The sequence below is a fragment of the Gorilla gorilla genome, chromosome Y (genome assembly GCF_029281585.2).
Source record: "Gorilla gorilla gorilla isolate KB3781 chromosome Y, NHGRI_mGorGor1-v2.1_pri, whole genome shotgun sequence".
In the NCBI taxonomy this organism is placed as follows: Eukaryota; Metazoa; Chordata; class Mammalia; order Primates; family Hominidae; genus Gorilla; species Gorilla gorilla.
Window position 1 is genome coordinate 31,839,695 of NC_073248.2, and position 72,089 is coordinate 31,911,783.

Consider the following 72,089-nt stretch of genomic DNA (forward strand, 5'->3'; position numbering starts at 1 on the left):
GAAGGACTACACTGCAATCTACTGCAATTGAATCCACTTCTTTCTGGATGCTCTAGGGGAGGCTCCTTCCTGCCTCTCCCAGTTACCAGGGGCTCCAGGCATCCCTGGGCTTGTGGCTGCATCACTCCAGTCTCTGCCTCTGTCTCCACGTGACCTTCTTCTCTGTGTTCGTGTCTCCTCTTCTATCTCTTAGAAGGACATCTGTCATTGAATTTAGGGCTACCCTAATCCAGGATTGTCTCAAAGTCCTTAACTTGATTACATCTGCAAACCCCCTATTTCCAAATAAAGTCTCATTTATAGGCTCTGGGAGATATGACATGAACATGTTTTGGGGTCACCATTCAATACATTGCAGTTGTATCCACTTTATTCTTGAGCCTCTAGGGGAGGATCCTTCCTGCCGCGCCCAGCGCATGGGGGTTCCAGACTTTCCCAGGCTCGTGGCCACATCACTCCAGTCTCTGCTTCTGTCTCCACGTGGCCTTCTCCTCTGTGTCTGTGTCTCTTCTTCTGTCTCTTAGAAGGACATCTGTCATTGCGTTTAGGGCCACCCTAATCCAGGATTATCTCAAGGTCCTTAACTTGATTACATCTGCAAAAAACGCTATTTCCAAATAAAGTCTCATTTATAGGCTCTGGGAGACATGACATGAACATGTTTTGGGGTCACCATTCAATACATTGCAGTTGTATCCACTTTCTTCTTGAGGCTCTAGGGGAGGATCCTTCCTGCCACTCCCAGTGCCTGGGGGTTCCAGACATCCCTGCGCTTGTGGCCACATCATTCCTGTCTCTGACTCCATCTCCACATGGCCTTCTCCTCTATGGAATGAGGACTCTTATAAGGACAAGAGCCATTTGCAGTGAAGGACCCAACTTAATCCAATGCACACTAACCAACAACAAGGTTAATAAAAAATATAAAATCAAACCTCTAAAGGGGAACTACATGAGATTGAATGTTTTAATGTCACTAAAACAGAGAGACAGAGAGAGAGGGGGAAAGAGAGAGAGAGAAATTGAGATACTTGGAGGGAGAGAAACTTAAAACAAGTGAAACAAGCAGAAAGGTTAAATCACCCAAGCTGAGCATTTATTTCTGGTTTTTAACCACTTTCTTTTGTTTCTGTTCAAACACAGGTGGGAAGGGCATGGGAGGATGGGAAGGTGAGATCTGCATGCCTGGGATCTTCTGCTGGCCCGGGGTGCTCCCGGCCGGCCGAGTGATTGGCGAGCCCACGAGTCTGATGGACGTGTTCCCCACCATGGTCCAGCTGGTGGGGGGCAAGGTGCCCCAGGACAGGTACAGAACAACCCAGAGAAACAATTCAGCTTTGCACAGACACAGCAACACTTATGGCAAATGAAAATGTCACTTTGGCTTTGCAGTAAGGCGTCCCTGAAATTGTTCCCGGACCAAACCAAGGGTCGGGCTGCTTATTCTCATGGCCCAATAACGAGATGCAAATGATAGAGGAAAGAAAGGAGTTTTATTTCTGTAACCAGATACGGGGAGAAGGGCTGGAAATGATCACTAGACCAACTCCAAATTACAAAGTTTTCCAGAGCTTCTATATCTTCTAAGCTGTATGTCCACATGTAAGTGTGTTTTCATGTAAATACATACGTAATTCAATTTCCTTTCATCTAGAACTAAGGTCTGAGTCCTGAGGACCTTACTCTGGAGCCTCAGTAAATTGACTTAATCTAAATGGGTCCGGGTGCTGGGGTGATTACCCTTATCTTGTCTTCTGCTAAAGCATGGAGGTTTGGGGAGTTCCTTTAGACCCCCAATAAAACTTCATTGTGGAGGCCTGGGGAGTTTCTTCAGACCCCCAGTAAAATGTGTTTAATCCTAAATGGGTCCAGTTAAGAATTCCTTCCTTGTCTTGTCATGCTTCAAGGCCTAGGAGAGCACTGGGCCAAACTCTTGGTGGGCTTTTGTTAGATTCCAGCCTTTGTATAAGGGCCTGGGTCTTTCAGCTTTTTTTTTCTTTTTCTTTTTTTTTATTGAGACTGAGTCTTACTCTGTCACCCAGGATGGAGTGCAGTGGTGCAATCTAGGCTCACTGCAACCCTCCTGGGTTCAGCCCTCCTGGGTTCAAGGGATCCTCCTGCTTCAGCCTCCCTAGTAGCTGGGATTACAACCATGTGCCACCACAACTGGCTAATTTTTGTATTTTTAGTTGAGATGGGGTTTCACCATGTTGGCCAGGGTGGTCTCAAACTCCTGACCTCTGGTGATCCACCCACCTTGAACTCCAGAAGTGCTGGGATTACAGGTGTGAGCCACCGTACCCGGCCAATTAATTACTTTTAACCAAACAGGTGATGTTTGGTGATGACTAACGTGGGTAGCTGCTGCATGCTTCTTCTAAGCGTGCTAACGCACACACATGCCTTCCATCCATCCACGTTCACACCCAGACTTTCCCTCCACTGATACAATATAAGGAGAGTGCAGCACCTGGGGCTGGGACTGATGGATGCTGGAGGGACAAATGTCCAAAGTCCCTGTTCCAACCCTGAGCCATGCCATGTTCCTTCCTGTGTTGTGATTGACAGCCAGGACCTTCTGCCCTTGCTTCTGGTGACAGCCCAGCATTCAGACCATGATTCCTAATGCATTACTGTGAGAAGTTTCTGCACTCAGCCAGGCAGCATCAATGGGACAGTGAGTAGGGGAGCCCCTTCCTAACATTCTTTGGGAAAGACTCCCTCTAGGCAGGAAAGCACCATGCCCTAGAACAGGCTGGGAATGGAGCTGCATTCCAGATTCCATCTCCATGTCTCCACACTTCTGTTTTTTTCCAGGAGCTTTTAAAATTTAGTTTTTGTCAGTATGTATCCTTCTCATTCCAGTGACATGCCTTCTGAGATCACCTGTCAATCGTCTTAAAACAATGGGAAGGGGGTTGTTACCTATAGTTTAAGCACCTTGTATGTCTGTATTTCATTCTTTTTTCCCTGCACTATATGAAGTGCAACTTTTATCATCACACACATGTATGTGCATGCATACACATGCACACACACGTGCTTGCACACACATGTGTTCAAGACTTTTCTAATCCTCTTTTTTTCTTATTTTTTGTAATAATTTTTTGACACTAGTCTTTCTTTGTCTCTCAGGCTGGAGTGCGGTGGCGTGATCTTGGCTCACTGCACCTGCAGTCTCCTGGGTTCAAGCGATTCTCCTGATGCAGTCTCCTGGGTTCAAGCGATTCTCCTGACTCAGCCTCCTGTGTAGCTGAGATTATAGGTGCCCACTACCACACCTGGCTAACTTCTTGTATTTTTAGTAAAGAGAGGGTTTCACCATGTTGGGCAGGCTGGTCTCGAACTCCTGGCCTCAAGTGATCCACCTGCTTTTGGCCTCCCAAAGAGTTGGGATTACAGGCCTGAGCCACCATGCATGGCCTCCAGTTTTTCTTATTAAACTGAAACAAGGTCTCAGTATGCTGCCCAGGCTGGTCTCAAACTCCTGGGCTCAAGCGATCCACCCATCTTGACCTCCCAAAAAGCTGAAATTATAGGTATGAGCCACTATGCCCAGCCTTTTGTAGTCCATTTTATGCATCTAGATGTGCTTCCAAATGTTTTACCCACCTGACCTTAACACAATTTCATCTTCTTTGTAAACAATTATAACTTTGTAATATAAACAAACACATGCTTACTGAATACTTTTTGCTTCCCTAAATTTTCTTGGTCTTTTGACTCCAATGTCCTCTCAAAAGAGCTATGAAATCATCTACAAGTTTAAAAAAGAAAAAAAAATGCCACAGAAGTATTAATCATCTCTGCATTTGATGGTTCATTACCTTTAAAACACTAGGTCTGTCCACACTGAAATATGCTACATTTCTCTATTTAGTTAATTCTTCATATTTAAAACAGTATTCGTTTCATTAAGAACTTGTCCTCTTGTTAAGTAATTGCATTTTTTTTGTTTGTTTTTGTTCTTTCTTTTTTTTTGAGACAGTATTTTTCTGTCCCCCAGACTGGAATGCAGTGTTTCCATCTTGGCTCACTGCAACCTCTGCCTTCCAGGCTCAAGCAATCCTCCCACCTCAGCCTCCCAAGTAGCTGGGACTGCAGGTGCATGCCACCGTGCCCAGCTAACTTTTTACTTTTCATAGAGATGGGGGTCTCCCTACATTGCCTAGGCTGGCATCGAACTCCTGAGCTCCTGCAATCCTCTTGTCTCAGCCTCCCAAAGTGCTGGAACTACAGGCATGAGCCACTGCACCTGGACTTCATTGTGTTTTATGTATTTATTTTTGAGTTTTTGAGACAGTCTCACTCTGTCACCCAGGCTATAGTGCAGTGGCTGGTCTCGAACTCCTGACGAGGTGAAGTGATCCTCCCGCCCACCTTGGCCTCCCAAAGTGCTGGGATTACAGGCTTGAGACACCATTCGTGGCCTTCATTGTCTTTTAATTGCTTGTATATGTATTGCTATGTTTACCAGAGCTTTATAGGATCTTTCTGTCATTCTCTGTCATTTTAAAAAAATCCAGCTCTTGGATTTACTTAACAATTGTATTCTTTAATTTTATAAATGATTGATTTCCACTTCTATCTTTGTGTTCAGACAAGAGAGTTCTACCTGTTTGACTTTATCAACTTCTCTTTTTTTCCTTTATACTTCCCTTTCTGTAGCTTTGTCTTGTCTTGATGTTTTTCATCTTTTCTGGACTTGCTTGACAGACGTGGTTTTCTTTGGTCTTTTTCTAAGATTTGATAAGATCTGTATCCTCTTACGATTCAGTTGGCTAAAGATTTCTCAAAAGAATCGTCTAGATATCTCCAGGTGTTTGAATCAACAGTGAATTTTTTTTTTTTTTTTTTGAGACAGAGTCTTGCTCCGTCACCCAGGCTAGAGTGCAGTAGCATGATCTCAGCTCATTGCAACCTCCGCCTCCCAGGTTCAAGCAATTCTTCTGCCTCAGCCACCCAAGTAGCTGGGATTATAGGCACCTGCCACCACAGCAAGCAAATTTTTTTTTTTAAGATGGCTTCTCACTCTGTCATCCAGGCTGGAGTGCAGTGGTATGATCTCGGCTCCCTGCAACCTCTGTCTCCCAGGTTCAAGTTATTGTCCTGCCTCAGCCTCCTGAGAAGCTGGGATTACAGGCCCCTGCCACTGTGCCTGGCTACTTTTTGTAGTTTTAGTAGAGACAGGGTTTCACCATCTTGGCCAGGTGGGTCTCAAACTCCTGATCTCAGGTGACCCGCCTGCCTTGGCCTCCCAAAGTGCTGGGATTGCAGACATGAGCCACCATGCCCGGCCAAAAAAATATCATTTACAGTCTCTTTTATTTGATGGCATTACAATAGATTTTTTTTTCTTAGTCTCTCTTCCTTTTCTTTCTTTTTTTTTTAATTTTGAGACAGAGTCTCATTCTGTTGCCCAGGCTGGAGTGCAGCAGCTCAATCTTGGCTCACTGCAACCTCTGCCTCCCCTGTTCAAGAGATTCTCCTGCCTCAGCCTCCTAAGTAACTAGGATTACAGGCATGCATCCCCTCGCCAGGCTAATTTTGTATAGTTTTTATAATAAGTTGAACTTGAACCACTTGAATGCCCTGAACCTACTTTTTCCTTCTATTTTTTTTATTTTTTTTTCATTTTTCTAGAGGTGGTATCTCACTATGTTGCATAGGTTGGTCTCAAACTCCTGGGATCAATCAATCCTCCTCCCTCAGCCTCCCAAAGTGCTGGGATTATATGCATAAGCCACCCCACCCAACCTTCTTTCAATTAATAGCCTAATCTGGAATTGTTTTATTGCTACATTTTTGGTTTTTTATTTACTTTTATGTTTATTTTAATTTTTTAAATTTTTATTATTTATTGAGATGACATCTCACTGTGTCATCTAGGCTGGAGTCCAGTAGCATGATCTCAGCTCACTGCAGCCTCTGCCTCCTGGGCTCAAGTGATCCACCTGCTGCGGCCTCCCAAAGTATTGGGATTACAGGCATGAACCACCACATCTGGCCCATTTTTTGTTATTTATGTATTTATTTACTTATTTAATCTTGAAATGGAGTTTCCCTCTGTCACCCAGGCTGGAGTGCAGTGGTATGATCTTCACTCACTTCAATCTTTGCCTCCCAGGTTCAAATGATTCTCATGCCTCAGCCTCACTAGTAGCTGGGATTATAGGTGTGTCTGGCTAATTTTTATATTTTTAGTAAAGACAGGGTTTCATCATGTCAGCTAGGCTGGTCTCAAACTCCTGACCTCAGGTGATCTGCCTGCCTTGGCCTCCACTATTTTTCATTTTTTAAATTACATATTATAGATGTTGCCTTTTAAGTTTTTAAAAACCTTTTCATCAATAGCATAGCCTGACCTACCATTGTTTCTGCTCAACAGCTCAGATAACTGGGTTCCTTGACACCATGACTGTGCATTACTCACCTGTCTCCTCTTGGTCATTGGATAATTTTTTTTTTTTTTGGAGGTCGCTAGATGGAGAGTGCCTTTCTACTGCCTGTGTGTCCTCAATACTGCTCTGACTGGCCTTCTCCAGTCCACTGCTCATCCCATGGCTATTGTGCCTGCTGAGTGCATCCTCAAAATGATCCACTGCATGAAGTTCATGGCAAGTCCAAATTCCTGTGGGGAGCTTGGAATACCTTATTTCTGAAGCCAGCCCTGTCCCACCTCTGAAACTTCAGCCCTGCCCTACCTCTGAAACCTTAGTCCTGATAACCAGAGCTCTGCAATGTCCAAGCTCCAACTGTCCCAAGCCCAGTGATCTGAGGACAGACTCGTCTTGTCGCTGCCTCACGGCCTTTGTACGAACCATTCCAACCACATGGAATGCACTCAGAAGACTGGACCTCCGCTTGGCTGGCTCACTGTTGATGTGCATGTCCTAAGTCAAATATTACCTTCTCAAGCAGCCTTCTGGGATGAAAACCAAGTCCCCTGAACTGCACTCACACAAACCTCCACTGTTAACTATCCATCACCCATCATGTGAACTAACTGTACTTAATTTGGAGCACTTACACCTGGCCACAATTTTCTGTTTTGTTTTGTTTTGTTTTGTTTTACTTTAAATAGATGTGGGGTCTTGCTGTGTTGCCCAGGCTTATCTGAAACTCCTGTATGCAGGCAGTCCTCCTACCTCGGACTCCCTGAGTGCTGGATTATAGGCGTGACTGCATGTCAGTCACTCTAATCTATCTATCTATCTATCTATCTATCTATCTATCTATCTATCTATCCATCCATCCATCCATTCATTCATCTCCCTATCCATCTATGAATTATATTTATCTATTTATCTATGAATATCTGTCTATCCTTCCATGTATCTATGAATGATAGTTTTCTATTTATCTATGAATATCTCTTTCCGTCCATCTGTCTATCTGTCCATCCATCTCTATCTATAATATATCTATCTATCTATCTATCATCTATCATCTGTGAATGATGTCTATCTACTTATCTATGAATGATATTTATCTGTGGTCTATCTACCTATCTATCTGTCTGTCTATCTATCTATCTATCTATCTATCTATCTATCTATCTATCTATCTATCTAATCTATCTATCATCTGTGAATGACAGGGTCTTCCCCTGTTCCTCAGGCTGCATACAGTGCATTGGCATAATCACAGCTCACTGCAGCCTCAATCTCCTGGGCTCAAGTGATCTTCCTACCTCAGCCTCCTAAGTAGCTGGGACTATGGGCATGAGTGTATGCCCATCCGGTCTATCTATCTATCTATCTATCTATCTATCTATCTATCTATCAATCTATCTATCTGTCTATCTATCTATCATCTATCATCTGTGAATGATGTCTATCTACTTATCTATGAATGATATTTATCTGTGGTTATCTATCTATCTATATCATCTGTGAATGACAGGGTCTTCCTCTGTTCCTCAGGCTGCAGTGCACTGGCATAATCACAGCTCACTGCAGCCTCAATCTCCTGGGCTCAAGTGATCCTCCTACCTCAGCCTCCTGAGTAGCTGGGACTATGGGTGTGAGTGCATGCCCATCTGGTCTATCTATCTATCTATCTATGAATGACAGGGTCTCACTCTATTGCCTAGCATGGAGTGCAGTGGCATGATCATAGCTCACTGCAGCTTTGACCCCCTGGACTCAAGCAATTCCAACCTCAGCTTTCTGAGTAGCTAGGACTAAGGCATACACACCACACTGAGCTAATTTTAATTTTTTTTTTTTATGGAGGCCAGGCGTAATGGCTCATGCCCGTAATCCCAGCACTTTGCGAGGCTAAGGTGAGCACATGATGAGGTCAGAAGTTTAAGACCAGCTTGGCCAACATAATGAAACCCCGTCTCTATGAAAAATGCCAAAAAAATTTAGCCAAGCATGGTGGCAGGCACCTGTAATCCCAGCTACTCAGGAGGCTGAGGCAGGAGAATCACTTGAACCTGGGAGATGGAGGTTGCAATGAGCCAAGATTGCACCACTGCACTCTAGCCTGGGTGACAGACCAAGACTCTTGCACACACAAAAAAAAAAAAAAAAAAAAAAAGAAAAGAAAAGAAAAAAAATGGACTGAGTGCAATTCACAGGCATTTCATGCTTTTACAATGTTGTGCAACCTCCCCGTCTATGTAGCTCCAGAACATTTTCATCATGCCAAAGCAGATACTACTCCTATCAGCAGTCACTCCCCATTTCACACCCTGCAGACCCTGGAAACCACTACTCTACTTCCTGTCTTTATGTGTTTCCCTATCCTTGACATTCAATATGAATGGAATCATGCAATGTGTGCTCTTTTGTAACTTCTTTCTCTGAGCATAGTATTTTAAAGGTTCATTGATGTTGCAACCTGTGTCACTGTGTCATTCCTTTTCATAGCTGCAGAGTATGCCATGTAAGATGTACCATGTTTTGTTTATCTGTCCACCCATCGATGGACGCTTGGGTTAGGTCTACCTTTTAGCCCTATGAAGATGCCATTCTCCAGAAATGCACCCTATTTCTCTATGCCAACTCTGTAATTATTATCTTTCCACCAGGAGGAACAATGTGGAACTCCACTTTGTGACGCCTGTGTTCCAGCCAGAGGGAGCCGGTGCCTGCTATGGAAGAAAGATCTGCCTGTGCTTTGGGGAAAAAGTAGTCCACCACGATCCACCTTTGCTCTTTGACCTCTCAAGAGACCCTTCTGAGATCCACATCCTCACACCAGCCTCAGAGCCCGTGTTCTATCAGGTGATGGAATGAGTCCAGCAGGCGGTGCGGGAACACCAGTGGACACTCAGCCCAGTTCCTCTGCAGTTGGACAGGCTGGGCAACATCTGGAGACCGTGGCTGCAGCCCTGCTGTGGCCTGTTCCCCCTCTGCTAGTGCCTTAGGGAAGATGACCCACAATAAATGTCTGCAGTGAAAAGCTGGAGCCCTGATTCCTAAATTTGTCACTCAAATTGAAACAAACCAGCTGGCCATGGTGGCTGTCATCCCAGCACTTTAGGAGGCCACCATGGAAGGATCACTCCTGTGATCAAAACCAACCTGGGCAACATGATGAAACTCTAGCTCTATAAAACAAAAATAAAAAAAAAAATTAGCCTGCCTGGTGGCACACGCCTGTAGTTCTAGCTTCTCAGGAGGCTAAGGCAGGAGGATCATTTGAGCACCAGAGTTGGAGGCTGCACTGAGCCATGATTGTACCACTGCACCCCAGCCTGGGCAACAGAGCAAGACCCTGTCTCAAAAAAGAAAGAAAACAAAAAATGAAACAAACTTCAGTGTCAGGTTAAGGCATCTATGTGCATAAGGATGAATCGTTTCTCCCTGACAGAAACAAAGAAAGGCGAGAAAAAGCAGAAATGAACAATAAACACTGGCCGGGTGCAGTGGCTTACTCCTGTAATCCCAGCACTTTGGGATGCAGAGATGGGCAGATCACTTGGGGTCAGGAGTTCAAGACCAGCCTGGCCAACATGGTGAAACCCCGTCTCTATCAAAAAAAAGAAAAAAAAAAAGCCTGGCATGGTGGCGTACACCTGTAATCCTACCTACTCAGGAGGCTGAGACAGGAGAATTGCTGGAAGCCAGGAGGCGGAGGTTGCAGTGAGCTGAGATCACACCACTGCACTCCAGCATGGGTGACAGAAAAGACTATGTCTCACAAAAAAAAAAAAATAAACAAACATTAATAATGCACTGTTGAATGATCACTCAGACACCCAAACTGGAGAGGTAAAGTATCTTCTGGAGTAGGGGAGGATTCTGTCAATGGATCCTAACTCAGTCCAGAAGAGGCTGCCCTGTAGCCCAAAACAGCACAAGTCCCAGCAAAGGTGTCTCTGTGACCTACAGGTTTGCACATGAACAGGAGATAGGCCCCAAAGATAAAAACTAGCACTGATGTGGCTTTGTCTGTGGTGCCCATTTATAGTGTTTGTTTATTGTTTACAGCCACAAGGATGAACTGTGCTTCCCGTTGGAACTGTTTTCAGTGGTTTTCCTTTGTCCCCAATGCTCCAGGTGATTTGGGCAAACTCTGGCTGTGGAAGCCGCGCTGTGCAGGCAGTGTTCGCCCCAGCTCCGAGCTGCAAGGTCATTGCATAATCAGGCTGTGCCTTACTTAATATGTCTAGGCTGCTAGAATGAAAATACCATAAAGTGGGTATCATCAAGAATATTTACTTATTGCAGTTTTAGAGGCTGGATGTCCAACACCCGGGCATGACAGAATCTGTGTCTGGGTAGAACCTGTTTTTTGGTTCACAGCTACTGCCTTCTTCCCCTGTCTTCAGATGGTCATCTATTTATGTCCTAGTCTCCGATTCTTGGTTTTTGGTTTTTTGTTTTTTTTTGTTTTTTTGAGACGGAATCTTGCTCTGTTGTCCAGGCTGGAGTGCAATGGTGCAATCTCAGCTCACTGCAACCTCTGCCTCAAGTTCAAGTGATTCTCCTGTCTCAGCCTCCCAAGTAGCTGAGATGATAAGCTACTTGCTCCATGCTCGACTAATTTTTGTATTATTTAGTAGAGGCAGGTTTTTGCCATGTTGCCCAGGCTGCTCTGGAACTCCTGACCTCAAGTAATCTTCCCGCCTTGGCTCCCAAATTGCTGGGATTACAGGCATGAGTCACTGCACCCAGCCCTAATCTACTCTTCTTATAAGGACCCCACTCCTATTGGAATAGGGCCCACTCTTGTGACCTCATTTTAAAGGATGACTAAAAACCTTATTCCTGTGAATTTGAGGGCAACACAATTCAGTTCCCAACATATTCTCTCCTGGGAGTAAGGAGGTCTTTCCAGTAGTTCTTTCTGTCTCCAGATTCAAGAACAGTTCCCTCCTCCCACTATTCCAAGCCTAGGTATATGACGAGCAATGCCCCACCTTGTCACCACTTCAATAACATGTCCTCAAATTATCCAATCCACATCAGCCTCCAAGAATTCAGGCTGTGCACAGAGACCAAAAAAGTCAAATCCATCTCCAGCAATTCTCTTGGGTCAAGAAAGAAATAGTAGGCCAGGTGCGATGACTCACATCTGTAGTCCCAGCACTTTAGGGCACTAAGATGGCTTGAGGCCAGGAGTTTCAGACCAGCTGGGGTGACATAACGAGACCTTGCCTCCACATAAAATTTAAATAATTAGGTGTGGTGACACGTGCCTATAGTCCCACCTACTTGGGAGGCTGAAGTGAAAGAATCACTTGAGTCTCTGGCCTCCGAATGTGTTCAAGGCTGACTGAACTATGATTGTGCCACTACACTCTAGTCTGGGTGACAGGGTGAGATCTTGTCTCTAAAAAGAAAGGAAGAAGGAAAGGAAAGAAGCAAAGAGAAAAAGGAAGGGAGGGAGGGAGGGAGGGATGGCAGGAGGAACCAGTTAACCCCTATGGCTTTCCCCATAGCCATGGCTTATGGAACAAGACCAGCACTTTGGGTCAGCTGTGCCAGATGTTCCCGGCCCATAGAGTCACCTTTAAGATCTTCAGCATCCACTGGGGAGAGTCACCTCTGTCTCCACACTTGTCCACACTCTTGACCTTGATGGCTTTGAAGCCAAAGTCCCCATTGGAGGCTCCATGTGCTGAAAGTCATGTGAGACCCTCAGGGTCAGGGCTTACCCACCCTTTCCATCCCCACAACCTCCCCCAAATATGACTTCTGGTACACCAGCTTCTACTGCCCCCAGGCCCCATTTCCAAATCCTGGGCACCCAAGACAGCTCAGTGTGTTTACATAATTTACCTAAGTGCACCCAAGGCTCTTTTCTCTCTAGTTCTCAGGAATCTCAACTCCCAGCAGTACAGGATTTCTTCCAAGGATCAAATCTCCACTCCACCCCTGCTAAACCTCCCTGCAGAACTGCTTATGGACTGTCTCCTGCCCGCTCCTTCCAGGCCTTTGCCTGGCCTTCTCCATCTGTGTGATAATGGCTCAGCAAGAAATCCCAGTTGCAAAGCCCTCAGGGATAAAAAAGTTCTTTTTAAAATTTTTATTTTAGAGACAGGGTCTTGCTCTGTCACCAGTCTGGAGTGCAGTGGTACAATCACAGCTCACTGCAACCTCAAATTCCTGTGCTCATGTGACTCTCCCACTTCAGCCTCTCAAGTAGCTGGGACTACTGGCACACCACCATACTCGGCTTTTTTTTTTTTTTTTTTTTTTTTTTGTAGAAATAGGGTCTCTCTGTGTTGCCCAGGCTATTCTCAAACTCCTGCTTTTAAGCAATCCTTCCCCCTCAGTCTCCCAAAGTCCTGGGATTACAGGTGTAAGCCACCATGCCTAGTCTGATAAAAGCTCTTTCAGAGTAACAGGGCAAAGAGAGAAGCAATAAACAGTGCTCAAGGACTAGCTCTGTCTGGATGGTGGCTCATGCCTATAATCCCTGCACTTTGGGAGGCCGAGCCGGGTGGATCACCTGAGGTCAGGAGATCAATACCAGCCTGGCCAATATGGTGAAACTCTGTCTCTACTAAAAATAAAAAAATTAGCTAGGTGTGGTGGTGTGTGCCTGTAGTCCCAGCTACTTAGGAGGCTGAGGTAGAAGAATCACTTGAACTTGGGAGGCGGAGGTTGCTGTGAGCTGACATTGCACCACTGCACTTCAGCCTAGGCAATGGAGCATAATAAATGTAAATGAACCCAATTTGCCAATTAAAAGTTAATGGTCTTTTTTCTAAATAGAATTCCCAGCACCATTTTGGGAGATTCCAATTCAATCAGTTGAGGGAGTGGGGGGCTCCTGACTCTATTGTCTTGAACAAGCAGCCCCATTATCCCATGCCAGGGGAGTGTGGGGCAGCTCTCTCATATATGAAAATCCTAACTCAGTGAATTTAAGGAGGGACTTCTGATTCTATGTTTTCAACACAAACTTCCACCCCACCTCCCTGGCCTTACTGACTCTATTTGGTAAGCATAGAGAACTAGTTACAAAGGGGGAAAAAAAGGCATAATTGTTGGAGGCATAATAATGGTGAGGAGGACCTGGATTTACCTCCTACCTATACACTTAATATAGAGTCTTCTGGATGGTCAGGCACAGTGGCTCACCTGCAATCCAGTACTTTGGGAGGCCAAAGCAGGAGGACTCCTTGAGGCCAAGAGTTTCAGACCAGCTTAGGCAACATAGTGGGACCTAGTCTCTACAGAAAAAATAAATTAATAAAAATGGGTCAGGGGTGGTGATGCACACCGGTAGTTCCACTTCCTTAAGAGGTGGTGATAGCCTCACCCTTGACAGCCAGAGCCTTAGAAGAAAAAAGTACTGTTATCTTGAAGACTATGGAATTATTTTGCCCCTGAACAGTGCAAGAGGACCTAAGCAACCCCCTTTGAGGGAAAACGGGTCACCTGGGCTGGAGGTAGAGATGAGATATTGTTTTGTAAGCTAGCATTTCCTACAAAATATGAATTTATACTTTGAGCAGATCTTGCATTGTGAGGGGATGTGAGGGGATGAGGTACAAAATGAAGGGGTTTGAGAAAATCAGTGACTAGAGTTCAAGAGAGTTAAAGACAAAAAGGTTCACTGCAGCCTCAACTCTCAGCCTTGATCTTTCTAGAGGTCGAAAGAGTTAAAAACAAAACAAACAAACAAAAAAAGGGGGACCCAAAGATACAAAGAAAAGAATTACATGACAGCTGCCCCATCCGGGAGGGAGGTGGGGGGCAGCCCTCTCCTGGCCAGCCGCCCCATCCGGGAGGGAGGTGGTGGGCAGCTGCCACCCGGCCAGCCGCCCCATCCCGGAGGGAGATGGGGGGCAGCCCCCGCCCCACCAGCCGCCCTGTCCAGGAGGGAGGTGGGGGGCAGCCCCCGCCAGGCCACCGCCCCATCCGGGAGGTGGGGGGTCCCTCTACCCGGGCGCCCCGTCTGGGAAGTGAGGAGCCCCTCTGCCCGGCCACCACCCCATCTGGGAGGTGTACCCAACAGCTCATTGAAAACGGGCCATGATGACAATGGCTGTTTAGTCGAATAGAAAAGGGGGAAATGTGGGGAAAAGAAAGAGAGATCAGACTGTTACTGTGTCTGTGTGGAAAGAGGTAGACATGGGAGACTCCATTTTGTTCTGTACTAAGAAAAATTCTTCTGCCTTGGGATGCTGTTAATCTATAACCTTACCCCCAACCCCGTGCTCTCTGAAACATGTGCTGTGTCTACTCAGAGTTAAATGGATTAAGGGCGGTGCAAGATGTGCTTTGTTAAACAGATGCTTGAAGGCAGCATGCTCCTTAAGAGTCATCACCACTCCCTAATCTCAAGTACCCAGGGACACAAACACTGCGGAAGGCCGCAGGGTCATCTGCCTAGGAAAACCAGAGACCCTTGTTCACATGTTTATCTGCTGACCTTCCCTCCACTATTGTCCTATGACCCTACCAAATTCCCCTCTCCAAGAAACACCCAAGAATGATCAATAAATACTATTTAAAAAAATGCAAGTTACCTCCCTGCTATCCTGGCATTTTCCTAATTACTGTAATAAATCTGTCTTTCTCTACCTACAAAAAAAAAAAAAGAAAAGAATTACATGACAGGGTAATGAGCAAAACTGCATCACTCAAAAACAAAAGGATGAGTCACAGAAAAGACGGGGAGGGGTCCAGGGCACGGTGGTTAATCAAAAGGAGTAATTTCAACAGCAGTCCGATGGAAGGAATAAAGATAAAAATAGCAGTTGGAATTAGCCAGGCTTGGTGGTGGCCACCTGTAGTCCCAGCTACTCGGGAGGCTAATGCAGGAGAATCGCTTGAACCCAGGTGGAGGTGGAGGCTGCACTGAGCTGGGATCGCACCACTGCACTCCAGCCTGGCACAGAGTGAGACCCTATCTTAAAATAATAATAATGGTAATAAAAGGAAAAAAAAGAGCCCATCTAGCATTCCCCATCCCAAACTTAGAGTACAAGTCCAGCATCTGGAACAGACATTTCAAACACCAAGTTTTGAGAAACTGAAATTGCAACTTGATTGCTCTGGGCAGGTAATAAGACCCTTCCTGACAAAAAGAAAAGAGACTCCGTATGCTCAAACCTAACTGGGTTTTTTTGTTTATTTATTTATTTATTTATTTATTTATTTTATTCTTTGAGACGGAGTGTCACTCTGTAGCCCAGGCTGGAGTGCAGTGGCGCAAACTCCACCTCCCAGATTCAAGCAATTCTCCTGCCTTAGCCTCACCAATAGCTGGGACTACACACGTGAGCTACCACGCCTGGCTAATTTTTGTATTTTTAGTAGAGACAGGATTTCACCATGTTGGCCAAGCTGGTCTGGAACTCCTGACCTCAGGTGACCTACTCCTCTTGGCCTCCCAAATTGCTGGGATGCTAGGCGGGAGCCACAGCTCCAGGTCAATCACAACTGGGTTTAATCAGCTCCTCCTTAGCATCGGCCTCTCTGAGTGACGACCTGGGAAACATGCTTCAACGCGCAGGTCCTGGAGATCCCGGAGGTCCCGAGAGCCAGGACATAAGGCGGATGAAGGAGGGGCGGGCGTACACCCTAGATCCCATAGCTGAGAGGGATCACCTTGGCACTAGCGGAGCCCTGCGCAGAGTGCGCAAGGCAAAGGTCCCTCGCTCTGGGCCAGCGATGGGCCATGCGATCAGCCAGCCTGAGTGGACGCACCCGCCCGCCACCAGGTGCCAGGGACCCTGGGATGCGGCCCACACTAAGGCTTGGGGTGAGGGCCTGGGGAGGGGGTCGCGAGCACGAAGGGTCCCTGTAAAGGGCGTGGTTATGTCCGGCGCCCTGTAGTCCCCAGAATGTAGCTGGAGGCGCCTTCTGTGCCTGGGAAAGACGCCAGACATTAGAGCCCAGGGATAGGGGGTGACTGAGGGGATTCCTCGGTTATAACAAGGGGGTTAGTTACATTGGGTTTTAAGATACGTAAGTTTGACAGAAGCTATGCATTGTTTTACATATTTAAGAAACTAATTTTAATATATAATGGTTGGAAGACTAAACAAGAGAAGGAGAAAAAGGGTTCTGCCAATCCAGTAATTAGGGTAGTTAGTCATAGATTACAGTTAAACATGCTTTGTACTAGGGGGTGTCATGAATGTAAGCATTCCTTTCTACTTTTAGAGCCATTGGGGTGGTAAGGATGACAGTATGAGGTCTTTTCTAAGCAGGAGTCTTTCTTTCTGGAACTTTTTAACAAACACCAGGTCACCTGGCTGGAACGAGTGGCAGGGCCCCATCTGATCAGGAACAGGATTGGGATGAGCTCTCAATCCAAGTGGCTGGATGATATCTCGCACCTTTTGGAGAGACTGTAGGTTATGTAATGAATTAGCTTGTGAGATTTCTACTAAATGGGAATCTTTTAGCTTAGGCAAGATGGGCGGAACCCTCTTATATATGATTTTAAAAGGTGAAAACCTAGCCTGGTAGGAAGTTCATCTTACTTTAAGAAGGACTAAAGAAGGAGCATTACCTAATCTTCACCAGTCTTTAAGATTAACTTTGTAAGAGTATTTTTAGGGTGTGGTTTATGCGTTCTACCTGTGCAGAGCTCTGAGTTCTTACTGACTGACTGAGGTATGGACAAGGTGAAGGCTGGTCTATTATCAGACATTATGGCAGCAGGCAGCCTATGTCAAAGGATGATTTCATCGAGTAAAAACCTAGCTACTGTGGTGGCAGTCTCATTTTGGGGGGCAAATGCCTCAGTCCATCCAGAAAATGTGTCTGCTAGTACCAAAAGGTATTTCTACTTAGTTCAGTGTGGTTTTATTTCTGTAAAGTCAATTTCCTACCTTTTTCCTGGCGAGTTTCCCCGGAGGCAGTGGCCTGAGATGGGTTTAGGACCTTGCTTGGCATTTACTTGAGCGCAAGCCATACATCAGAGAGCTGCTTGGTTCGCAGAGTTCTGAAGGCGAGGGATCTTGAAATGGCTCCTTAGGAGCTGGGCCAGTTTTACTCCTCTTAAATGGGTGGTAGAATGAAGATGACTGATTAAAATTTCCTTCAGAGCTCGGGGTATGAAGATTCTGGAATCAGGAAGAATCCACCAACCTTCCTGATTTTTATTGGCCTGAAGATCTGAAGCTTGTTTCTTTTTTTTTCTGGGGCTGCCAAGTTAGGTTGCGGAAAGGACACAGCGGACAGCAGGGTTAAAGGCACGACAGGGAGCCATGCTGCCTTTCGAGTTACAGAATCTGCTCTTTGGTTCCCATGGGCAATGGCCGTGTCTTCCTTTTGATGTCCTTTGCAGTGAATTACAGCCACCTGCTGAAGAAGTCAAACAGCTTCAAGCAGGGCTAAAATTTCTTTGCTTTTGACAATCTTTCCTGCTGAAGTAAGTAGCCCGCATTCTTGATAGAAGGCTCCATGTACACGTACAGTAGCAAAAGCATACCTGCTGTCAGTATAAATATTAATACATTTGTCCTTAACCCATCAGACAGCCTGAGTGAGGGCGATCAATTCAGCCTTCTGTGCCGAGGTACCTGCTGGCAACACCTGGGACCACAGCACATCTGTCTCCGTAGTAAAGGCTGCACCAATCTTTTGTACTCCCTGTTCGAGGAAGCTGCTACCATCTATAAACATGGTGGCATCTGCCTTCTTTAGGGGCATATCTTGGAGATCAGGTCAGCCAGTTTCTGTAGTTTCTAACAGTTCCTGGCAGTCATGGACAGGTGTAGTGAAGTTTGGGTCAGGGAGGAAAGCAGCTGGATTTAAACACCTTATGGAAGAGAAAGTCAAAAGAGGCTGATCTAACAGTAAACTCTGATACTGCAGGATGCAAGCATTTGACATCCATTTGCCAGAAGCACTTTGTAGCAAAATCTCTATGGCATGAGGAGCCGTGAGGGTTAAGTTTTGGCCCGGAGTCAATTTATTAGCCTCCTGGACTAGGCTTGCTGTTGCCACTATGCCTCACAGACAAGTTGGCCATCCAGAGGCCACAGGGTCCAGTCTCCTAGACAAATAGGCTACTGGGCGTCTCCAGGGTCCTAAAGTCTGAGTGAGCACCCCCTTAGCAACTCCCTGGCTTTCGTGAATAAAAGGTGAAATGGTTTTGAGATATTAGGGAGGGCTAGAGTGGGCGCCTCAGTTAATGCCTTTTTCAGGTTTTTGAAAGCCTGTTCTTTGGTGTCAGTCCATACTAGTGGGCCATTCCTTCCAGCAGCGGTGTACAGGGGCTTGGCAATCTCTGCAAACCTTAATATCCACAGGCGACAGTATCTTATGGCCCCCAGGAATTCACGTACCTGTCTCTTGGTGGGAGTGGGGATTTATGGGATGGCTTCCTTACAAGCACTGATAAGTGCCCTTTTTCCTCTATTTATCTCATACCCTAGGTAGGAGACTCTGGGAAGACAAAGCTGGGACTTTTTGGCTGACACTTGATACCTGAGTTCCTGAAGGAGGTAAAATAGGTCCTTAGTATGTTGCAGGCAACTGTCAGTAGTTTCAGTACCTAATAAAAGGTCTTCTATGTACTGAAGAAGAGTACAATTAGGGTTCTGGCTTGAAATGGTATAAGATCCGATTGGAGGGCTTCCTTAAAAAGGGTGGGGGAATATTTAAAACCTTGAGGTAACTGAGTCCAGGTCAATTGGGTGGTGTTTCCTGAGCCAGGATCTGTCCATTCAAAAGCAAAGATAGGTTGGCTTTTGGGGGCCAGAGGAATAGCAAGGAAAGCATCTTTTAAGTCAAGGACAGCGCAAATTGTGTGTTCTGGTGGAAGCAGTCTGAGTAAAGTATAAGGGTTAGGGACAGTTGGGTGGACAGTGACTATCTGTCTGCTAACTTCCGTTAAGTCCTGTACAGGCCAGTAATCATTTGTTCTGGGTTTTTGGACTGGAAAAAATGGAGTATTCCAGATGGACTGACAATGGTGTGAGTATGCCAGTTTGTAACAGTTGCTGAATATGGGGGTTGATTCTCTCCCTAGCCTGCTGACTCACAGACTATTGCTTCACCTGGACTGGCAAGGCGGTGGCCAGTTCTACTACCACTGGTGGATGGTGCTTAGCCCGTCCTGGGGGGATTGGCTCAGCCCAGACTCAAGGAAAGAGAGTCTGTAAGTCCAGTAGGAGAGGATTAGTTTTATTTTCTGGTGGTTTTGGAGGTGAAACTAACAGATATTCTTCTGACACAGGGGTGGTTAACAGGAGCTGAGCAATAGGGGGCATTGTGTCCCCTAACATGAGGTGAGCTTGTTGGGCCGAGAAGGAAATAGATGCCTACAGCTTGTGGAACAGGTCTCATCCTAGGAGGGGAAAAGGACACTCTGGGACCCAGAGGAATGAGTGAGTTGCTCTTTTCTGTCCCAAACTCACCTCTTATGACTGGGTGACAGGATATTCCTGAATAACTCCAGTAGCCCCCTGTACAACCACTTTCCTATTACAGACACTGCCTAGGGGCATCTGCAGTACCGAGTGTTCTGCCCTGGTGTCAATTAGGAAGTGTACAGGCTGGCACCCTACTATGGCGGTCACCATGGGCTCCCGAGGGCCAAGTGGAAAGGAGCCCTGGTCCCATCAATCATCAGATTCCTCCGCAGCAGGGAGGGTGAGGACTTTTTTGTCTTCTGGTTTTTCCTTTGGTCTTAATGGGCATTCCTTTTTCCAGTTTCCTATCTGCTTGCAATAAGCACATTGGTTTTTCTTTGAAGGGAACCCTGGTCACTTTTCTGGCTTTTCTAGCATGGACCCAGGGTCCCCTGGCTAGTGTTCTGTGAGGGGAGCCTTTCCTTTCTGGCTTCCTGGATGGCCGCCACTAAGATTTTCACTTGTCTTTCTGATGCTTTGTCAGCAGCCTTGTCAGCTGCCTCAGCTGCCTGTTTTTGCTTTTTAAACTCTTGATTGTCAAAAACTTTTTGGGCTATTTCTAAAAGTTGACTGATATTCATCCCAGCAAATCCTTCCAGTTTTTGTAGCTTTCTTTTAATATTAGAGGCTGCCTGAGGCACAAATGCTAAATTAAGAGCACAGCTATTTTCAGGAGACTCCGGGTCAAAAAGGGTGTAAGTCTGATAGGCCTCCTGGAGGCATTCTAAAACGTTCACAGTGACTCATCAGGCCCCTAGACAACTTCAGTCATCTTAGACAAGTTTATGGGTTTCCAAGCGGCTCACTTGATACCCACAAGGAGATACCAGTGAAAATCGTCTAAAGATCTCTTCCCACCTGAGGAGTTTGGGTCCTAATTAGGCTGGGTAGAAGGAAAAACTTCCTTAAGGAGGCCTCTAGCTTCCACTTCTGGCCTATTGGCTGATGTGAGGAAATACTTACTGGCCTCTCTTTGGATCTGTTCCTTCTCTTCAGTGTTGAAAAGGGTCAAAAGGAGCTGCTGACAGTCATCCCAGGTGGACCGATGGGTCCAGAACATGGACTCCATCAGTGAGGTCAAGACCTGGGGCTTTTCAGAAAAGGGGGGTTTATAAGCTTTCCCATTATACAGCTCAGAAGTAGAAAAGGGGACATAAACTAAGAATGGAGCTGAGCGCTCATCACCCAAAGGGACTTGTGCCTGTCTCAGTGGGAGGAGGAGGGCTACCTCCTCCTGCCATGGCCGCAATCTAGAGGCAACAGGCGGACAACCCACAGGGGACGTCCTCGAGGAGACAAGGGAAGATTCTAAGGGAGCAAGAGGGTTATAAGGTGGTGGAACTGGGTGAATAAGATTCTCTTCTTCTTCAGAAGGAAGCAGAATAGGAGCTGAGCCAGCTGAGGGTTGAGGCAAAAGTGAGGTCTGGCTCAAAAGGAACTTAGAGGTAGAATTATGAATGATGCATTAGCAGACCCATGGAGGAGGGCTCCTGACCAAACTCAGCCACTGATCAATGTATGGAAACTGATCGGGGTGACCAGGAGTTCCAGCAACAACCCGCCACACAGCCTGAACAACTGAGAGCTTCAGTGACCCTTCTGGGGGCCACCCAGCTCCAAAATTTGGCCATTCTACTTCGCAGAGTGTCCAGAGTTTGCCTTTTTTAAGGCAGACCCAATAATCCTCTGAGAAGCCTAGAGAAAATTTTTGTAACACACATTGGAGAGGGCTCAAATCTTTATGAGGCTGGGAAGAAGAGTATCCTATTCTGGGGCAGTTTAACAAGGTTTGAGCAGAGATAATAAACCCAGCACTGACAGAGAAATTCATGACCTGGGGGGTGGTAGGATCCGAAGAACAGAAATAATATGGCTAAAAGAAGCAGGAAAACAGCTATTGCCAGTGCTTCCTGCTACATGAGTTCTGTCCTTTTAAGCTTTGAGATTTAGGGAGAGGACAAGAGGTGGTTCCGAGGCTGGTGGGACCTACATGATTTCCCTCTGCCTTTTGACTTACAGCCTAAATATCTTTGGTGTCTCCACGACTGAAAGGCAAATAGTTCAAACTCAGCCTTTTCTTTTAAGGGTTTGAGGAGGGAGAGCAGAGCTAAGTCTTGGAGGCGCTGGACTTGCTGTGACACAGGAAAATGAGATGTGCAGGGCAAGGGGTGGGGATGAGGAGAAAAGGGGCCACTCAGATCCTTTCAGGCTGGGAGGGGCCATGCTGGGCAGTGCTGGTTTGCCAGGATGACTCTGCCGTCCCCCGCCCCACCTCCAGGCCCCATCAGGTCCTGCAAGCCTAGCTTAGAAGCCTGGCCCAGGGCCAAGGCTACCACAGCAGGCTGGGTGCCTGCATTCTGAGCTGGGTGTGGAAGCACTGGGGCTCGGGGAAGTTGGCGGCTTTGACGCCTGAAGGCGTAGGAGCCGGGCACCTGCGGGGTCCCCTTGGGGAGGGGGTCCAGCACTGTCACCTCCTACTCTTCGCTTGTGGGTCAGGAGCCCTTGCCAGCGGGGAAGGAGGCTGTTTCTTTTGTGTACTGGTGGAAGCATGCCTGGCCCCTGGGCCCAGCAACCTGAAGACACACACCTGAGACCTCCTGTGTTAGAAAATCTGCACTCAGGACTTTGAAGAGGTCTTTACCCAGTCGTCTTGGGCAATATTGATGACCTGACATATGAAACTTAGACAAACATTAAATGGGACAATAAACACCAAACACAACAATAGACACAAAACAGGCAATAGACACAAATCAGGCAATAGACACTAGGGTATATAAACAATTATGGAAGTTTTTATAGACAGACAAAGGGGAGGGGGTCCTGTGATGGGATCGGTCAGATGCCCGCCTGGCCACTCCCCCAGAGGGGACTTAGGCTCCTCTTAGCATTTGCAGGCTGGTATAAACCCGTGGCTCGGATCCAGCTATGCCCGATGCTGCCTTTGTTATGCCCAGACCGTTAGTTCCCCAAAGAAGACCACCAGAGTCCAGAGTCAAAGCCAAGCGGCAAGGATCTTTACTACAAGTTCGAACCTGGTCCCTCCATTCCATAGCATACAAGAGGGCCTTGAACAATGCGAGTGTTTGCTTCTTATAGCCTGAGAGTTACAGGGGAACAAAGGAATTCTTTTGGTTCCCGCTCTTTCCGTAAAACTTTGAACGGCTGTCCTCTTATTGGAGACTTTCCTGGTGGTGTTTGTACTGGGCTCCGGAAGTTTGAGAGATATATGGCGATATGTGGTGGGATGGGAGGATGGGATGTATTTGTACTGGGCTTGTTTGTTTTGAGCCCGGGGCTGAGGAATGTGCCCGGCTCCTTTCACCTTAAGCCTTATGAGGTCACCACGGAACTGCGGGTGATGGCCCACTCAAACTCCGTAGCTTTCGCCGTGGAGCTACAAACTGGAGATTCAAGGGCAAGCCTTTGAATTCCAGATTCATGCACACATTCACACAGAGTTTATAACAATTTTTCTTATTCCCGTTCTAAACAGAGGTCTCCGGGAGACCTGAATGAGAGAAAGAGAAGAGATAGAAAAAGGGGGAGGGGGAGAGAGAGAGAAAAAGTTGGGGAGAGACTGAGAGACTAGTCTTAATGGAGAGGCCGGCCTGCCAGAAACCAGGACTCTGTCCTCCAACATCCTGGAATATGGGCAAAGTCAAAGAGAGATGCCCTCATCAGGGACAGTTCCCGCTCACCAAACCAGAACCAAAGGTGCCTAACAGAAAACCAAGGCTCTGTCCTCCAGTGTCCTGGAATGGGGGCAGAGTCAAAGAGAGAGACACCCTCATCAGGGCCACTTCCCTCTCACCAAACCAGAGTGAGAGCTGACTTACATTCCTGAGACCAGAAACTGAGGACTCAGAAGTTGAATTTTGTGGGCACACACCAGTGGTCGATCCGTTCTCCTCCGGAAGACGGGGTCTTATGGGGCCCTGGGACATCTTCAGGTGGTGCCTCCCCTATAAGTCCACTGTCTGGGGGAGCCTGGAATGAGTCCAGCTCTCACCTGGTGGCAAATATCTCGCTGGGGTCTCCAAATATTGTAACCAAGCGAGTTATAGAGAAATGCCACACTTTGAGACTAATTAAGGAGACCTTTATTAGCTGGCGACTGAGAGATGGCTAACGCTTGAAATTCCCTCAGCCCTGAAGAAGGGGCTAGATTTTCTTTTATACTGTGGTTTAGAGAGGGGAGGGGGAATTGAGCTGAAGCAATCTCACAGAAGTAAAACAGGCAAAAAAGTTGAAAAGACTCATGGTTACAGGAAAACAAACAGTTCCAGGTGCAGGGGCTTTAAACTCATCACAAGGTGATAGGTGCGGGGGCTCTGGGTGCTTTCTGCCAGACACAAAAGCGGGGGCTTAGGGTACTATCACCCAGGTGAATTCCTGGGAACTGTGGACATAGCTTGCCACCGTACCTTATCAGTTAATTGCACTCTTTGATGTGCTAAGTGTCAGCTTGCACAAATTAAGTCCTTGAGGAAGGGGGTGGGTAAGGAGCCCTTAATGTCTTGCAAATGAAGGAGCCAAATGGAATCCGTCCGACTTTTTCAGCTAAGAGAGAGTCAATAAAGTTAATACAAGTTAGGGTATCAGACATCTGCATCTCGCTACTGAGTCACAGGAAATAGCAGTCTGACCCTCGTTTGGTCTGGGGACACAAGTGCAGGAATTCAGGCCAAGATAATAACCTCCCATAAAGATGAATGTCTTAATTTAGTTAAGAAGGTCTTCCACTAGGAAGACCTTCACCTTCCCAGCAAGCCGCCTTGAAATGCCTACTTCCTGTGCCAAATTGTAGATAGTCATTTCTGTGTTTCGCTTTTCTCTCCAGGGACTCTTTGCCGGTGCTACTGTTTTTATGCTTGCTTCTGAAGATGTGTGAACCTAAAACTGCAAATGCCTTTAAACCAAATATCCTACTGATCATGGCAGATGATCTAGGCATTGGGGATCTCGGTTGCTATGGGAACAATACACTGAGGTACCATTGGTTGTTGCTATTGGTGATGATGTTATGTGAGTTTGAAGGAATGGTGCATTTAAAATCTGCCTGGAGAAATTAGGAAACTCCTTAGGGCCTCAGAACTCAACAAAAACTACCAACAGGTAAAAAGGCCCTTTTAAACGATGCGGAACTGCGGTGAGTGGGTGAATGTATTACTACCACAAAATGGGTAGCTTAAAACAACGGAAATTTGTTCTCCCAGGTCTGGAGACCAGAAATCTTAAATCCAGGTGTGGGCAGGGCCGGGCTCCCTCTGGGGGCCCTATGGGAGGATCCTTCCAGACTTTCCCAGGTCCTGGGGGCTCCAGGTGTCCCTGAGCTTGTGGCCACATCACTCCAGTCTCTGCCTCCGTCTCCACGGGGCCTTCTCCTCTGCGTCTGTGTCCTAATCTCCTCATCCTATAAGGACACCGGCCATTGCAGCAAGGCCTGCCCACTGTAAAGATCTCATCTTCTGTTGATTACGTTTGCCAACACTGTCTGTTGTGGGCTGAATTCTGGCCTCCTCCAAATTTGTAGGTTGAAGCCCTAACCACCGGTACTTCAGGGTGTGACTGTATTCAGAGATGGGGTCTTTGAAGAGGTAATTAAGTTAAACTGAGGTCCTTAGGGTGAGCCCTAATCTGATATGGATTACTAAAAGAGATTAAGACACCAACAGAGTTCCCTGAGAAGGTGTAGGGAAGGACCTTTCCTGCCTCTCCCAGCTCCTGGGGGCTCCAGGCATCTCTGGCTTTGTGGCCACATCACTCCAGTTTGTGCCTCTGTCCCCACGTGGCCTTCTCCCCTGTGTCTGTGTCTCCTCCTCTGTCTCTCAGAAGGACACTGGTCATTGCATCTAGGGCCCTCTCTAAACCAGGATGATCTCATCTCAGGGTACCTAACTAATAAGGTCTCACGCACAGGTTTGTGGAGTCAGCACGTGGACAGATCGGTTTACAGACCCCCATTCAGCCCACTGCAGTGGCATGTGCAAACACAGAGTAGTAGCCTCTATGCCAGCCTTACCAGCAGAGCGCTTGAGTGGTGCTCACATGCTTTCTGCAACAGGAGAAAAGGTGAGAAACCTCCTTATTCATTTGGTGGGCTTTTAGAAGGACTGCCCCAGAATGCAGGCTGCATCTGCTTTTTAAAAGATGCCAACCTCAGGAGTAGTCGCCGCAGAGCAGGGCCTCCCTTCTTTGTAGAGGACACTGCAGCACTTGCAGCAGTCTGCCCTGTGGGGGCTGGGCGAGGTGGCTCCCGCATGTCATCCCAGCACCTTGTGAGGCCAGGGAAGGTGGATCACTTTAGCCCAGGAGTTTGAGACCAGCCTGGGCAACATGGCAAAACCCTGTCTCTATGAAATACACAAAAAATTTGCCAGGCGTGGTGGTGCATGCCTGTAGTCCCAGCTACTCAGGAAGCTGAGAGTGGAGGATGGCTTGAGCCCGGGAGGTGGAGGTTATGGTGAGCTGAGGTTGCGCCACTGCATTCTAGCCTGGGCCACAGAGCAAGACCCTGTCTCTAAATCAATCAGTCAATCAATCAATCTGCCCCCTGTCCAGGGATCCCCTTTCGAACACCCTGAGCAGGCCTGGTTGTAATTCACAGAACATGCGGTTCATCTGTTTACAGTGTACAGTTCAGGGACTTTTATTCTATTCATGGAGCTGTGCATCTGTCACCACAAACCACGTTAGAGCATTTGCATACCCCCAAAGAAACTCTGCACCCCCTTAGCCATCACCTCCAGCTAGGAGCGAATCTGTGTCCCCTAAACGCCTACGTTGAAGTCCTAACCCCCAGGACCTCAGACTGTGACTCTATTTGGAGACTGAGTCTTTAGAGACGTGATTCAGGTAAAATGAGGTCACTAGGGTGGGCCCTGATCCAATAGGACTAGGGTCCTCATAAGAAGAGCAGATGAGGACACAGACACACATAGAGCAATGACCACCTGAGAACACAGGGAGAAGATGGTGTCTAGGAGCCCAGGAGAGCGGCCTCAGGAGAAACCAGCTCTGCCCACGCCTTGATCTCAGATTTCCAGATCCCAGAAATGTGAGAGAAGAAATATCTACTGGGTTTGTTTTTCTGTTTTATTTTGTTTTGTTTTTTTGAAACAGGGTCTCACTCTGTTGGCTGGAATGCAGTGGCATGATCACAGCTCACTGCAACCTCCCTCTACTAGTCTCAAGCAATCCTCCCACCTCAGCCTCGTGAGTAGCTGAGACTGCAGACACATGCCGCCACATCCTTGTATTTTTTGTAGAGGCAGGTTTTCACTATGTTGCCAAGGCTGGTCTCGAACTCCTGACCTCAAGTGATCCACCCACTTTGGCCCCCCAAAGTGCTGGATGACACGCATGAGCCACTGTGCCCAACCAATATCTGGTGTTGAAGCGGCCAGGTATGTAGGACTTTGTTATGGCAGCCCCAGCTAACACTCCTCCACCTCTCAGCACCCTAACCCTCTGCGTCTGGCAGCCACTAATGTACTTTCCATCTCTATAGACTCCCCTGTTAGGGACATTTCATACAAATGCAATTATATAACCTGTGGTCTTTTATGTCAGGATGCTTTCACAGAACACAGTGTTTTCAGGGTTCCTCCCTGTGGCAGCAAGTGTCAGTACTGTGCCTCATGCCTTGCAGTGGCTGAATCTATGAGAATTCCATAGATTCCATTCTATGTGGATACCTCTTTTGGCTTCCTTTTTTTTCTTTTTTGAGACAGGGTCTCACTTTGTTCTTTCACCAAGCCTGGAGAGCACCGGTGCGATCTCGGCTCACTGCAACCCCTGCCTCCTGGGCTCAAGCTATTCTCCTGTCTCAGCCTTCCGGGTAGCTGGGATTACAGGTGTGCACCATCTTGCCTGACTAATTTTTGTATTTTTTTTTAGTAGAGACAGGGTTTTACCATGTTGGCTAGGCTGGTCTTGAACTCCTGACCTCAAGTGATCTGCCCGCCTAGGCCTCCCAGAGTGTTGAGATTATGGGCATGAGTCACCATGCCTGGCCCTCACTGTTTTTTGATATCTGATGCTGAAAGCTTTTAGGCCTGTGTTCCCCATCTGGACAAGCAGATAAGAAATCACAGGGAATGTCTACTTTGGTGCTGATGGCAGATTCAGACCATAAACGCCCCCACCCTTGCATGGGAACTCTCATCCAATCCCCACACCCTCACAGCAATTAAAAACATAAATCTCCTTTCTTTGCTTCCTTATTTCACATGAGCTTGGAAGGTCTGCTCTGCTCTCCCTAGAAAGCCTCATAATGTTTGTCATAAGTTGTCTCATGTACTGTGTGTGTTTGTGTGTGTGTGGGTGTGTGTGTGTGCGTGACGTCATCCATCTCAACATCAACACCAAACTTAGGATAGTGGTCAATCTGCCTCTACAGGAGACCATAATGCAACTAATTCTGAAATCCAGTGAAGTCTTCGCAGTCTATTCCTGTGCCTTTCAGAGCAGGGATCTGCTTAAGCCAAATGCATGTCTCCCTTCCAGCAATGACATTTGTGTGCTTTGCTCAGAATGCCGAATATTGACCAGCTTTCAGAGGAAGGTGTGAGGCTCACTCAGCACCTGGCAGCCGCCCTGCTCTGCACCCCAAGCCGAGCTGCATTCCTCATGGGGAGACATTCCTTCAGGTCAGGTTGGTGTCATGGAGATGATGGAGGAATGGGCACATCTGTGTGCACTCATTCTATCATCTGTAACAGTTGAGTACTGATGGTGAAGATATAGGGGCAATAGAACAAAGATCATCTGCAATTCATCCTCCTCCATATATTTATGTAAGGAATATTGTATTGTGTGCATACACATAAAAGTTGTGATCATTAGGATGTGAACAGAAAAGCCAAGGTCTGTTGAATATTTTAAAGAGGTTTATTCTGGAGCCAGTATGACTGATCACAAGACCAAGTGTGTCTTAGAGAGAGCAAAGTTTCCCCAAGTTGAGAAGCATTGTGAGATAGATAGATAGATAGATAGATAGATAGGTAGACAGACAGACAGATAGATAGATAGATAATTGACAGCTAGATACATGCTAGATGGATGATAATGATAGATGATGGATAATTGATAGATAAATATCTAGATGATGATGATACATGATAGATGATTGATAATGACATGATAGATGATTGATAGCTAGACAGCTAGATAACAGGTGATTATAATGATAGTTGATAGATGAGTGATAGATGATAATGATAGCTGATTGATAGCTAGATGAGTAATGATAATGATATATAAGAGATACATAGATGGATAGATATAGATGATAGATGATGGATACATATTGGGATAGATAGGTGACAGGTGATAGGTAAACAGATAGATAGCATATGAGAGATCACATAGAGTCTGTCATCCTAAGGTAGGGTGTCTCTGTTTTGGCATGATGGACATTTGGGGCTAGAAAATTCTCTATGGTGAGGCCGTCCTGTGCACTGTATGTAGGGTCTTGAGCAGCATCCGTGGGCTCCACACACCTGATACGAGTAGCACCACACCCCACTCTTTCTGAGTTGTGACACCACAAACATCTCCAGACATTGGCCATGCTTATTATTTTGAGAATAGTGTGATAGGTAGGTAGGTAGGTAGGTAGGTAGGTAGATAGATGACAGATGATAGATGGGTAGATAAGTGATAGCTCCATACATGATAGATGGATGATAGATAACAGAAGCTTGGCTCGACTGCGCAAATCCAGATCTCAGACACCAAATCCCCGTAGTTGAGAAGTGCTCCTCTAGAGAAAGGAAAGTAAATTCTTCCTGTCTTCTCTGCCCCACAGGCATGGACGCCAGCAATGGATACTGGGCCCTTCAGTGGAATGCAGGCTCAGTTGGCTCCCTGAGAACGAAACCACTTTTGCAAGAATCTTGCAGCACCGTGGCTATGCAACTGGCCTCATAAGTGTGGATATGTGGGAGCCTCATATTATATGGTGGTTGAGAAGATTCGTGATTAAAAAAGACCCCAGTCTGGGTGCAGTGGCTCACGCCCATAATCCCAGCATTTTGGGAGGATGAGGTGGGCAGATCACGAGGTCAGCAGTTCAAGATCAGCGTGACCAACATGGTGAAACCCTGTCTCTACTAAAATACAAAAATTAGCTGTGCGTGGTGGTGCACACCTGTAATCCCATCTACTCAGGAGGCTGAGGCAGAAGAATCACTTGAACCCGGGAGACAGAGGTTTCAGGGAGCTGAGATCTCACCACTGCACTCCAGTCTAGGCAACAGATAGAGACTCCGTCTCAAAAAAAATAATAATAATAAAATAAAAATAATCCTGTTTTCCCTCAAACGAAAACAATCCTGTCTCCTCTGAATCAGAAGTTGGTGCCCGGGGGGCCGGGTGTGGTGGCTCATGCCTGTAATCCCAGCACTGTGGAAGGCTGTGGTGGGCAGATCATGAGGGCAGGATATTGAGACCATCCTGGCTAACACGGTGAAACCCCGTCTCTACTAAAAAAAAGACAAAAAATTAGCCAGCCATGGTGGCGGGCGCCTGTAGTCCCAGGTACTCAGGAGGCTGAGGCAGGAGAATGGCATGAACCCAGGAGGAAGAGCTTGCAGGGAGCCGAGATTGTGGCACTGCACTCCAGCCTGGGCGACAGAGCGAGACTCCGTCTCAAAAAAAAAAAAAAAAAAAAAAGAAGTTGGTGCCTGGTCCATCTCATACCTATTGGATTGTTCCCAGTTTTTTATGAGTTTTTTTCTTTTTAAATTCCAAATCCTAGGAGATTGCCCTCTTTTCTTCTCTAGACCTATCAGTCTTCGGCTTGTCCCCATTTATCATGACCTTCTTCAGACATTATCTTTTTCTACATGTTCACTCATCATCTCAAAACCCCCAGAGTTTTTTTTTTTTTCTTTTTGTCTTTTTTTTTTTTCATTGATCATTCTTGGGTGTTTCTTGCAGAGGGGGATTTGGCAGGGTCATAGGACAATAGTGGAGGGAAGGTCAGCAGATAAACAAGTGAACAAAGGTCTCTGGTTTTCCTAGGCAGAGGACCCTGCGGCCTTCTGCAGTGTTTGTGTCCCTGGGTACTTGAGATTAGGGAGTGGTGATGACTCTTAATGAGCACGCTGCCTTCAAGCATCTGTTTAACAAAGCACATCTTGCACCACCCTTAATCCATTTAACCCTGAGTGGACACAGCACATGTTTCAGAGAGCACAGGGTTGGGGGTAAGGTCACAGATCAACAGGATCCCAAGGCAGAAGAATTTTTCTTAGAACAGAACAAAATGAAAAGTCTCCCATGTCTACTTCTTTCTACACAGACACGGCAACCATCCGATTTCTCAATCTTTTCCCCACCTTTCCCCCCTTTCTATTCCACAAAAGTGCCATTGTCATCATGGCCCATTCTCAATGAGCTGTTGGGTACACCTCCCAGACAGGGTGGTGGCCGGGCAGACGGGCTCCTCACTTCCCAGTAGGGGCGGCCAGGCAAAGGCGCCCCTCACCTCACGGACGGGGCGGCTGGCCGGGTGGGGGGCTGACCCCCCCACCTCCCTCCCGGACGGGGCGGCTGGCCTTCCTAAGGGGCACTAGCTCAGGCCTGCCCCTTAAACTCCTTTCTGCTTAGAGAGGAAAGGAGGGAGATGTTGGTTTATGCTGCCAAGCACCAGGCAGTCTGCTGGTTACCTCCTTCATTCCTTACCCAGCCTGTGGGTTTAGAGGTGCTGTCCCCATCATACACATGAGAACGTGGGAGCTCAGTGGTGAGGCCACCCGCCCCGACCTGGTGGTGGGATCTCTGTAGAGCGTCCCCAGTTCCTCTCTGTGCTTTTCTCACACTCAAAGCCACTGTCCCATTCACAGGAGCTGCAACACCCCAACTTGTTCAAAGGTGTGGTTTTCTTAAGGAGGACAACCATTGTTCCTCCTTTTTAAGTTTCCTGCCACTTTATTTTTATGTTTTTAATTTTTTTAAAAGTTTTTTCTTGTTTTATTTATTTTTTATTTTTATTTTTTTGAGATGGAGTCTTGCTCTGTCCCCTAGACTGGAGTGCAGTTGCGTGATTGAAGCTTACTGCAGCCTCTGCCTCCTGGGTACAGGTGATTCTCCTACCTCAGCCTCCCAAGTGGCTGGGACCACAGGCATGTGCCACCATGCTCAGCTAATTTTTTTGCATTTTTAGTAGAGCCAGGGTTTCAGCATGTTGGCCAGACTGGTCTCGAACTCCTGACCTCAAGTGATCCACCTACTTTGGCCTCCCAAAGTGCTGGGGTTACAGGGCCAGTGCTTTATACTGTAGAAGTCTGTGTATCTCCTACTCTGAGGGTGGATTTATTCTTTATCTTATTTTTTTAGAGACAGGTTCTTGCCCTCTCACCCAGGCGGGAATGTAGTGGCAAAATCACAGCTCACTGCAGCCTCAAACTTCTAGGCTCAGGCGATCCTCTCACCTCAGCTTCCTAACTAGCTGGGACCACAGGCATGCGCCACCATGCCCAGCTAATTTTATTTCTTGTTTTTGTAGAGGTGGGGGTCTTGCTATGTTGCCCAGGCTAGTTTTGAACTCCTGGCCCCAAGACAGCCTCCCACCTTAGCCTCCAAAACTGATGAGATTACAGGTGTCAGCCACTGCACTCAGCCAATTTTTCTTTCTTTTGTTAACTATTTAAGTGGATTTACTTTTGTTTACCAAGATTGCAGACCTCTGCATCTTGGTAAACATTTGCATTTCTTCTAAGAGTCTTCATTTTGTGGTACACACACTCAGTCTGTTTTGGGGAAAGCCTGTTCTTCATGTTCCAGAGACACTCCTCACTATATCCAAGCATATTTTTTACCCTAAACATAAGAAGGGGGAATAGGAGTGTGTCTGGGTTTGAGAAAAAGATACATTTTTAGGGATTCTGAGGACAGTTTGTGAGGAATGGTCAGGAGGAAGTAGGGAGAAACCAGCTTGAACTCCTCCACTGTTTTTTTGTTTGTTTTTGGAGACAGGGTCTTACTTACTGGGTGTCCCAGGCTGGAGTTGGAGTGCAGTGTCACAGTCTTGGCTCACTGAAACCTCTACCTCCCAGACTCAAGCAATCCTCCCACCTCAGCCTCCTAAGTAGCTGGGACCACAGGTGCCTGCCACCATGCCTGGCTAATTCTTGTATTTTTAGTAGAGACAGGGTTTTGCCATCTTGCCCAGGCTGGACTCAAACTCCTGGACTCACGCCATCCTCCCACCTTGGCCTCCAAAAGTGCTAGGATTACAGGCAAGAGCCACCATGCCTGGCCTTATCTCCTCTAGTTTCAAGTGGGGCAAATAAGGCCCTGAAGCCTTTCCCATCTATTTCTGTACCTGAATTTGAGTTGGTGGGTGGTCTGGATGTGAGATGGACAGAAGGGTTGCATGGACACCCCAGTTCTCAGACATTCTCCTGAAATTTGAGGTGTGGGCTTCCCCACATTCTAGCTCTACGATATTGTTCTAACAGTTATTGCCTTAGGAAAAATTGTATAAGGGCATTTTGATTACAAGTTGGTGGAGAGAGCCAGTTTCTGCTACTACATTTCAGAATTATTCAGGAGTCAACTATCATTAGTAACTGGTTACCTTTTAAGTAACACATATATTTATATACATATAAAATATATAATATATACTTTATTTTTTATACACTTAAATATATATTTATATACTTTATTTTTACTTTAATACTTATATATAACTTATAATACTTATATTTACTTATCTACAACTATTATGTATTACTCATATATAACAATATATAACCTTATAAAATATGTAAGTATATATTATATATGACATATAAAATATATAGGTAATGTATGCTTATGAATTTTAGGTAATATATCTGTTACTTAAAGATATTTACCTGTGGCGAGGCGTGGTGGCTCACACCTGTAATCCCAGCACTTTGGGAGGCTGAGGCAGGCAGATCACCTGAGGTCAGGAGTTCAAGACCAGCCTGACCAACATGGAGAAACCTCATCTCTACTAAAAATTCAAAAAATTAGCCGGAGACGGTGGTGCATGCCTGTAATCCCAGTTACTCAGGAGGCTGAGGTAGGAGAATTGCCTGAAACTGGAAGGCAGAGGTTGCAGTGAGCCAAGATCGTGCCACTGAACTCCAGCCTGAGTGACACAGCGTGACTCCATCTCAAAAAAAAAAAAATTATTTACCTGTATATATAGGTTATATATATTTATATATTACCTATGTATATATAAATATTAATATTTATACAGATATATATATCTGTTACAAATGTATATATAAAAATTAATACATTTTATTTATATTATATTAATATATTTGTATATATAAATATTAATATTTATATATACATAGGTTATATATTATATACAACCTGTATTCATATAGGTTATATAGAATATATATTTGTATTTATTTATATATATAAATTTATATATAGGGTCCCTTTGATGTATTGTGTATTCTTACATTATACAGGTTTTCTTTTTTCAGTATAATATATAATATGCTATAACATATAATATGTAACTATATATTTGTAATGTATATGATATATAACCTATATTTGCATTATATATAAATATAAATATTTTGAAAGGTATGCAACTCCTATATTGAAAGGTATGTAACTATAACATTTTAAATATTTATATTTATCACATTATATTTATAGTTATATAGGTTATATATTACATATAAAACCTATATTATAGGTTATATATAAAATCTATATTATAGGTAATATATATCCTATAATATAAATACATGTATTACATATATATGTAAATGATATTTTGTAAATTATTTAATAGAATGGTCTAGGGTTGCAAGACTGTAAGAGCAACATTCTGGAAAGTGTTAAACCCTTTATTTATTTATTTTTTATTATTATTACTATTTGTGTGTGTGTGTGTGGAGTCTGTCTCTGTCGCCCAGGCTGGAAAGCAGTGGCGCGATCTCCGGCTCACTGTAAGCTCCGCCTCCCGGGTTCACGCTGTTCTCCTGCTTCAGCCTCCCGAGTAGCTGGGACCACAGGCGCCCGCCACCACGCCCAGCTAATTTTATTGTATTAAGAAGAGACGGGGTTTCACCGTGTTAGCCAGGATGGTCTCGATCTCCTGACTCCGTGTCCTCCCACCTCGGCCTCCCAAAGTGCTGGGATTACAGGCGTGAGCCACCGCTCCCCGCCAAAAGTCTTAAACCTTTAATCACTTGCCAAGGGTTCTGACAGGGATACATTCATTAGTCTTTCACAGATCAGAATGCGTTCATTTAGGCCGGGCTCGGTGGCTCATGCCTGTAATCCCAGCACTTTGAGAGGCAGAGGCGGGCGGATCATGAAGTCAGGAGATGGAGACCATCCTGGCAACACGGTGAAACCCCGTTTCTACTAAAAATACAAAAAATTAGCCAGGCGTGGTGGCGGGCGCCTGCAGTCCCAGCTACCCTGGACGCTGAGGCAGGAGAATGGCACGAACCCGGGAGGCGGAGTTTGCAGTGAGCCCAGATCGGCGCCACTGCACTCCAGCCTGGGCGACAGAGGGACACTCCGTCTCAAAAATAAAAATAAAAAAGAATGCGTTCATTTAAACACCGGTATCCAATCCATTCATTGCCTTTCCACTTCCAGTTTTGCTCTTCGCAGACTTTTCTTTTCCTGCCCAGGCGGAATGATTCCGAGGTTCTTTGCAGCAGACAGGGCTGCTTCAAAGCGGGTCTCCGTTGAACATCTGCGTTTCTTTCAGGAAAATGGCACCAGGGTGTGAATTGTGCATTCCGCGGGGATCACTGCCACCACCCCCGGAACCAAGGATTTGACTATTTCTACGACAAGCCCTTCACGCTCACAAACGACTGTGACCCAGGCACGCCCCCGCGAAGTGGACGCCGCCCTGAGGGCGCAGCTCTGGGGTTACACCCAGTTCCTGGCGCTGGGGATTCTCTCCGTGGCTGCCGGCCAGACCTGCAGTTTCATCTCTGTTTCCGTGAGAGCAGTCACCGGCATGGGCTTCTTGTGTTTTATCTCTTGGTACTCCTCCTTTGGGTTTGTGCCACGCTGGAACTGTATCCTGATGAGAAACCATGACCATCACGGAGCAACCCATGGTTCTGGAGAAAACAGCGAGTCTTATGCTAAAGGAAGCTGTTTCCTATATTGAAAGGTAAGCAACCATCACATCTTAAAGAGGAGATGGGGCCGGGCGCGATGGCTCATGCCTGTCATCTTGTGTCCGGAATTGGTGGGTTCTTGGTCTCACTGAGTTCAAGAACGAAGGCACTGCCCCTCGCGCTGAGTGTTACAGCTCTTAAGGTGGCGCATCTGGAGTCTGTCGCTTCTGATGTTCGGATGTGTTTGGAGTTTCTTCCTTCTGGTGGGTTCATGGTCTTCCTGGCTCAGGAGTGAAGCTGCAGACCTTCGTGGTGAGTGTTACAGCTCTTAAGGTGGCGCGTCTGGAGTTGTTCGTTCCTCCCGGTGGTCTCGTGGTCTCGCTGGGCTCAGGAGTGAAGCTGCAGATCTTTGTGGTGAGTGTTACAGCTCATAAAAGAAGCGTGGACCCAAAGAATGAGCAGTAGCAAGATTTATTGCAAAGAGTGAAAGAACAAAGCTTCCACAGCATGGAAGGGGACCCTAGCGGGTTGCCACTGCTGGCTGGGGCAGCCTGCTTTTATTCTTTTATTTGGCCCCACCCACATCCTGCTGATGGGTAGAGTCCAGTGGTCTGTTTTCACAGGGCGCTTGATTGGTGCGTTTACAATCCCTGAGCTAGATACAAAGGTTCTCCACCTCCCCACCAGATTAGCTAGATACAGAGTGTTGACACAAAGGTTCTCCAGGGCCCCACCAGAGTAGCTAGATACAGAGTGTGGATTGGTGCATTCACAAACCCTAAGCTAGACACAGGGTGCTGATTGGTGTATTTACAAACCTTGGCCTAGATACAGAGTCCAGACTGGTGTATTTACAATTCCTGAGCTAGGCATAAAGGTTCTCCACCTCCCCACCAGACTCAGGAGCGCAGCTGGCTTCAGCCAGTGGATCTTGCACAGGGGCTGCAGGTGATGCCTGCCAGTCCCAGGCGGTCCACGTGCACTCCTCAGCCCTTGGGTGGTCGATGGGACTGGGCTAGGTGGAGCAGGGGGTGGCGCTCATCGGGGAGGCTCGGGCGGCACAGGAGCCCATAGAGGGAGTGGAAGGCTCAGGCATGGCGGGCTGCAGGTCCCAAGCCCCTGCCCCGGGGGAAGGCAGCTAAGGCCCGGTGAAATATCAAGCGCAGCACCGGTGGGCTGGCACTGCTGGGGGTCCCACTACACCCTCCGCAGCCGCTGGCCTGGGTGCTAAGCCCCTCACTGCCCGGGCCGGCAGGGCCGGCCGGCTGCTCCCAGGGCAGGGCCCGCCAAGCCCACGCCCACTCATGACTCTAGCTGGTCCGCAAGCGCTGCGCCTCTCCCGACACACCTCCCTGCAAGCTGAGGGAGCAGGCTCCGGCCTTGGCCAGCCCAGAAAGGGGCTCCCACAGTGCCGCGGTGGGCTGAAGGGCTCCTCAAGTGCCGCCAAAGTGGGAGCCCAGGCAGAGGAGACGCCCAGAGCGAGCGAGGGCTGTGAGGAGTGCCAGCACACTGTCACCTCTCAATCCCAGCAATTCGGGAGGCCAAGATAGGAGGATCTTTTACCCCAGGTGCTTTAGACTAGCTTGGGAAACATAAGAAGACTGGTTCTACAATAAATAAAATCATTAGCCGGGCATGGTGGTGTGTGCCTGAAATGCCAGCTACTCAGGAGGCTAAGGTGGGAGGTTCGCTTCAGCCTTGGATGTCGAGGCTGCAGTAAGCAATGATCACACCACTGTACTTCAGCCTGGGTGACAGAGTGAGACTCTGTCCCTAAAAAAATAAAAATAAAGTTTAATTAAAAAAAGAGGCAGTAACTGCTCAGAGCATCTGAGAGTCTCCTTATAATCTTTGGGATCTCAGACACCAACCCTCGGAGGAGACAGCTTTGCAGAAGCCAACCTTTTCATGTGGCTGGGTTTCCCATATGAGAGTCTCGAAGTGGATGTCATGTGATGGCTCGAATAGCATTAACATACACGCCATTGGATTCTGTACATTTTTATTGACAGTTTTTTAAACTTTTTTTTTTTTTTTTTTGCATTCTTTGTAGAGATGAGGTCTCACTATGTTGCACAGGCTGCTCTCAAACTCCTGGGCTCAAACAATCCTTCCATCTTGGCCTCCCAAAGGGCTAGGATTACAGATGTGAGCCACTGTGCCTGGCCTTTTTCTAATGTCTCTTTTTTTTTTTTTTTTTTTTTTGAGACAAGGTCTCACTATATGGCCCAAGCTGGTCTTGAATTCCTGGGCTCAAGCCATCTTCCCACCTCTGCCTTCCAAAGTGCTGGGACTGTAAGCGTGAGCCACCGTGCCTGGCCCTTACTTTTTAATTTGTACAAATGTATGGGGTATGTGTGAAATTTTGTTACGTGTATACATTGAATAGCGAGCAAGTCAGCATACTTACAGTGTCCATCTCCTGAGTACAATACATTTTGCTAGCTTTGGTCACCCTACTCTTCTACCAGACATTGAATGTATTCCTTTAAGCTTACTGTATGTTTGTACTGTTCAAACCACTTCTCTTTGTCCTTCACCCTTCCCAGCCTCTGGTCTCTATCATTCTATTCTCTATCTTCATGTGATCAGTTTTTCTTAGCTCCCACATGTGAGTGACAATACAGTATTGGTCATTCTGTGCCTGGCTTATTTTAGTTAACATAGTGACCTCCTGTTTCATCTGTATTGCTGCAAATGACAGGATTTCATTCTTTTTGATGGCTGATAGTATTCCATCATGTACATACACCAGATATTCCCTTTTTTTCTGAGACAGGGTTGGTTCTGTCACACATGCTGGAGAGCAGTGGCATGATCACGGCTCCCGGCAACCTGTCTCCCAGGCTCAAGCAATTCTTGTGCCTCTGCCTCTTGAGTGGCTAGGATTATAGGCGCCTGCCACCACACCCTGTTAATTTTTTTATTTTTAGTAGAGATGGGGTTTACCCATTTCACCATATTCTCCAGGCTGGTCTTGAACTCCTGACCTCAACTGATCTGCAAGGCTTGGCCTCCAAAAGTACTGGGATTACAGGCTTGAGCCACCGTGCCCAGCCTCCAGTCTTTTTTATGGCTGAATGGTATTCCACTGTGGACATACACAGTATATATACACACACACACACACACACACACACATATATATAAATAATATGTGTGTGTATGTAAAATATATATAGTAGTGTGTATATATATAAAATATATATATATATATATATTTTTTTTGAGCAGGGTCTGGCTCTGTCATCCATGCTGGAGTGCAGTGGAGTGATCAGGGCTGACTGCAAGCTCCACCTCCTGGGCTCAAGCCATCCTCCCACCTCAGCCTCCCGAGTAGCTGGGACCACAGGCTCGAACCACCATGCCCAGCTAATTTTTCTATTTTTGGTAGAGGCGGCATTTCACCTTGTTGCCCAGGCTTGTCTTGAACTCCTGGCCTCAAGTGATCCTCCCGCCTCAGCCTCCCAAAGTGTTGGGATTACAGGCATGAGCCACCATGTCCGGCCCACCATCTATTCTTTCTGTGTTCACCCACTGATGGCCTCAGAATGTGATCCCCTGCCTTGGCTCTTGTGAATAGTGCTGGAGTGAACATATGGGCGCAGGGGTCCCTTTGATGTACTGTGTATTCTGTGTATTCTCAAAGAGGTTTTCTTCTTTCAGACACAAGCATGGGCCATTTCTCCTCTTTCTTTCTTTGCTGCATGTGCACATTCCCCTTGTGACCACGAGTGCATTCCTGGGGAAAAGTCATCATGGCTTATATGGTGATAATGTGGAGGAGATGGACTGGCTCATAGGTAAGTCAAGGTACCTCAGAGCCTCACTCCACCCTCGGCCTCAGCATTGAACATACAGACTGGCCATCTGAATATGAACCAGCTTGCAATAAAGAATAACGGTGGTGGCTCATGCCTGTAATCCCAGCACTTTGGGAGGCTGAGGCGGGTGGATCACCTGAGGTCAGGAGTTCAAGACCAGCCTGGGCAACATGGTGAAACCCTGTCTCTACTACAAATATAAAAATTAACCCAGTGTGGTGGTACACACCTGTATTCCCAGCTACTTGGGAGGTTGACATATGAGAATCGCTCAAACATGGGAGGCAGTGGTTGCAGTGAGCTGAGATTGTACCACTGTACTCCAGCCTGGGTGACAGATCAAGACTCCATCTCAAAAAAACAAACAAAAAATAAATATAAAAATAATAAGAGTTACTCTTAGCACTTTTGGAGGCCCAGGTAGACAGATCGCTTGAGGTCAGGAATTCAAAACCAGCTTGCACAACATAGTGAGACCTCATCTCTACAAAAATAAATGCTTAGCCAGCTATGGTGGCACATGCCTGTAGTGGCAGCTACTCAGGAGGCTGAGGCAGGAGGATCGCTTCAGCCTGGGAAGTCAAGGCTGCAGTGAACTGAGATTGCACTGCTGTACTCCAGGCTGGGCAACAGAGTGAGACCCTGACTCTTCAACAATAATATAATAGTACAAAGAATGGGGGCAGAACACACTCCCATACCATATTTATTTGCTCCTTCAATATTTCCAATTACTTGGTCTAATTCTGCACAAAATCAACCTTCTACACAGCCAGTGACTTCATGTCATCATCAGAAGCTACCGAAAGTGAAGCAATAAAGTTAATGTTCAGGACAATGCAGAGACGCTGTCTTCCTTCTATGGCCTTCAGGAAACCCTGGAGAGGACCACTGAGGCTGCAGATTCTTAAAAGAGCACAGACATAAAAATTCTTGCAGAATCTGAATGTGTCTCCTGAGACAAGCATAGTGTTAGAGTGGGATTAGTTCACATTCTTAGAAGTCTGCATTTTCAGGTGGGGCAAAGTGGCTCATGGCTTTAATCCCAGCATTTTGGGAGGCTGATGTAGGGAGATGGCTTGAGGCCAGGAGTTCAAGACCAGCCTGGGCAACATAGTGAGAGCCCCCCGATCTCTACAAAAAATTTTAAAAATTGGACAGGCATGGTGGTGTGCACCTGTGGTCCCAGCTACTCCGGAGGCTGAGGTGGGAAGATCATTTGAGCCCAGGAGGTTGAGGCTGCAATGAGCTATAATTATTGCACCATTGAACTCCAGCCTGGGCAACATATCAAGACCCTGTCTCCAAAATAAAAAGAAATAAAAAATGAATAATAGGAAGAAAAACTTCTTTCATATCATTTATTTGCTCCTTCAGTATTTCCAATTACTTAGTCTAATTTTGCATAAAATCAACTGTATTAGTCCATTCTTGCAAAGAAATAACTTAGATTGGGTAATTTATAAAGAAAAGAGGTTGGATTGGCTCATAGTTCTGCAGGCTGCACAGGAAGCATGGCAGTGTCTGCTTCTGGGGAGACCTTGGGGAGCTTTTATTCATGGTGGAAGGTGAAGGGGGAGCAGGAGTCTCCAGCAGGAGCAGGACCAAGAGAGGAGGGGAGGAGCCACACACTTTTAAACAACCAGATCTCGAGAGAAGCTGCTCACTCTGCAGCACCAAGGGGAGATGGTGCTCAACCATTCATGAGAACTCTGCCCCCATCATTCAGTCACCCCCGCAGGCCCCACCACCAACACTGAGGATGACAATTCCACATGAGATTTGGGCGGGGAAACTCATCCAAACCATATTATCAACCTTCTACACAGCCAATGACTTAACGTCCTCATTAGAAGTTACAGAAACTCAAGCAATAAAGTTCAAGACAATGCAGAGATGTCACCTTCCGTCTATCGCCTTGAAGAAACCCTGGAGAGGACCAACGAGGCTGCAGGTCTTAAGAGAGTGTAGATATTAAAATCCTTGCAGAATCTGAACATATCTCCTGAGACAAGCATAGTGATAGGGCGGGATTGGTTCATAGTGTAAACCAAAAATAAATTCAAAGGCCCCCCACAACCATCTGAATGGATTCCCGCCTTTGCCAGGGCACCCTAAAACTTAACCTGAGAGTCTGGCTCATGCCATGATGGGAAGAGGAGTTGGGCATGCCTCATTCTACCCCTCCAGCACGAACATCCACACAGACCTTAACTCTGATAAGAAACATTTACAATCTGTTTCCTCTGAAGCCTGTTACCTGGAGGCTTCATCTGCATGATAAAACCTTGAGATTGAGACCTGCCTCAGATACTTTTCAGTTTATAGCAGTCTTCAAAGTCTGCATTTTTGGAGCTACAGATGACCATGTGGCTTATATCGTTTTGACTTTATGTCAGTGCTTTCAATGACCAGTGGCCTCCATGGATAAAGCAATTGCATGGTTTGCAGGGCATCCTCTGCACTGCTGAGCCATCAACCTCCAAATGCCAAGGCCCATAGATGCTACTTAGAGCCCTGCTTCCTCCTACATACTGCTTCCTCCTACATAGACAGGATTCTGTCATCACTGAGTCTCACCATTTCCCTCTCCCCAGCATCTTTATTATGTGACACACACACACACACACACACACACACACACGGCACTATGTTTACAAAAGCATGCCCGCTGGCAACCTCTTGGTGTTGTGTGTTCATTCTGTTTTGTATTGGTGGTATCCTGGGGTCGACCAAAAGAGTCAAACTCCATAAAATATTTGGAGAGATTTATTCTGAGCCAAATATGAGTGACTAGTGACCCATGACACAGCACTCAGGAGGTCCTGAGAACATGTACTCAAGGTGGTCGGCGTGCAGCTCAGCTTTATACATTTAGGGAGACATACGGCATCAATCAATATGTGTAAGATGTACCTTGGTTCAGTGCAGAAAGGCAAGACCACTGAAAGGGGGACTTCCAGGTCAAAGGCGGATTTTCAGATTTTCTGATTGACAGGTAGTTGAAAGAGTTATTATCTGAGAATCAATAGAAGGGAATGTCTGGGTTATGATAAGGGGTTGTGGAGGCCAAGGTTTCATACCAAAGAAGACTCCAGGTAAACACTTTTACACTGTTGGTGGGACTGTAAACTAGTTCAACCATTGTGGAATTCAGTGTGGCAATTCCTCAGGGATCTAGAACTAGAAATACCATTTGACCCAGCCATCCCATTACTGGGTATATACCCAAATGACTATAAATCATGCTGCTATAAAGACACATGCACACGTATGTTTATTGCGGCATTATTCACAATAGCAAAGACTTGGAACCAACCCAAATGTCCAACAATGATAGACTGGATTAAGAAAATGTGGCACATATACACCATGGAATACTATGCAGCCATAAAAAATGATGAGTTCATGTCCTTTGTAGGGACATGGATGAAATTGGAAATCATCATTCTCAGTAAACTATTGCAAGAACAAAAAACCAAACACCGCATATTCTCACTCATAGGTGGGAATTGAACAATGAGATCACATGGACACAGGAAGGGAAATATCACACTCGGGACTGTGGTGGGGTGGGGGGAGGGAGGAGGGATAGCATTTGGAGATATACCTAATGCTAGATGACGAGTTAGTGGGTGCAGCGCACCAGCATGGCACATGTATACATATGTAACTAACCTGCACAATGTGCACATGTACCCTAAAACTTAAAGTATAATTAAAAAAAAAAAAAAAGAAGACTCCAGGTAGCAGGCTTCAGAGGGAATACATGGTAAATGTTTCTTATCAGACTTAAAGAGTCTGTTCTACCAGTCTTTTTTTTTTTAAACAGGGTCTCACTCTGTTGCCTAGGCTGGATTGCAGTGGTACGATCTTGACTCATCGTAGCTTTGCCCTTCCAGTCTCAGGCAATCCTCCCACTTCAGCCTCCCGAGTAGCTGGGACTACATACAAGCATGTGCCACCACATCTGGCTAATTTTGTATGTTTTGCATGTTTTGCCATGTTGCCCAGGCTGTTCTTGAAGTCCTGAGCTAATCAATCTTCCTGCCTCGGCCTCCCAAAGTGCTGGGATGATAGGCATGAGCCACCTTGCCTGACCTCTCAGTCATAAGGCCACTGTTTTAATGTGAATGCTGGTCAGTTGCACCTGAATTCCAAAGGGAGGGTATCATGATGCATGTCCACCACCGCCCCATCCCCCGCCCCTGCCACTTTCCATCACGGCCTGACCTAGTTTTTGTTTTTTGTTTCTTTTTCTTCTTCTTTTTGCTTGTTTTTTAGAGGGAGTCTCGGTCTGTCACCCAGGCTGGAGTGCAGCACAGTGGGATCTCAGCTCATTGCAAGCTCCGCCTCCTGGATTCACACCATTCTCCTGCCTCAGCCTCCTGAGTAGCTGGGACTACCGTCGCCTGCCACCATGCCCGGCTAATATTTTGTGTTTTTAGTAGAGACAGGGCTTCACAGTGTTAGTCAAGATGGTCTCGATCTCCTGACCTTGTGATCTGCCTGCCTCAGCCTCCCAAAGTGCTGGGATTACAGGCATGAGCCACTGCACGTGGCCCTCTTTTGGGTTTTTTTCTGAAACAGTCTTACTCTGTCGCCCAGGCTGGAGTGAAGTGGTGCAATCTCACCTCAGTGCAACCTCTGCCTCCTGGGTTCAAGCGATTCTCCTGCCTCAGCCTCCCGAGTAGCTGAGATTATAGGCATGCACCCCCACACCTAATTTTTGTGTTTTTGGTAGAGATGAGGTTTCACCATAATGGCCAGGCTGGTCTTGAACTCCTGGCCTCAGGTGATCCGCTCACCTCAGGCTCCCAAAGTGTTGGCTCACAGGTGTGAGCCGCCATGCCCGGCCTGACCTAGTTTTTCAGGTTGACTTTGGAATGGCCTTGGCTGAGGGGAGAGTCCATCAGTCAATTAGGGGGCTTCGAATTTTATTGTTGGTTTGCATTGTAAACAGTCCTGTGGTATCACAATGATTAGCTATGTCTTACCCTTTGGGATCACATCGTAACCATGGCCTCCGAGTAACTGTGGTCTCTTCTTATGACTTCCTGGCAAGAGGTGTCTCACGCAGAAACGAAGAAGTGTATTGAACTAGAGGACGCTGCTTTGTTTTCTTGGTCCTGAAACTTTCCATTTTCTGTAAAGGTAAGATTCTTAATGCCATCAAAGACAATGATTTAAGAAACTCAACATTCACATATTACACCTCTGACCGTGGAGGACATTTAGAGGCAAGAGATGGACACAGGAGTTAGGGGGATGGAATGGAATTTACAAAGGTGAGCTCTGGACACTGGGGACACATATGCATTTGACCAAATAGCTCCCACCACTGAGGGTCCCAGAACAAGTCAAACTGAAAATGAGTTTGCTCATTTCAAAAAGAATGTATTGAACAGCTACTGTAGTACAAGTTCTACCTAGATGAGCAGAACAGGCAGATAAAAAGTCACATCCCCTTCCTTTAAAGGGTTTACACTTTAATAGAAGAGAGAGAGGTATAAATAAATAATTCAGATAAAATTAAAATTTATTATATTCTTAATTTTTAAATATTTAATAAATGTATTACTATTTTAATATTTTAAATGCATCAATTAATATTGATGCATAATATTTGATAAATATTTTTAAAATTATTGGTATTTAACAAGCATTTTTAAATTATTAAATGTAATGAATATTTTAATACATTCTTTTATTCTAAATAAAGGTTGCATAGATTGACTAGAACAGTTGAATCAGCCACAGTGACCCACCGATATTCAAGAGCCCAGGTAGTAGCACGATTCTGGAAATGTTGCTGTGGCTGTTTTTGGGAAGCTGAGGCTGCCCCAGTGTGCATGTGTGTGTGCAGATGGCTGCGCATATTCATATACCTATGCACAAATACATCCAGGTATGTGTATAGACTGGGCAGTTTCCGGCAAAATCCTAATGATGCCTTTTACTTACAGGTGGGAAGGGCATAGGAGGATGGGAAGATGGGATCCATGTGCCCGGGATTTTCCACTGGCCAAGGGTGCTCCTGGCTGGCCGAGTGATTGGAGAGCCCATGAGCCTGATGGACATGTTCCCTCCTGTGGTCCAGCTGGCAGGCGGCAAGGTGCCCCAGGACAGGTACGTGGAGATAAGGCTGCATGTTCCCTATTTTTTCAAAATTGTTCTTAGTTTTTATTTTTTTTTTATTTTCAGTAGGATTTTGGGGAACAGGTGGTGTTTGGTTACATAAATAAGGTTTTTTTTTTGTTTTTTTTTGCGATGGAGTCTCACACTGTTGCCCAGGCTGGTGTGCAATGGCACAATATCGGGTCACTGCAACCTCCGCCTCCCGAGCGATTCTCTCGTATCAGCCTCCCAAGTAGCTGGGATTACAGGCATGCACCACCATCTCCTTTACCCATGTGACCATGTGTCCTGGGGTCTATTATTATTAAAAAGTAAGAACAGGTCGGGTGCAATGGCTCATGCCGATAATCCTGGCACTTTGGGAGGCTGAGATGTGCTGATCACCTCAGGTCAGGAGTTTGAAAGCAGGCTGGCCATGTGGTGAAACCCCATCTCTACAAAAAATACAAAAATTAGCTGGGTGTGGTGGCTTGTGCCTGTAGTCACAACTACTCAGGAGGATGAGGCATGAGAATCACTTGACCAGGGGGCAGAGGTTGCAATGAGCTGAGATTGTGCCACTGCACTGCAGCCTCGGCAACACAGCAAGACTCTGCCTCATAAAAAAAAAAATTAAGAAAATTCAACCTGGAAATGTTGGCTGTCCAGCTGGAATTTGAAGGCTTTGTGTTAACATCCACAGTGACAGTGCTGTGTGTTGGTGTGTGTGTGTGTGTGTGTGTGTGTATGTGTGCATGTGCACTCTGCTTATGCAGTGCTGCATAATAAATGACCCCAACACTTAAGAGACACCATGTCTTGAAATAACCACATGTATCCTGCTCAGCAACCTGCAATCTTAACAGTAACTGGAGAGACAGCCCATCTCTGCTCCATTTGCTGGGAAGGCTTGCATTCTGGAACATGTGTTCCCAGGTGCAAAAGGCTGCCTGGGAGCCCATGGTCTGACTCTGCTCTGTGTTCTCTTCATGGAATCAGGGTGATCGACAACCGCAGCTTGGTGCCCTTGCTGCAGGGAGCTGAGGCATGCTTAGCACATGAGTTCCTGTTTCATTACTGTGGGTAGCATCTCCACACAGCACACTGGCAACTGAAGAATAGTGAGTACACACTGCCCACAGCCAAGGTTGTCCAGAGAAACAGACAATAAGATGTGTGGATGTGTGGATGAATGGATGGATGGATGGACAGACAGCTATAGAAATACAGATAGATAAACCAATGAGTAGATTATAGATAGATGAGAGGAGGGGGAGAGAGAAAAAGAGAGAGAGAGAGAGAGGATAATGGATAGATAGATGATAGAGAGATAAAGATACACAATGGATGGATAGATATATAGATAGATAAGATAAATGATAGATAAGTTACATGATGGATGGATATATAGATTGGATAGATAGATAATATAGATAGATAAAAAGTAGAAGCAGTTCATGGATGGATGAATAGATGGATGGATCTTTCATGGATGATGGATGAAAAGTAGATAGAGATATCTGGTGGGCTGTTTGAAAAAGACAGATGACCATATAGTTAGATAATAGATAGATGATAGACAGGTGATAGATAAGTTGATAGATAAATAGATGATAGATGGATAGAATAGATGGTAGATAGGTAGACAGATGACAGGTATGTAGGTAGATGGATGATAAACAGATAAGAGTCTGTAGATCAATGGACTTATAGATAGGTAGGTAAGTAGGTACACAGAGAGAGAAAGAGACAAAGACAAATTTTAATGAATCATCTCACATAGCTTTGAGGCTGACAGCACTGAAATCTGCAGGGCAGGCCAGCAGTGTAGAAATTCTGGCAGGAGCTGATGTTGCAGTGTTGAGCCTGAAGGCTGAAGGACTTATGCAGAATTTCTACACTGTCATCTGAATCCAGATTTCCTTCTTCCTTTTGGGTCATTCTTGTTTCCTCAAGACAGTCAACTGATTAAATGAGGCCCATGACATTATGGAGGGCAATCTGCTGCACTCCAATCTACTGACTTAAATCTCAATCTCATCTAAAAATACCTTTACAGCAACATCTATTGTTTGACCAAATATCTGGGTACTGTGGCCCAGCTAAGCTGGCAGATAAAATTCACCATCACAGAGCAGATCCCTTTCTTTCAAGCTAAGAAGAGTCAGTCTGTTATCTCAGAGAGGGTGATGACTGGTATTTGGCTGTGTTTCTTTTTTGGGGGTGGGGTGGGGGTTGGGGGAGACAGAGTCTTGCTCTGTCGCAAAGGCTGGAGTGCAGTCAGTGGTCTCAGCTCACTGCAACCTCTGCCTCCTGGGTTCAAGCAATTCTCCTACCTAAGCCTCCCAAGGAGCTGGGATTACAGGTGCCCGCCACCACGCCTGGCTAATTTTTGTATTTTTAGTAGAGATGGGTTTCACCACTTTGGCCAGGGTGGTGTCAAACTCCTGACCTCAAGTCATCCACCAACCTCAGCTTCCTAAAGTGTTGGGATTACAGGCGTGAGCCACCGTGCTCAGCCTGGCCATGTTTGTAAGGAAAGAAATGTGCTGAGTCCACACCATGCCCTCTTCTTATTGCCTTTATTATCCATAGTTAATCCAACTAAAGACCCTGAGCACACATGATTAGTAGACAGATAGAGGTAGACAGATGATTAGATAGGTACATGTGTAAGCTGATGGATACATAGATAAATAGTTAGATACATATAGATGATAGAAGAGAGGAGATAGATGATAGATAGACAAGTAGGTAGATAGATGATACAGATATAGATAAGATAAATTGATGGACAGATACAGATAGATGATAGATGATAAATAGAAGATAGACGATAGATTGACAGATAGGTGGGTAGACAGATGATAGAGATAGATGATAGATAAGATAAATTGATGGATAAATAGGTAGTCAGAGATAGACAATAGAGCCTAGACAGATAATAGGGAGACAGAGCATAGATAGATAATTCATAAATAGATAACTAGATAGGTAAGTAGATGATAGATGAATGGATGGATGATGGATAAGATACATTGATTGATAAATAAGTAGAGATAAACAGTAGATAGGTGATGGATAGGTAAACAAGAGATAGATGATTGATAGGTAGATAGATCATTCATAAATAAATAGATGATCGATAGATGAGATCAATAGGTAAGATAAATGGATGGACTGATAGATAAATAGCTAGCGATAGATAGGTAAGTACCCAATCGTGCCGTTTAAAATATCTTGGTTGTTTCTGTGTAGAAAGGTAGTAGATCGACGCTGAACAGTTTCAACACAGGGGAAAGGGGAAGAATTAAGGAACCTCTACGATTCTGATTTCTGAAAGCAGCCACAGTGAACACTCTGCAATGAGTCCCTTTCCCTGGGGCATGTGATGCAGAGACACAAACAGACACACACGGGTGCACGCACGCACACACACACGGTCTGACTTGACAAGCTGAAGGCTGTGATTTTGTGGACTACCTCGTGTCCGCCCTCCTTTTCATTGAACAGGGAGGTTCATGCTGATTCCACAGTGCTGACATCTGCATCCTATGTTCACACCTGCATGGATTTCTGCCACCCTGACTCCCTTCTTGTCTGCAGCCAGGTGGAAGCATCTGGAAGGTTCATTACATGATTCCACAGTTCCACCCCAAGGGAGCAGGGGCCTGCTACGGCTGAGGCATCTGCCCATGTTCCAGGGAGGGCATGACCCGTCACAGACCCCCTTTGCTCTTTGACCTCTCCACAGACCACTCTGAGGCACGGCCCCTGACCCCCGACTCCAAGCACCTGTACCACGCCATGATAGCAAGGGTAGGTGCTGCAGTGTCGAAGCATTGGCAGACCCTGAGTCCTGTGCCCCAGCAGTTTTCCACAAGCAACATCTTGTGGAGCTGCAGACATTTCCCGTTCTGCTCATGCCCAAGGATGGGGGTGGCACCCCGAATGCCAAGACTGTGAGAGAGGATCCAGGAGAGCCTGACTGCATTGCAAACAAAATTCTCCAAGCTTGGTTCTATCTTCAGCTTCCCTTTTTGCAAGGAACATGCCCTGGACTGACAGTGAGTCCCCATTTTCTTTTTTTTGGGACAGAGTGTCACTCTGTCCCCCAGGCTGGAGTGCAATCGTGCAATCTCTGCTCACTGCAATCTCTGCCTCCCCAGTTCAAGCGATTTTCCTGTCTCAGCTTCCTGAGTACCTGGGATTACAGGTACCAGGCACCCCCCCACCATACCTAGTGAATTTTTGTAGTTTTAGTAGAGACAGGGTTTCACCATGTTGCCCAGGCTGGTCTCGCACTCCTGACCTCAAGTCAGCCACCTGCCTCAGCCTCCCAAAGTGCTGGGATTACAGGCATGAGCCACTGCACCCATGTAGGGTTTCCCATTCCTGATTTGTGAAATAAGACTGTCCCAGTAGGCACCCACTGATGCCTCCTCTTCCTCTTCTAAATCTCAGGGTTCGTCATTGTGCCAATGCCCAATGTTTTCACTCCTCCATCTTAAAGCATTGTTGTAATTTCATCACCTAGATGACATAACAGCCTTACAAAAGGACAGGGAAGAGTGTCTGTTCCTACTCTCACATAGCAGAGGAAAGTTAAAACCTCTCAGTCTCTGTTTTTGAGGACTCATTAATCTCAAATAATTGATGCATTTTTCATACATTAGGGTCTCTGTCCATGTGTCTTCCTGATATTGTTATAGAAATGGCTTCAGGCTGCTGGTAACAGAGGCTGGGAAAAAAGAATGCCTTAAACAAAGCTAGGCATGGTGACTCACACCTGTAATCCCAGCACTTTGGGAGGCCAAGGTGGGAGGACCACTTAAACCTAGGAGTTAGACACCTACCCAGCCTGAGCAACACAGTGAGACCTCATCTCTACAAAAAAACAAATAATTAGCTAGATGTCGTGGCACACAGCTGTAGTCTCAGCTACTTAGGAGGCTGAAGCGGGAGGATTATTTGAGGCTGGGAGGTCGAAACTGCAGTGAGCTATGATTGCACTACGGCACTCCAGGCTGGGGGGCAGAGTAAGACCCTCCCTTAAAAAAAAATGACTTAAAGAGTTAAGAACAAGAGAAGGGTGTGTTCTCTTCCAAGTAGTGAACCAGTCAAGGGTAAGCAACCCAAGGCTAGCAGGCTCTTTTCAATTCCCAGCTCTGCCACCCTTAGCATGGCAGAGAGTTGGCCTCATTATGTCAGCATGGCTGCCACAGTGCCCGACACTCCAGGCAGCAGGAGGGAGAAAGAACCAAAGGGCATCCCTTTCTCTTGAAGCAGTCCCTACAATGGGGGATTAATTCAAAGCCCCAACCCAATTTCTGCTTGCAACCATTATCCATAGAAACAACTGGAGGTTGAGAAGTGCAGTCTTTTAGGTGGGCACCTGGCTGCGCTGTATGAAACCAGAATTAGGTTGGTTAGCAGCAAAAGAAAATGCTTACTGAGTTGACTGAGGTTTTTGATGCATTGCTTTATTGTCATATTAAATGACTTTATCTCACTCTGCAGTGAAACACTTACTACCATTGCCTATAATTGGCAAATGATCCTCAGATGCACAGAAGATGCCCAGATGGAAAGTTTGCCCCTTGGGCAAAGAGACAGCATTGGGAACCTTCAGACATGCAGAGAGAAGGCAGCTTTTCTTCCTACATTCCTCGAATAGCTAAGATTTGACCAATATGTTTTTTAAGTCAATTCTAGTATGTTTCATCCTCACCTCTTACCCTGTGTCGCTTTGATGATGGAAGTATAGTCCTAACCTACTGCACAGCTGGGACCCCCTGCCCCCACATCCCAGCTAATTTTTGTATTTTTCTTAGAGATAGGGTCTCACTACGTTGCCCAGGCTGGCCTTAAACTCCTGGCTTCAAGCAGTCCTCCCACTTGGCCTCCTAAAGTGCTGGGATTACAGGTTTGAGCCACTGTGCCTTGCAATTTTTAAAACTTTTAACTTTTATGGATACATCAGAGTTGCACATATCTATGGGATTGGTGTGATATTTTTGATACAAACATACAATATGTAGTCATCAAATCTGGGTAACTGGGCTATCCATTACCTCAAATATTTACCATTTCTTTGTGTTGGGAACATTTCTAAATATACTCTTTTAGTTGTTCTGAAATATACAATTGGCTGGGCACAGTGGCTCACACCTGTAATCCCAGCACTTTGGGAGACTGAGGTGGGTGGATCACTTGAGGTCAGGAATTCCACAGTGACCAACATGGTGAAACCCCGTCTCTGCTAAAAGTACAAAAATTAGCTGAGCGTGATGGTGGGTGCCTGTAATCCTAGCTACTCAGGAGGCTGAAGTGGGAGAATTGCTTGAACCTGAGAGATGGAGGTTGCAGTAAGCTGAGATGGCACCACTGCACTCCAGCCTGGGTGACAGAGCAAGACTCCATCTAAAAAAAATAAAAACAAAAATAAAAACAATGAATTATTGTTAAAAAAGCAAATGTTTGGCCAGCCACGGTGGCTCAGGCCTGTAATCCCAGCACTTTGGGAGGCCAAAGCGGGTGGATTGCTTGAGGCCAGGAGTTCAAGACCAGCCTAGCCAACATGGTGAAACCCCATCTCTACTAAAAATACAAAAATTACCTGGGTGTGGTGGTGTGCACCTGTAATCCCAGCTACTTGGGAGGCAGAGGCAGGAGACTCACTTGAACTGGGAGGTGGAGGTTGCAGTGAGCCAAGATCGTGCCACTTCCGCCTGGGCGACAATAAAGAGACTTCGTCTCAAAAAAAGACAAAAACAAAAACAAACAAACAGCAAATGTCTTAAAGGGAAGAAAGCCTTGAGGTTAAAGGTCATCTCCAGGTTGAATACCTCACCCTCTGTCCTTGGCCTCCACGTCACCCCATCCCATTATTTGGGCAAATATTACCTTCATGCTATCCATTAAAAAAAAAAAAAGAAGAAACATCACAGTCCCCCAGGCCATCGTGAAAACCTGGAATACAAGAATGACATGTTTTCTTCTTTGTTTTCAGAAACCACAGCACATTCCCCACCCGGAGAACATGCTCAAAAGAAAAGAAAAGAAGATTCAGAAGTGTTCATCTTCTTTTTTACTTTTTTTTTTAATTTAAAAATCTCAACTTTCCTCCACACCTGTTAAGACCTATGACATGAACAGATACACTTTAAAGGTAGAGGTTCTGGCTGGCTTATAAGCACCCAGGATTTCTGCAGAAAACCTCACTGGGGCTTTAAAAAAATACATTCTTTAAAACTTTCTTGTATGGCTCTTTGTTTTTGTTTTTGTTTTTTATTTTGTTTTGTTTTGTTTTTGGAGACAGGGTTTCACTCTGTTGCCCAGGCTGGAGTGCTGTGGTACAATCACAGCTCACTGCACCTCCAACTCCCAGGCTTAAGCGATCCTCCAGACTTAACCTCCAGAGTAGCTGAGGCAACAGGCACGTGCCACCATGCCTGACTAATTTTTTTTTTTATGTGTAGAGATAGGGTTTCCCTATGTTTCCCAGGCTGGTCTCGAACTCCTGGCACAAGCAATCCTCCACTTCGGCCTCCCAAAGTGCTGGGATTATGGCTCCTTGAGAGTTAGGTTCCCTTTGAGTCTAACTGTGGCAGGCCAGGTTTCCATTAGCAGGCGGAGCAAACAGTTTTTCCACTAATGCTTTATTATAATTCTGATGAATGCGTAAATTAAACATTAAAGAACTGGAGAAAGTGGTGCTGGGGAAGGACGGCCAAAATGCCAAAACAAACCTATGAAGGCCCTGCATGAGCTTCCTCAGACCCTAAAGTAGGATCAAATAATAAAAGCATTCTTACACATACACCTCATACCAGGGCTCACTGAAGATTAAGAAACTTTCCAAGCGTCTAGAGAAAACTTTGCAGACCCCAGACCCTAGTTAAAGATTAGACAGGAACTGAATGAAATATTCCCGCTCGTAGGTGCAATCCTACACGTGGGCATAGAGCTTAAAATGCATAGAAACCCTGGAAAAAACTTGTCAGTTTGAGTTGACCTGGTGAATTAATCTGACCTTCTCCCTGTAACCCGCTGGAGAAATAAATTCCCTTCTCCCCAGTCTGTCTGCACCTCATTATTGAACCCCAAGAACAAGCAGCCAGCCATCGTTCATTCGTCCAGGAGCAAAACCTTTGTTAAAGAAAAAACTATTCCGTGATGTTAGGTTGGTAACTGCAGTTATTACTTCTGCACGAACCTCAAACTTGTGAAAGCATCACCAAAAAGATAATGAAGACATTATCCAGGCTTATCGTGTGAAGTACAGGGACCACTGCAATGGGCATTCACAGTGCAGGAGAGAGGCTGGGCTCAACTTCCAATATGAACACAGCAAGGGCAAGTGGGAATGTATAGCCATGGGGGCAGGCAGCGGGTGTATAGATGGCAAAGCACTAAAAGGAAACATCAGAGGTAAAGTGGGTCCTGGCTAAACCAACCTCACAGGATTCTTGTTAAAGCCAGCCAAGGGGGTTAAACATCAACCGGGGTGGTGGACGATGAGGAACCTGATATCAAGAATGGTGGCTTCTTGCCAAACTGACTTAGCAGGTACTTTGCTGAAATCTAATTTTATAAGGAAACGCACAACCAGGCCTGGGAGGGGCTTCAGGAGCCTGGCTATGGTTTGGGCAGGCAGAGACTTTTTGTCACATCTCCTTCTCACCTAAAGCTGTCTGCGGTGAATTCTTGCATCGTTTCCTTTTCATGCATTTCCCCAGTCATATGTTGCAAACCTAACCCTGAAAATACCAAGTATGCAGCCGGTCTGTGAGCTGAGGGAATATGCAGAGACCTGCAGAGAAGCAGTGTTGTCTGCAGATTTAAAGAGGAAGGAAGCAGGACTCGGATAAGGAGGGGGCCATCCAGAGGAATGGAGGAGAGCTGACTTACAGCTGCCTTGCAGAGGGCCTACCTATATCTTGGGGGATGCCTGCAAGTCTGGTCTTTGACTCTTGTTCAAGATAAGAGCTGGGATTTATGATGCATTAGTTAAAGTTCAAACCTCCCTGCTGACCCAAGTCTGTTTCTTTACTTAACGTTTGCACATTTGCAAGTGGCCTAACCAGTTAGACAGCCTGGATGCACTGAATGACTGGAGTGGCAACCGGCTCCCCTACCTCCTCAATGTCTGGTTTGAGGCCCCATGAAACCAAGATTCCTCTCGCCGTCCTTGGTGTGCCAACCATGAGACAGAACAAAGGAGACCCTGGTAAGCTCGTGCCCGGGATGTCCCTGAAGCTCCAACACTGGCTGCATGCTCTTTCTCTCCTCACAATCTCTCACAGTCTTACACGAAAGCTCTGCTTGGGCATGAGCATGCTGTGTGGGGTCTGCGAAGTCCACTCATATATCCAAACTAGAAACTGGCTGAGTGCAGTGGCTCATGCTTATCATCCCAGCACTTTGGGAGACCAAGGTGGAAGGATCACTCAAGCCCAGGAGTTTGAGACCAGCCTGACCAACACAGTGGGACCCTGTCTACAAAAAATATAAAATCAGGCAAGTGTGGTGGTGCACACTTGTGGCCTCAGCTACTTGGGAGGCTGAGGTGGGAGGATCTCTAGAGCCTGGGAGGTCAAGGCTGCAGTGAGCTGTGATTGCACCACTGTACTCCAGCCTGGGTGACAGTCTCAAAAAGAAAAGAAAAGAAAAGAAAAACTTTGCGGGAAATTTTTCATATATTGACCTTTTAGAAATCCAAGTGCATGTTCCATGAATGGAAAACCCAGCACCAAAATTAACTCAAAGTGGATCAGAGACCCAAATGTAAGTGCGAACTCTATAACACATGCAGAAGAAAACAGAGGAGAAAGTCTTTTTCGTTGTGGGTTAGGAAAACTTTTTAGATAAGACACCAAAAGCCTGACCCATTTAAAAAAAAAAAAACTTGATTGAGTTTACCAAATTCCGGACGGGTGCGGGGTGGCTCATGCCTGCAATCCCAGCACTTTGACAGGCTGAGGCAGGCAGATCACGAGGTCAAGAGATTGAGACCTTCTTGGCCAATATGGTGAAACCCCATTGCTACTAAGAAGTACAAAAATAGCTCAGCGTGGTGGCATGTGCCTGTGCTACTCAGGAGGCTGAGGCAGGAGAATCACTTGAACCCAGGAGGAGGGAGTTGCAAGGGACCGAGATCAGACCACTGCACTCCAGCCTGGTGACGAGCAAGGCTCCATCTCAAAAACAAAAATTTCTTTTTCTTTGAGATGGAGTTTTGTTCACTCTTGTTGCCCAGGCTGGAGTACAGTGGCATGATCTCTGCTCACTGCAGCCTCCACCTCCTGGGTTCAAGCAATTCTCCTGCCTCAGCCCCCTGAGTAGCTGGGATTACACCCATGAGCCAGCACGCCTGGCTGATTTTTGTATTTTTAGTAGAGACGGTGTTTCACCATGTTGGCCAGGCTGGGCTGTAGCTCCTGACCTCAGGTGATCAACCTGCCTCAGTCTCCAAAAGTGCTGGGATTATAGGCATGAGCCACCACACCCGGCCTAAATTCCTAAATTTCTTTTCTTTTTCTTTTTTGAGATGGAGTCTTGCTCTGTCACCCAGGCTGGAATGCAGTGGCATAACCCCGGCTCACTACAACCTCCGCCTCCTGGATTCAAGAGATTCTCCTGCCTCAGCTTCCCAAGTAGCTGGGATTACAGGTGTGCGTCACCATGCCTGTTTTTTTATTTTTTGTAGAGATGTGGTTTCACTATATGTTAGCCAGGCTGGTCTTGAACTCCTGACCTCAGGTGATGCAGCTGCATCAGCCTCCGAAAGTGCTGGGATTACAGGTGTGAGCCACTGCCATGCCTGGCCTGGGGTCCCTTTTATAAGAACACTTATCCCATTTATGAGTCTAGACCTCTAATTGTTTCCTAAAAGCACCATCTCCTAAAACTATTGTCTTGGGGATTAAGTTTCAACACATGAATGTTCAAGGCAAGCATTGAGACCATAGCAACAGCCAAATCCACAACACTGCCAAAGAATGCCCAGACAGCTGCCATTGTCTTCTACAAGGCTCTACGCAACCTCCTAAAAGGCAGAATGCCTGTACCGGCCTCTCTGCCAGCCACCAACAAGATTCCTGCTTTCCAGGCTCTCTGCTGACTCTATCCTATGAATTCCGGCTGGCCTTTGACCCTTCACTTCCCCAATGGACTCCCCTCTGAGAGAAGAAATCCATTTGAATGCAAGATCACTGACCAGTGTACAAAATGACAAATAAGATATCTCAGTGTTCTTGGACAGAGGCCAAGTCACCAAGTCACATGACCCGAACTGGGATAGAAGACAGTAATGAAGGAAGAAAAGAGAGGTTCAGAATAGCCCATGAGCTGGATGAGCCCTACTGAAGCCATTTCAATCTTGCTGTCAGAGGCTTTTGAATGAGAGTGACTCCATCTTGAATAGGGCCTGGGTAAAATGAGGCTGAGACCTGCTGAGCTGCATTCCCAAGAGGTGTGGCATTCTAAGTCACAGGATGAGATACGAGGTCAGCTCGAGATACAGGTCATAAAGACCTTACTGATAAAACAGCTTGCATGAAAGAACCTGGCCAGAACCCACCAAAACCAAGAGGTGACAAATGTGACCTCTGGCCGTCCTCACAGCTCATTATATGCTAATTATAAAGCACAGAATACTAAGAGACACTCCCACCAGTGCCATGACAGTTTACAAATGTCATGGCAATGTCAGGAGATTACCCTATATGGTCTAAAAGGGGAGGAACCCTCAGTTCTGGGAAATGGCCACCCCTTTCCCAGAAAACTCAAGAATAATCCAACCCCTGTTTAGCATCTAATCAAGAAATAACCATTAAAAAAGGCAACCAACAGCCCATGCTGCTGCTCTGTCTATGGAGTGGCCATGCTTTTATTCCTCTACTTTCTTGATAAACTTACTTTCACTTTACTCTATGGATTCACCCCAAATTCTTTCTTGCTGCAAGATCCAAGAACCCTCTCTTAGGATCTAGATAGGGACCTGTTTCCAGTAACACTGTTATTTTAATTTTTCACCCCTAGGTTTTGTCCCATCAGCGTACATTCTTTGGGTTATAAAATCCTTACAAGGAGAAATTCCTGTAAAGTCATTTTCCTGCAGAGCCAGGAGTCAGGGCACTGTGAGAAGTGCAGCAGGCCCTGGAGAGCATTCGTGGGAGAAGGGAAACAGCAAATGGTGCAGGAGGAGAATGGGAGGACAGGGAGGAAAGGAAGAACCACGAATGTGCCTGACTGGTGAGAACAAGATTTGGGGGTGCTTCTCCCATGGGGAAGTCTTCTTGGTTTTAGCTTTCAAGAGCTCCTCATTGGAATTGGACAAGATGATGCTGATAAAGAGTAAAACTCTAAAATATTTGAAGAGATTTATTCTGAGCCAAATGTGAGTGAGCATGGCCTGTGACACTATCAGAGGCACTGGAAGCAGAGCCACTCCATCTTGAATAGGGATTGGGTAACATGAGGCTGAGACCTGCTGGGCTGCATTCCCACGAGGTGTGTGAGGCATTCATAGTCACAGGATGAGACAGGAGGTCGGCACAAAGCCCTCGGTGATAAAACAGGTTGCAGTACAGAAACCGGCGAGATCCCACCCAAACCAAGATGGTGACAAGAGTGACCTCTGGTGGTCTTCACTGCCACACTCCCACCAGCGCTGTGACAGTTTACAAATGCCATGGGAACGTCAGGAAGTCTCCCTATATGGTCTAAAAAGGGAAAGAATGAATAATCCACCCCTTGTTTAGCATATCATCAAGAAATAACCATAAAAATGGGAAACCAGGAGCCCTCGGGGCTGCTCTGTCTATGGAAGAGCCATTCGTATATTACTTTTCTTTCTTAATAAACTTGCTTTCACTTTACTCTATGAACTCACACAGAATTCCTTCCTGCTCGAGCTCCAAGAACCCTCTCTTGGGGTCTGGACCTGGACTCCTTTCCAGTAACACAGCTATTAACATTAAAGTGTTAATTGATTGCAAATGCCAGGGAAAAGAGATGAAACGGTGAAGTACGAAGTATGACCCTCCAGGAGCCTCCACCAGAAAAGGAAGAAAGCCTAAGATGGGCATTTGTACAATCCCTAAACACACTGCACATGCTCACTTTCCAAGGGTAAGAAGGGCACTGCTTATGTGGGCAGCCCACCCCAAGGGAAGAATCATGGGTAAGAAAGAGGCCAGCACGTAAACTCCTAGGATCAGAGTTAAATCCCTCGCTCTCACTCTCTTGACCTGTAGGCATGCAGTTGCGTCTCTTCCAGGAGTACCTTCCTTTCTTTCTGTTCTAAGGCTTTTTAAAACAAACTTCCACTGCTGCTCTGAAACTTGCCTCGGTCTCTTTTTCTGCCTTACGTCCTCAGTGAAATTCTTTCTTCCGAGGAGGCAAGTATTGAAATTGCTGCAGACCCTGACAGATTCACCACTGGTAACTCAGGGTAACTCGGATCTCCCCACTGCTATCAGACACAGAGTTTCAGTTTTGCAAGATGAAAAAGTTTTGGAGACCCAAGCACAGCAATGTGATTAGACTTAACTCTACTGAACCCTTAACTCTACTCCCCACCTTTTCTTTTTTTAATTTTTGTATTTTTTTGTAGAGACGAGGTTTCGGCATGTTGCACAGGCTCATCTCCATGTCCTGAGCTCAAGAGATCCACTCACTGTGGTCTCCCAAAGTGCTGAGATTACAGGCATGAGCCACCACAGCTGGCCTGAAATGTACTCTTGAAAATGGTTAAGATGGTAAATTTAATGTTTTGTGTTTTGCAAACTGTGTCATCCCAGTTTATGTTGCTTCAACTCTTGCCTCCTTTTCCTATATGTTTCTCTTCTGTTTTGTTCTCTCCTCCTTTTTTGTTACCCCCACTTTCCTCTGAACCTTGACATATTGCAAAGCCTTGCAAAATGAACAGTCCTGAGAGTTGCTGAAAAGGGACTGCACCAATAATACCAAGAAAAAGGCATTTAAACCACAGCAACAAGTCTCCAATTGATACGATGCCAGGTTTTGCAACAGCTGAAGACGAAGAAAAGTGTAATTTGTTTTTTGCTTTTGTTTTGTTTTTTTAAAACAGAGTCTTGCTCTGTTGCACAGGCTGGAGTGCAATGGCCAGATCTTGGCTCACTGCAACCTCCGCCTCCAAGGTTCAAGCGATTCTCCCACCTCAGCCTACTGAGTAGCTGGGATTACAGGAGTGCAACAACACGCCTGGCTAGGTTTCATATTTTTAGCAGAGATGGGGTTTTGCCTGTTGGTCAGGTTGGTCTCCAACTCCTGACCTGAAGTGATCCACCCGCCGCAGCCTTTCAAAGTGCTGGGATTACTAGCGAAAACCACTGCGCCTGGCCAGAAAAGTGAAATTTGGGCGAGTCCTCAAAAACTTGTACCCCTCTCTTCTCCTCATCTTACAAAACTCAGATCCTGCTGTGCCACAGTGAATCAATTATCTGTGCACAGGGGCTGTTGGGTGAGGATCTGCTGAATAAAAGCCCTTAGCTCTATTCAAGTCACTTCTTTTCCTTCACCATGTGTTCAAGCAGAATTAATGAAGAGGTGTCCACCATGTTTACTAATATTTCTAAGTGTTTTTCTTTTTGAGACAGGGTCTCTGTTGCCCAGGCTGGACAGTTATGTAGTGCAATCACGGCTTGCTGCAGTCTTAACTTCCCGGGCTCAAGCGATCCTCCCACCTCAGCCTCCCAGGTAGCTGGGACTACAGGCATGCACCACCATGCCTGGCTATATTTATGTATTTTTATAGAGCTGGGGTCTTGCTATGTTGCCCAGGGTGTTCTCAAACTCCTGGGCACAAGTGATCCTCCCACCTCAGCCACCCGAGTAGCTGGGACTACAGGCACATACCACCACACCCGGCTAATTATTTTTGTTGTTGTTGTAGAGACAGGGTCTTGCTATGTTGCGTAGGCTGGCTAAATTTGTAAACATTATCATACACAGTCATAAACATTTTTTATCTCAATGGTAACTTTTTTCTTCTTCTTCTTTTTTTTTGAGACATAGTCTCACTGTGTCACCCAAGCTGGAGTGCAGTGGTGTGATCTTGGCTCACTGTAGCCTCCACCTCCCAGGCTCAAGCAATGTAATTTTTAAAACCCAAGTTATTGGCAGTGTCTCTACAGATCTCAATAAGGCCAGGAACAGTGGCTCACACCTGTAATCCCAGCACATTGGGAGGTAGATGTGGGCAGATCACTTGAGTCCAGGAGTTCGAGACCAGTCTGGGCAACACGGCGAAATCTGTCTCGACTGAAAAAAAAAAAAAAATTAGCTGTGCATGGCGGTGCATGTCTGTCGTCCCAGGTACTTGGGGGGCTGAGGCAGGAGGATGACTTGAGCCTGGGAGGTCAAGACTTCTGTGAGCCCTGATAGTGCCGCTGCACTCCAGCCTAAGCAACACAGTAAGACCCTGTCTCAAAAACAAGATTTCAATCAGATGTTGACAATGAGAGCAGCAGCTCATGCTTTCATGCTTAATAGTTACCACAGACTGTGCTAAGAGCTTTATGTTTATTGTCTCGTTTTATCCTCAGAAAATTCCCATGAGCATGTGGTATTGTAATCCCTATTTTATAGATAAGGAGAGAAGATGTGGAGCTTAGCGTTCATTTGTTACAAAGATGTTTTTAAACTACTGGCTGTGTTTACCTGATGAGGTGTGAAGTCAATTTAGAACATAAAAATTGGCTTTTCTTAAAAATAAGAACTTGGAGAAATGTCTGGCCCCAGCTGTGAAGGGAGAAAATCTATGATGGTTCTGGAGAATCTCATTTTGCCAAGAAGCAAGGAAGTGATCAAAGACTAATGGGGGCCAGGTGCGGTGGCTCACACCTGGAATCCCAGCACTCTGGGAGGCCAAGGCAGGCAGATCACTTGAGACCAGGAGTTCAAGACCAGCCTGGCCAATGTGGTGAAACTGCATCTCTACTAAAAATACAAAAATTAGCCAGGCATGGTGGCACGTGCCTATAATCCCAGCTACTTGAGAGGCTGAGGCAGGAGAATCACTTGAACCTGGTAGGTGGAGGTTGTAGCGAGCCAAGATCGCGCCACTGCACTCCAGCCTGGGTGACAGAGCGAGACTCTGTCTCAAACAAAAATAAATACAAATAAAAACTTAAAAATACTAATGGGATCAGTTCATAGTCTTAAGAATCCATCTAAAGACAATCCCACTGGTAAATCTGGTACAATTTGAGCCAAACATGGTGGATCTTGCCTGTAGTCCCAGCCACCTGTGAGGCTGAGATGGGAGGATCACTTGAACCGAGGAGGTTGAGGCTACAGTGAGCTATATGATCATGCCACTGCACTCCAGCCAGGGCAACAGAGTAAGACCCTGTGTTATTTAAGGAAAAAAAAAAAGGAACAGTTTAAACATTAAAAAAATAATAAATTGGACTGCTTTTTACATATTGAACAATCAAAACAGTAGTGATATTCAAGAGAAGGAGTGTGCTAGGGAGGGAAAGAGAAACAGAAAAGCTCTTTGTGCAGCTGAGGGTTAGGCCATAAATGCTGCAATAATGACAGACTCACAGAGCATCAGCATTTAGCAGCTATGCAATGGAATCCAGACAAGCATCCTCAAGGCATGCTACAATCCCGTGTAAAGTATATTCTTGCACAGTATATGTCACATACTAGGTATAACTGGATTTGCACGAATGTGCTTCCAACAGATATTGTCTGTGCCAATAAAAACTTCATTTTGTTTCTTAGGATGATGGATAGAGCAGGGATAGACGACATCAAGTTTGTAAACCTATGCAACTCATTTGATCTATTAAAAAAATGGGGGCCAGGCACAGTGGTTCATGCCTGTAATCCTCAGTACTTTGGGAAGCCAAAGCAGGAGGATTGCTTGAGGACAGGAGTTGGAGACCAGTCTGGTCCACATAGGGAGACTCCTATGAGAACCTACCTGTAAAAAGTTTAAAAAATTAGCTGGGTGTGGTGGCACATGCCTGTAATCTCAGCTAATTGAGAGGCTGAGGTGGGAGGATCACTTAAGCCCTGGAGTTGGAGGCTGCAGGAAGCAGTGATTGGGCCACTGCACTCCAGCCTGGAAGACAGCATGAGACTCCATGTCAAAAAAATAGAAATAAAATAAAAAATAAAATTATTTATTTTAAAATAAACACATTATTTATTTCAATTATTTTATTTTTCTATTATTACTATTATTTTTTAGATGGAGTCTCACTCTGTTGCCTAGGCTGGAGTGCAGTGGTATGATCTCAGCTCACTGCAACCTCCACCTCCTGGGTTCAAGTGATTCTCCTGCCTCAGCCTCCTGAGTAGCTGGGATTACAGGCATGCACAACCGTGCCTGACTAATTTTTGTATTCTTGGTAAAGACGGGGTTTCACCATGTTGGCCAGGCTGGTCTTGAACTCCTGACCTCAGGCGATCTGCCCGCCTTGGCCTCCCAAAGTACCAGGTACAGGTGTGAGTCACTGTAATCGGCCAAAGATACATAAATAAATAATTTTTAAAATGGTACTGTACACTAAAGAGCAGAGGCCTATGAAACCAGAAAGAATTGCTCTGCTTTTCCTAATTCAAGGGTGGTGGTCAGAAAGAAACCCCTTTCTGCTTCAAACTACAGTTCCACCCCAAAACGCTTTAACACTATGACCTGTTTCGTGCTTCCAAGTATCAGCCAAAGGTTTCGGCAAGATTTGACCAAGTGGCTTTGAGGAACAAATATACTATAACTTATTCCTGTGGATCTACAGGCATCAATCCACCCTGCCAATTCAACAGATCTAGAAATCCTTTCCTTCCCGCATCATTTCCACTTGCCACAAGATAATAATCTCATAATATTTATTTATTTATTTTTAAATAATTTCAACTTTTATGTTAGGTCTAAGGGGTACACATGCCGGTTTGTCACTACGGTATGTTCTATGGTAGTGAGGTACGGGGTATGCATGAACCCCCCACCCACGTACTCAGCACTGTACCTGTGAACCCTGAAAATCTGAGACAGGTCTCAGTCAGTTTAGAAAGTTTCTTTTGCCAAGGTTGAGGACACACACCCGCGACACGGCCTCAGGAGGTCCTGGCGACATGTGCCCAAGGTGGCCAGAGCACAGTTTGGTTTTATATATTCTAGAGAGACATGAGACGTCAATCAACATATACAAGTTGAACACTGGTTCAGTCTGGAAAGGCAGGACAAAAAAAGAAAAAAAGCAAAGGTGGGGAGACTCAAAGTGGGGAGGGGGGCTTCCAGGTCACAGATACATAAGAGAAAAATGGCTGCATTCTTTTGAGTTCCTGATAAGCCTTTCCAAATGAGGCAATCAGATATTCATTTATCTTAGTAAGCAGAGGGGGGACTTTGAATAGAATGGGAGGCAGAAGCCCTAAGCAGTTCCCAGACGGACTTTTCCTTTAGTGATTTGGGGGCCCCCGAATTTATTTTCCTTTCGATACCCAACAGGTGGTTTTTCAACCCTAGCTGTCTTCCTTCCCTCCCCCTTCTAGGAGTGCCCAGTGTCTGACATCCCCATCTTCATGTCCATGTGTACCCACTGGTTAGCTCCAACTTATGAGAACATGCTGCATTTGGTTTTCTCTTTATTAATTCACTTAACATAGTGGCCTCCAGCTGCATCCATGTTGCATCACTTCATTCCTTTTTATAGCTGTGAAGTATTCCTTGGTATAGATACACCACATTTTCTTTATCCAGTCCAATGCTGATGGGCACCTGGGTTGATTCCTTGTCTTTGCTATTGTGAATAGCACTGCAGTGAACACACTAGTCCAGGTGTCTTTTTGGTAAAATGAATAATCTCATAACATTTCCAGATCAATGAAACATTTTTTAATTGCCTAAACATTTTTATTTATAAATTTTTTTATTATACTTTAAGTTCTAGGGTACATGTGCACAATGTGCAGGTTTGTTACATATATATACATGTACCATGTTGGTGTGCTGCACCCGTTTACTTGTCATTTACATTACGTATATCTCCTAAAGCTATCCCTCCCCCCTCTCCCCACCCCACGACTGGCCCCAGTGTGTGATGTTCCCCACCCTGTGTCCAAGTGTTCTCATTGTTCAATTCCCACCTATGAGTGAGAACATGCGGTGTTTGGTTTTCTATCCCTGCGATAGTTTGCTCAGAGTCATGGTTTTCAGTTTCATCCATGTCCCTACAAAAGACAAGAATTCATCTTTTTTATGGCTGCATAGTACTCCATGGTGTATATGTGCCACATTTTCTTAATCTAGTCTATCACTGATGGACATTTGGGTTGGTTCCAAGTCTTTGCTATTGTGAATAGTGCAACAATAAACATACGTGTGCATGTGTCTTCATAGCAGCATGATTTATAATCCTTTGGGTATATACCCAGTAATGGGATGGCTGGGTCAAATGGCATTTCTAGTTCTAGATCCTTCAGGAATCGCCACATTTTCTTCCACAATGGTTGAACTAGTTTACAGTCCCACCAACAGTGTAAAAGTGTTCCTATTTCTCCACATCCTCTACAGCACCTGTTGTTTCCTGACTTTTTAATGATTGCCATTCTAACTGGTGTGAGATGGTATCTCATTGTGGTTTTGATTTGCATTTCTCTGATGTCCAGTGATGATGAGCATTTTTTCATGTCTCTTGGATGCATAAATGTCTTCTTTTGAGAAGTGTCTGTTCACATCCTTCGCCAACTTTTTCATGGGATTGTTTGATTTTTTCTTGTAAATTTGTTTAAGTTCTTTATAGATTCTGGATATTTGCCCTTTGTCAGATGGGTAGATTGTAAAAATTTTCTCCCATTCTGTAGGTTGCCTGTTCACTCTGACAGTAGTTTCCTTTGCTGTACAGAAGCTCTTTAGTTTAATTAGATCCCATTTGTCAGTTTTGGCTTTTGCTGCCATTGCTTTTGGTGTTTTAGACATGAAGTCCTTGCCTATGCCTATGTCCTGAATGGTACTGCCTAGGTTTTCTTCTCGAGTTTTTATGGTTTTAGGTCTAACATTTAAGTCTTTAATCTATCTTGAATTAATAGATTCAAGGTGATAGATATACAGGTAGATAGATACATAGGTGGAGACAGATAGATGATAAATAGAAAGATAGATAGATAGATAGATAGATAGACAGAATAAATAAAGAGATGATGGGTAAAAGAATTCCAAGCCAGGCATGGTGGATTATGCCTGTAATCCCAACATTTTGGGAGGCCAAGTTGGGTGGATCACTTGAGGTCAGGAGTTTGAGACTAGCCTGGCCAACACGGTGAAACCCCGTCTCCACTAAAAATACAAAAAAAAAAAAAAATTAGCAGGGTGTGATGGTGATCACCTGTAATCCCAGCTACTTGGGAGGGTGAGGCAGGAGAATTGCTCGAACCCAGGAGGTTAAGATTGCAGTGAGCCAAGATGGCACCACTGTGCTCCAGCCTGGGTGACAGAGCAAGACTGTGTCTTAAAAACAAAACAAAACAAAAACAAAAACACATATATTATAAAATAGAGGTAAACATTTAAAACATAGAGAAATCTTAGAAGAAAATAGATGAAAGTTTCTCAGCACTGCTGCTGTCTGGGACTGGAGGGTTCCATGTGGTGGGGTGTCCTGTGTACTGCAGGGTGTTGAGCAGCGTCCCTGAGCTCTGCCCACCAGATGCCAGCAGGAGGTGGCAGTTGTGACAACTAAAAATATCTCCACATATTGATGCAGGTGGATGTTTCGTTTATCTAGAAGCTGGAAATGCTGTTGTAAATTAAACAAGTTGGAAGAGGACACCAGAACTGCTGTGTGTCAGAGATAGTATGTGTGAAAGTAAAAGATAAAACAAACGGAGGGCCACATTGACAATATTATAATGGAGAGGTTCTTATTGTCCCTCACATACAAAGAACTCTTAAAACACTTGAGGGGTTTGCAGGGGCTCGTCTCTAGCACGCCAGAAGCAAAGATAGACAAATACAAAAATATCTTTGCTTTCTTAGGGTAAGCACTATTTATTTCTTTACTACAGGGCTAGAGTTGCCTTATTAACATCCTGTATTTGAGGGCTTTCTCAATCCAAATGTAAACACAATCAAATGTGTAAATCAAGTTTGGGTATCAAGATTATAACAGTTTCTTAAAATAAGTGAACACATTCATCTTTTGCTAGGCTCTGTGACAGTTTATGCAGCAGGGAAATTAATTCATCATGAGCAATTTACCAGAACCTCCCTTAAAATTGCCCAAACCAGGGCCTTTCTGCAAGATAAGCCTTTGGTAACATTTTCAGTTTTTCTCATAGTTATTGTCAAATAGAAGGTTTCTATTTCTTCTGATGACAACAACCAACATCTCACTGATTTCCCTAGAAGGATCAAGTGTTTCTTCAATACTCCCAGTGTTATTACTATAAGGGGTTCTACATAGTATTCACTTTTAAAACTGCCTCCAAATGACTTCTTTCCGATTTCTATTTTGTACATTTATGTTTTCTCAAATGAAAGATTCATTTTTATTTGTTATTTTTATTTTAAGAGAGAGGAGCTCACTCTGTTGCCCAGTCTAGAGTGCAGTGGTACAATCATGGCTCACTACAGCCTCAAACCTCTGGGCTCAAGCAATCCTCCCACCTCAGCCTCCTGAGTAGCTGGGACTACAGGTGCGCACCACCACATCTGGCTCTTTTTATTTTTTGTAGAGATAGGGTCTTGCTATATCACCCAAACTGTCTTGTCAAACTCCTGGCGTCAAGCAATCCTCCCACCTTGGCCCCCCTGAAGATGCGTTAATCAAATCCCTGAATTTGTTTCTTGTTCCCAATTATTAGTTGTGTTGTTTTAGCTTTATGAATTTTTTTACTGCTGTTTGCTTTACTTTTTTTTATTTTAAAAATATTTGGAGCTGGGCATGGTGACTCACACCTGTAATCCCAGCACTTTGGGAGGCCAAGGCGGGCAGATCACTTGAGGTCAGGAGTTGGAGATCAGCCTGTCCAATATGGTGAAACCCTGTCTGTACTAAAAATACAAAAATTAGCCAGGCATGACGTTGGGTGCCTGTAATCCCAGCTACTCAGGATGCTGAGGCAGGAGAATCACTGGAATCTGGGAGGTGGAGGTTGCACTAAGCCAAGATCCCACCCCTGCACTCCAGCCTTGATGACAGAGTGAGACTTTGTCTCAAAAAATATATATATATATTTGAACGTATATATTTATATATATATGAACATATATGAACATACATGAACGTATACATAAACATATATATGTATATATATAAATATGTATATATTTGAACTGGATGATTTCTTCTGATTTAAATTTTCTTTCTTGTACCACTTTAGTTGCTGTCTTTGCTTTGTATAGGTAGCACTCACATTGGAATCATTTTCTGAAATAGTACGTAATTCAAGCTTTCATTTGTACCCAGATCAAGTTATTTAGGAGAGCACTTCTAGTTTAAAATGTCTGAGGACACACTGGTTGGTTTTTTATTTGTTCTCTTTTTAGTTTAGCTATGAATGTCTGGATTTATTATTTCATTGTCAAAGAATATGACATTCAATTCCTGCTACATCTACATATTAAATGCCTCCTCGTCCCATTCATATAAAATCACTTTTTCTAAGTGGTCCATGGTTGATGAAAGAAAAAGATTATTGCTTACATAATGTATGACATTTAAGAGAAGCCTTATGCTTTATTCATTAGACACATTTATTTATGTATTTGCTTTATTTGAGAATTAAAGACAAAGGGAATTGTAAAAGGAAATTATTTTTAAAAAGACTCCTTGGCAGGGCGCCGTGGCTCATGCCTGTAATCCCAGCACTTCGGGAGGCCAACCCAGGTGGACTGAGTCCAGGAGTTCAAGATCAGCCTAGGCAACGTGGCGAAACCCTGTCTCTACCAAAAATGCAAAAAATAAAAACAAAAATAGCCGAGCATGGGGGCACATACTTGTGGTCCCAGCTGCTTAGAAGGCTGAGGAGGGAAGATCACTTGGGCCCATGAGGGAGAGGTTGCAGTGAGCCAAGACGGTATCACTGCACTCAAGCCTGGGTGACGAGCGAGACCCTGTCTCAAAAAGCAAAAAAAAAAAAGAATTGAATTTTCAGTTTCCATGGTTGGGAGAATGAACTGTAACCATACCCAGTATTGTTTTTTAAAGTATTGTGAAGCCGATCACACGCCTATATTTTCACATGATTCGAAGGTTCATTACAAATGTCAGATGCCCATCATGATTGCCAGCCATCCAGGCCAGTGAAGAAGGGTGGTCAGTCATCAGAATAACTCCTAGGACCTCTTGGGGGAGAGGTGATCCTCCTTCTATAGGACCCAGCTGGGCACAAGCCGCATCTCTGAGCCTTACCTGAGCAGGCTGGACGGACACCTGAGGAGTGATCAACACCACCAGCTTCCTCGTCAGCCTGTGTCTCCTCAGTGACTGCCCCAGGACCAGGGCGCCCTGGCAGTAGATGTCATCGGTGGCCAGTGTGACAAAAGCCTGATCAGTCACTGTGAAAATCAACAGAAACACCAGAGTTACACTCCTGAGGGACAGCAGGGGTGACGAGGCCATAGTCACCTCTCCTCTCCCAAGATTCATGGCTTGGGCCAGACGTGGTGGCTCACACCTGTCATCCCAGCACTTTGGGAGGCTGAGGTGGGTGAATTGCTTGACCTCAGGAGTTCGAGACTAGCCTGGGCCACATGGTGAAACTCTGTCTCTATGAAAAATACAAAAATTAGCTGGGCATGGTGGCATACCTATAGTTATAGCTACTTGGGAGGCTGAGGTAGGAGGATACTTGAGCCTGGGAGTTTGAGGCTGCAGTGAGCTGTGATTGTACCACCCTACTCCAGCCTGGGTGACAGAGTGAGACCCTGTCTCAAAAAAAAAAAAAAATCACAACTTGCAGTGAATATTCAGTATTCTAATTCGCATACATGCTTCCTTTCATTCTAAACAAAACAAAACACAGGAGGAGAATGAAGGAACCTTAAACATGAGACAAAGTCAACCCAACGGCTATGCCCGTTTCCTGATGCTGCAATGCCATGGAAACTCATAGCTACTATCCCTTATTTTATGTTGTGTTTGACTCTTGAAAACTCACCCAAAGTGTTTAGATCTTAGGTGGAAACAAAAGGCAAAAAGTGGAAGTGATGGCTTGATGACCTGAGTTACAGCAAAGATGTAACCCAACTCACTCAAAAGAACTGTGCTTTGGGCTAGGTGCAGTGGCTCATGCCTGTAATCTCAGTGCTAGGGTCGAAGAAGGGGGATCATTTGAGCCCAGGAGTTTGAAACCAGCCTGGGAAACACAGCAAGACCTCATCTGTACTGGAAAAAAAAAAAATTAGCCAGGCAAGGTGATGCATGCCCGTAGTCCTAGCTACTTGAGAGGCTGAGGCAGGCGGATCGCTTGAGCACAGGAGGTCAAGGCTGCAAAGAGCCATGATCACACCACTGAACTCCAGCCTGGGCAACAGAGTGAGTCCCTGTCTTCAGAAAAAGAAAAAAGAAAGAAAAGAAAAGAATTGTGCTCCACAAAGAAGCAGCCAAACATGTTATTTAAATTCTGGACAGACCATTTCTTACAAAGACTTCAACTTCAACTCGGTTGTATGAGGTGGTACAGTCAACATAAGGAAAAGTGTATTGTTTCATTAGGTAGAATGTGCTCAGTTTCCTAATGCTTCAATAGGAAAGGAAGGAACTCTCACATTAGATATAATTAATGGCTTTTACGTCTCCGTGCATAAGACTGATGTGAACTTTGGTAATGACTTTTAAACCACTCGATTCTTGGGCACCCAAGCCCCTGTTGCCAGGAGAAAGACAACAGTCCGGAGGGCAGCCAGCAATGCCGAGAAGTCCCACACAGTGTGCAGCCCAGTGTACTGTCTATGGAAATTAAAATGCTCAGCATGTAGGCAACCATGGCACCTTCCTCAGAAGCAGCACTCCAAGAGAAGCCAAACCACAATTCACACTAAATATAACAAACACAAGTGTCCCAGACGTGTGGCCCAGGGCTGCCTCCTTGACCTTTACATTGCAATGGGGTAAATTCCAAAATGTGCCTGTTACAGCTGCTCCTGTAGATTCCTCTCCCCACCCTTGCAGGAAGGAAGAACAAGAATTCCTGACATCTCCACTGGGAGTGAGTATCATAGACAGCAAACTTTACAACTTAATTCTGTAGAATAAAAGATATCTGTCATCAGTCCATATCTATCCATCTGTCCATCATCCATCCATCCACCCATCCGTTCATCTATCATCTGTCTACCTATCCATCTGTCTATCATCTATCATTGGATAATATCTGTATTATCCATCTACCTATTAGCTATCCATCCATTCATCCATCCATCTACCTATCATCTACCAATTCTCTGCACATCTATTACTTTCTATCTTACTATCATCTATCTCTATCCATCCATCCAGCTATCCATCTATCTCTCATTTATCCATCCTTCCATTATCTATCATTTATCCATCCATCATCTATCTATCCATTTATTCATGCATCCATCCATCCATCATCTACCAATTCTCTGTACATCTATTTATTATCTATCTTACTATAAATCTGTCTTTATCATCTATCAATCAATCATATATCTATCCATCCATCTATCATCTATCTATCCATCTACCTATCATCTATCCATCCTTCCGTCTATCCACCTATCATCTACCAATTCTCTTCACATCTATTATTTATTATCTATCTTACTATCATGTATCTGTATATCTATCTAATCCATCTATCTCTATCATCTATTTATCATATATCATCTATGTAAATTTATCATCTACGTATCTATGATCTATCATCCAACTATCTCCATCATCTCTCCACCTATAATTTTCTATTATCCATCTATCTATCTCCATCTGTCATCTATCTATCATATATGTGTACTCTCTGTATCTACTTATTTATTCTATCTATCATATATGTGTACTCTCTGTATCTACTTATTTATATCTATCAATCTTTCAAACATCTACCTGTCTACCTACAGTCTATAGATTATAAATTGTCTCTAGCACCATTATCTATAATCTATCTATAGTTTTCTTAATTACTAGCTTTAAAATGATAATAATGGTGATTATTACTCTTTTAAACATTTCCAAAGGCCTAAGCTCTGACCAAAATTATTTCCCAAGAACAGGCGTAGCTGTCATGGACCCATTCAGCCATCTG

The 72,089-nt window shown here is 45.4% G+C and overlaps 1 protein-coding gene and 1 pseudogene across 2 annotated transcripts in view; one reads left to right on the top strand and one right to left on the bottom strand.

Moving 5' to 3' along the window:
- The first annotated feature begins 23,383 nt into the window (after positions 1–23,383).
- On the top strand, positions 23,384–54,706 carry LOC129530338 (arylsulfatase D-like; annotated as a pseudogene).
- A 10,227-nt stretch (positions 54,707–64,933) lies between these two features.
- The window catches only part of LOC129530306 (uncharacterized), a 19,234-nt gene continuing 12,078 nt past the window's right edge, over positions 64,934–72,089 (bottom strand). The window contains exons 3-4 of one of the 2 annotated variants that reach the window (XR_008675781.2): positions 69,233–69,378; positions 64,934–65,051 (exon numbers count right to left, since the gene is read on the bottom strand). Coding sequence is in view for 1 of the 2 variants with exons in the window: in XM_055377146.2 (XP_055233121.1) it covers positions 69,059–69,378 (320 nt within the window). In the remaining variant the exon portion in view is untranslated. Of the gene's footprint in view, positions 65,052–68,641; positions 69,379–72,089 lie in introns of those variants that run through there. The other variant, XM_055377146.2, reaches the window with a different exon arrangement.